Genomic DNA, 72,089 nt, shown 5'->3' with positions numbered 1-72,089 from the left:
AGTTCAGACCCTAGTCTGTACTGGCGTATCAGTCAATAAGTCTTGGGAAATGGGATGTTTGGCCATTTTAATAGCAAATATCTAACTGTACTATTTTGTCCTTTACATACTGATACTGGGGTCTTCTGCTTCCGGTTAGAATGTAGAAAATAGCAAGAAACCAACACTGTCTGATATATCTTTTCATCCAACCAATGTAAAACTTAGCCCTTATGCATTATAGGAATTAAATGTATGTTCATTCATGTATTAAAAAACAAAAGATTTTTAATCAATTTTTAAAATAGTTGAAGTAGGTTGGTAGATCATGTTTGAGAAGAGTTATCTTTTTGAACTTGTGACCTAACAACAGTTGTGAAAAGCTATCCAACTGGATAGAAAGTATAGTAAATGCTATGAACCTTGATTCCAAATCCATTTTTCCCAGGTTCAAATCTTGGCTCTGCCACTTATTGATCTCATGTGTAGTAGCTAATTCTTCTGTGTCTCAGATTCCTTAAGCGCACAATGGAGACAGTAATAGTACATGCCTTACAGGGTTGTTGTGAGAAAATATAGGTAAAACACTTAGAACAGTGCCTGTACATAATCATTGGTTTGTGCTAACTAGTATTATTAACCCAAATTAGTTATGGTTGACATTTTTGTATTTTATCTAAGGTTCGATGTTGTGATTTATCAAAGTTCTTTATTCCCTGTCATTTTGGGGATAAATGACCATATGTGATTTCTGAGGTTCTGATGTCTGATCCTTCTATCCATACTTCTCTTATTCAGTTTATATACTCACAAAGTGAGGATTCTGCTAGTAGCCTGTTTCAGACTTTTTTATATGGTAAGTGCTAATAAAATACATAAGACACTTTCCAAATAAAGAAATATATGTCTTCCAGTAAGTCAGTAGAGAATTGCATTTAAACGTGTATAACATCATTCATCTGAGTATCTTAAAATTGCCTTGTGGACAAGTATGATTCTATTTAAGAACCAGAGAAAATGAGATCTGAAATTACTTTTTCAAAAGGTCAAAAGACAGAAAGCTAGTAACAAAATTGAGGTTTCTGAATTCCTACCAGAGTAGCCTAATGACTAAGTCTACTTGAGTCTTCCCAAGTCATTCTAATGACCTCGATGGTGAACAGTTAATTTTCCACATGAGTGCATTAGACATAGGGCCACTTTACTCCATCACTCCCTCTGGCTCCTCACTGTCTTTCTCACACCAATTTCCAAAAAGCCTGTGCCTTTCTACGATGAGAAAGTTCCTTGTAAAGCTGAAATAAGCTGAACAACTTTTGCTACTGTAGAGTGGAATTGTCCAAGTTTTTGCACATGTCTGGCTAGTGAAACTAGTCAACAAATAGCTGCTGAACATTTATTATGTGCTGGTTGCTACGCCAGATCAAAAAAAGTACCAAAATGCAGGATAATATTTGCTTCATTAATCTGTTGCAGCAAACATCTCCAACAATAGACTTCTTTTGATATACAAGGAGTTAATAGCCTTGGAAAGTCTCCACTGATAGCTCATTATTGTTGATTTTTTATATTAGCCCACCAAATGTTGAACACAACGTTGGAATCAGCTGACTTGGCCCAATATGAAGAAACAGAGTTAATTACATACGCTCACCTCTCACTGCCCTAAGTTACCCTTCCTTCATACACACAAACATCCTCAAACCCTGTCTGTCTTCTCTGGTGGGCATCCATGATGGACTCCTCTTTCTTTGTACCTTCATCACAAACAAGGTACTGATATATCTTTTTTCACTTACCTTAGACTTTTCCACAACATTCTCTACACTCACTATGTCTTCATGTTCTATATCCCTTAGTCTCCTTATGAGACTTCAGCTCCCCTCTTTTCAAGCTAATATCAGTTTCACTTTTCTTGTCTCAAACTGGCTTCCGATCGAGTTTTTGTGTTTTGTACAGTATCTATAATTTTCTAATTTTGAGCAAAGGGAAATTGAAGTCTTCAAATGAAGAAACAGACGTGTGCCAGTTTGAGATTTCTAGAAATCCAGAGATTCCACAACAATATTTAAGGCTGGGCTTATGGGCCCCTAGATGACTTCTAAATGTATTAGACATGTGATGTAGGTTATGATCTCCCATGAAATTAGGTGCAAAAAAAATCACATATATGTGTGTATAGAAATATGTATAAATATACATATGTATAAGATATGTATCTCATGTGTATGACATTTTCAGGAAATATTTCATAGCTTCCCTCAGATTCTCAACAAAAACTAAGACTCAAAAAGTAGAATAAAAAATTTTAAAAATTATAATGTAAAGGAACAATAAATGTATATAGGAAGAGAAATTATCCCAATAAAGAGGTAAGACTTTCAAGAGTGCAAAGTATAGAATATTGATGACACAAACTCACAGGGCTGATCAGAGAGGTATTCATTAGAGGAGCTGGAAATATTTGCATAAGTGGAGAGGAGTGGAGAAGCATTCAAGGAAACTATTTCCTTTTATTTCCTCCCAAAAGCCCCAGTACATAGTTGTGTATCCCAGCTATAGGTCATTCTAATTCTTCTATGTGGGATGCCACCATAGCATGGATTGATGAGCAGTGTGTAGGTCCACACTCAGAATCTGAACCTGTGAACCCAGCGCTGTGGAAGCAGAGTGCGTGAATTTAACCACTCAGCCACAGGGCAGGCCCCAAGCAAACTATTTCTATTTCATCATGAGCATAGAGGAAAGTTTTGAAAAGGATGAGTTATAGTATTACAATGCTAATAACTGCCATCTTTATGATCACTGACTTCACAACCAGCCCTGTGCTCACTACAACATTATCAAAGAGGTACTAGAGTGAGCTTTATTATCCTGTTTTACATATAAGAAAACTGATGCTCAGTGAGGGTAAGTAACTTGGTATTGATCATGTAGCTAATAAGTGACTGAGTCAAGATGCAGGATTTAACCATTAAACTCTGACTAACCAGTGCTGGCTGGAGCAGATGGTTGATCCTGAGATGAAAATAGAAGTGAGATTCTCCAAGAAAAGGAATAAATTGGCACATGAATAAAATCCTACTAATCTCTCATTCAAATTTAGGTACAGTTTTCTACTGAGTCCACATTCTCAATAACTTCTTTGTCTGCTGCAACTACAAAAGCTCCTTTTACAACTGATTTCAAATGTGTAAAATTATCATTTCATAACCTATTTTAATCCTTTTTCCCTTCCAGATGACTAACAGGGTTCTTCATCAATGGAGATTCTTGCTACCTATTGTCTTCTTTAGAAATCAGTTGCTTTATAAGATTCTCTTTTTAAAATGTCAACGTTCTGATAAAAGATGAAAAGTACTGCAATTCATTTTGAGCAAGAGTAGATATTAAGGCCTTCAGTTTGTGATTATTACCTTGTCCTTACTAAATAATATAAAGTTCCTTTTTTTTCTCACATTTAATGTAATGAATTGGAGACAAGTTGCTGAGCTTTCAAAAAGAATCTCCCTAGAACACTGAGTGAGAAAGCAAATTGAATAAGTAAGCAATTACTAGGGATTATTCTTTCCTTTGGACTTTGATCAATGAGAATGGAATGTGCAGCTACCATAGATACAGTTGGAGTTGAAATGAGGAATTTGTACTGCCAGTGACTCTACAAAATGATTGCGTGTTGGGTGAACTGGAAGACAATCCAGCAGTCTTATAAAAAATTCTCTAAGAAATAAGCCAGACACATAATTGAATGCCTAATACAGAACACTTTTTCTTTGGTTAGGAAGATTGGCCCTGAACTAATATCTGTTGCCAATCTTCCTCTTTTTGCTTGAGAAAGACTGTCCCTGAACTAACATCTGTGTCAATCTTATTCTATGGTGCACGTGGGATGCCGCCACAGCATGGCTTGATGAGTGGCGCACAGGTCCTCGTCCGGGATCCGAACCTGCAAACCCCTGGCTGCTGAAGCAGAGAGCGCAAATTTAACCACTACACCAAGCGTCCAGGCCGCCGGAACACTTTTAAAAATGAATCTCTTCAGAATTTTGGTCCTACATTAATAATTCAGAATAGAAAATCATAATGTTCCAGCTCATTGTAAATGTCTTTCTTCCTTGTGATAAACAAACAGGTAAAAAATAACCTCAGGAATTTCACAGCAGAAGGTGACATGTTGTTATTTTGTGACAATTTACCTGGTATTAACCATGAAGGTTCTCCTGTAGAAAATCATCTTGGAGTTTTTCAAACCAGCCACTGGCTCACTGCACTGCAAATGTCAAGTCCCTTCTAGCTTTGGCTAAACTATGTGAACATTCTAGTTAACCACAATTAGTAGGTAATGATGAGATTTATATGCTTAAAGACTTTTGCTGTAAAATTTTACAGGGATTAAAAAAAAACATAGGTTACCTCTTGATTTGAATAGTTCATCCACATATACGGTCAATTTTACCTGATGCTTTTTAAGAATATTGAGTAATTGATGATGATGATGATGATGATGACGATGTAAACAAAAATATTTGTCGGTTCCCAAACTCAGGAGTTCCCCTGGTGAAATCTGAAGCTGGGCAAGGAGAGACCAAAGAAAGACATAGACCATTCCAGATTGGTAAGTGGCAAGTTTAATAAGCAAAGGAACTTATGGATGAGGATTGTCTTGGGTGCAAGACAAGTACATCTCTGCATCTGCTCGCTGGAATCCTAAAAGTTTTTATAGCGGCCTCAACTGGCTTCAGTCAAGAATACCATCCAGACGGTCTCAACAACACATTGCTCTCTCAAGGCTGCATCCTTGAAAACGGCTCCCACTGCGGGAACGGTGAGCAGAATGTACATTCCAAGGACAGAGGAGAGAGTGAGGAGCCTCAGATTGCCCCAGTCCAGTTCACAGGGCAACCAGCGGTCACAGCCTCTCAATGACCTCCTCCAACGTTCTACCCCTCGTGACCCCTCTTACAATCTTGTATACCCCCTTTTTCCACAATGTGCCCTGAGCAGTCAGCAAGGGGTTTCACCAGCTTGGAGGTAGCTTGTTTGATGGCTCTCTGACTGCATTGGAGGCAAACACCACAGCAACAGTATAGACATACGCAGGAGAAAACACAGGTCAAGATAAACATTTCCAAAATAAGTAACAATTTTCTCCACCAAGAGCCCCATGATCTGACCGCTGATTTATTGAGTCCCCCAGGCTGGCGGTCAGATCCTTCAGGGCATTTACTTGTGTCCTCACGTGGTTTAATAAAGATGACACATTAGCGGACTCATCAGGTGTGAACACACAACATTTTGTTTGGAAAATGGCATAGGTTTCTCCTTGCAAGCCAGTAATAATGTCGAAGGCCATCTGTTTTGGAAGATAGCATTTCTCACTGCTATCTCAGTGTTCAATAAAGGCAGGCTTTGTCAGCTGTCATTTAAGGCTTGCTGGGTGAATTTAGTAAGGACGTCTTTGTATACTATAATGCCCTCCAAGCCAACGGAGGGAACAAGGATGGCAGCCAAATGAGCGTACCAGTGGAAATTAGAATATGCCCATCTGGCTTCGAGGAGAGGGAGGTTGGCAGCTTTAGGAACTTGACCTGGTTGTGCATACCATACAATCTTGGTTAGGGGAGGCAGCACAATTAGGCATGAGGAGATGGACGGGGGGCAAAATTTGCCAGACCATGTCCCCCACTGTCTCCACTCTTTCAAAGGTGTGTGTTCCGTTCCAGGTATAGTGCCTTTCAACAGGTCTGGCTTGCAACAACACAAGGGGATCCCAGTGGAAACTGAGTAGTTCTCCCTCTCCCAGAGTTGCAAGGTCACTCACCCATCCTGGTAGAATGTCCCATTGCACATTCCATTAGATAACACCTTTCCCAAATATGAAGGGGCTTGGTGTTCTCAGCAGTGTAGCACATTGATCTACCGTGAGAGTCAGGGCAATGGCTGTCTCCCATGACTTCCATACTTTTACTGTGTTAGCAGGAGTCCCCAGTCTGGCATAAGGGGCAACAGGCCCTATCAGTTGATCATTCAAAGGTATTAAAACTTGGGATAATACTTTAGTCTACCTGGCCAAGGTGTTTTTTCCTGTTAGTAATTTACTCTGTTGTGTTAATATTTCATTTTTCCCTTCTACCAACCTTCCTGCTTGTGAGTTATAGGGGATATGGAACCTCTATTCAATGTCATGGTTTTTTTGCCCACTATTGCATTTCGTGATCTTTGAAATGTGACCCCGATCACTGTTTATTCAACGAGGATATCAGTACATGGTAGTCAGCTTCTTTAATCCCCTAGTGGTGGCAACCTGCTTTGTGCACCAACAGGGAAAATCTTGGGTTAAGCCAGATGCAGTATCCACACAAACCAGAGCATATTTAGAACCCTCCAACAGTAGTAATAAAAACATTTATGTAGTGTTTGTTATGTGTCTTAAGTTGTGGACTCAATACTCATAGTATATGTTTAATTACTGTGAAAGATATAGCTCTGAGAATTCGTAAGTTGTATAGCCACACATATATGCAGGTAACTTAGGTTTCTCTGATTGCCTTGTAGTTTCTGAGTTTTGTCCTGTACATACATAAGTCAGTAAATAGAATTTAGAAACTTGAATTCAGACCAGATAACTCATGCCTCAAATATGATTGTAAAATGTGAATGATAACATCAAGTTTGCATGCATTTCCTCAGAATGAAACATGAAAAAGTCTAAAGTTTATAACAACAACTTATGTGTCTTTGTCAGTGTGAAGTGACCATATATTTTTTCTATAAACTCTTTTTACATGATTGTATAGAAATGACAAGATATATTACATGATTTTCTTTAGCTACTAGTTTTAAAAAGTATTATTTTTAACTGAATTAAATAATCAGTTCTCATTGTGTTAGTATTCCATGGTACTCCACAAAACTTGAAACAATTACAGAAATATGTTTTAGCTATATTCTTTAATCAAAGAAATTGTGTCATATGCTTTGGATACTTAGCTTTCCATATTATAATGTAATGTGGAGATTTTTCCATGTTAGTACAAAAAAGACCTAGCTTCTAGGGTATTTTTTTACTGAGACATAATTGACTTTTTTTTTTTAAAGATTTTATTTTTTTCCTTTTTCTCCCTAAATCCCCCCAGTACATAGCTGTATATTCTTCATTGTGGATCCTTCTAGTTGTGGCATGTGGGATGCTGCCTCAGCGTGGTTTGATGAGCAGTGCCATGTCCGTGCCCAAGATTTGAACCAAGGAAACACTGGGCCGCCTGCAGTGGAGCGCGCGAAATTAACCACTAGGCCACGGGGCCAGCCCCTATATAATTGACTTTTAACATTATGTTAGTTTCAGGTGTACAACATAAGGATTCAATATTTTTTTAATTTGATTGCAAAATAATCACCACAATAAGTCTAGTTAACATTCATTATCACACTTAGTTTTAACTGTTGCATGGCAGTCCACAGCATAGATGTAACACAATTTATTTAACCACTTTTTTACTGATATTGTTACAACCAGTGCTGCAACAATACCTTTTGCCTTGTCTCTTTGTAATTTTGTAGCAGATATATGAGGAATGAAATAATGATTTCAATTTTTTACATAATTTTTAATTTAACTGCTACTGCCAAAAAATCCTGCATACAATCGTACTATTTTGAAATATCAAAAATAAAAATCTCCTGGGGCTGGCCCTGTAGCATAGAGGTTAAGTTCAGTACACTCTGTTATGGCAACCCAGCATTTAGGGGTTCGGATCCCGGGGAACAAACCCATACCACTTGTCAAGTCATACTGTGGAAATGACCCACATGCAAAATAGAGGAAGACTGGCAACTGATGTTAGCTCAGGACAAATCTTCCTCACAAAAAAAAAAACAAAAAGAAAAGAAGAGTAGGTCTCCTAATCTCGGAGTTTATCATCTTTTCTTATTTTACTGATCAGATAAGTGAAGCATATTATCTCATTATTATAATTTGTATTTTTATGATAATTGGTGTTTTAGAATTTTTTTCTTAAAATATTGTGACCATGATGTTTTGTGAATTCACTTTTCAAATTTTGTCCATTTTTTCCATTAGGTGTCTTTTTCTTATTCATTTATAAAAGTACTTTAAATAATTTAGAGATTAGTTCTTTGTCTTCATATATGTTGGTTATATTTTCTCCAAGTTTTATATTTGCATTTTCACAATCTACAGATTATTTTATCATATAGATATCTTAAAATTTGAAGTATTAAACACATTTTTTCTTATATTTTTATTTTGTGGAGACTTCCAGCTCCACAATCATATTAATTTCCCTTTTATGTATGATTTTCCATTTTTGTATACTTAGCTCCTTAATACATTGGAAATATATTTTGTCAAAATACAAGACACAGTTGTAACTGTTTCATTTGTACAATATTTTTCTATTGTTTCATTTTTTTCTCCAAATGCTTAGATATTCCTAAATATTTTATATTTAAGGCAAATTTGTCTAATGCTTATAAAAATCTGGTTGAGATTTTGATTGATGGTTTAAATCTAAGTGATAAATTTCAGGAGAATTTACATATTTTCAATATTGAGATATTGTCACCAAAAAAAAGGTATACTTTACTATTATTTACATTTTACATCTGTCAGTAAACTCTTATGTCTTTCTTTTTTTTTTTTTTTTTTTAAAGATTTTACTTTTTCCTTTTTCTCCCCAAAGCCCCCTGGCACATAGTTGTGTATTCTTCGTTGTGGGTTCCTCTAGTTGTGGCATGTGGGACGCTGCCTCAGCATGGTGCCATGTCCGCACCCAGGATTCGAACCGACGAAACACTGGGCCGCCTGCAGCGGAGCGCGCGAACTTAACCACTCGGCCACGGGGCCAGCCCCACTCTTATGTCTTTCTTTATATAGTTTTTGCATGTCTTAGATTTACCTCCCGGGTGTTTAAACTTGTTTTGTTATTATGAAATTTCATATTTTCTCCAATAACTAGTAATAGCTACTGTTTAAAAATCTGTTACTTTTGGGATATTCATCCTGCTGTTTTTTTTATTAGTTCTTGCTCAAACAGACTCTTGGTAAAATTCTTCTTTATTGGCCTGAAGTTCAATCCATGTGATTTCTTCTACCCTTTATTGGGCAAATACTGATATTGCAAATTTGCCTACCAAATATTGTCTTTAGGTAATTCACTCTAAGATCTTTGGGCATCTTTCTCAGTCAAATACCTATGACAGTCTTGCAATAAATGAATCTTGAAACAACTTTGTCAAAGTTATGAGAGAAGTCTCTTCCAAAAATCATTCTGTCTTGATGATTTAGGCTGCAAGAAAAGCAAGAGGCTTTCTTATTAACTTTGTCTTTAAAAAAAAGTGAGAAAAAGTAAAATAATATCATTACTATCAATTTATCTACATCAGGAGAGGTGACGAAAAGATGTAGAACCTTTGAGAGGCAGATATTCTATTGATGGCAAAACCTCCCTCTCATCCCATTCCTCTTAAGTAGTAGTGGTCAAATTATGGGGCCAGTCACCTGTTTTTATAAATAAAGCTTTACTGGAACACAGCCATCCCCATCATTTATCATCTCTGGTTGCTTTCATTCTATAATGGCAGCATTGAGCAATTGCAACAGAGACTTAGTGGCTTACAAAGATTAAAATGCTTACATTCTGGCCCTTTACAGAAAAAAAAAAAAATTATAGATCCTTGATCTAAAGATTCACAATCCAGATCTACTTAGATATTTGAAAAAAGAGAAAATGATCTCTACCTGCACAAACAGTGGGCTAAACACGTCTAAACAAAGGATTGAAAGCACTGGAGTAATAACATCTGAATATTGCATAAGTAGTTTGATGAAGAAAATAAGGTAGCAGTAGAAGAACGCTTTGTCTGGTCTCTAGCTTTCATGGCATCATCAAAATCTGCTGTGCCACAGGTGATTTTAGAACAACCCAAATATACAGGCCTTGCTAGAGGACACAGTCCTGATTATGACAATTACCTGATTCAGCTTTAATAGTTTGCGGATTTATCCACTTTAATGTTGTTGTCAGTATTGTTTTTTCCTAAGGAGGAAATCTTATTGCCTGAAATAAGAAGACATATGTCTTTTCAAATATTTATACATTATTGTTCATTCTCTTTCTGGCTTTCCTTCTTTCACTCTTTCTTTTTCTTTCTTTCTTTTTCTTTCTTTCTTTCTTTCTTTCTTTATCTTTCTTTCTTCCTTCCTTCCTTCCTTCCTTCCTTCCTTCTTTCTTTCTTTCCTTCTTTTTTCTTTCCTCTCTCCCTCCCTCTCTCCCTCCCTCCCTTGTTTCTTTCTTGTGCTTTTTTCTTACAGCATTGCTTGAGAAGTCTATTACCATATTAAAGAGTAACAAAGATAGAAATATATGTATTCTAGACAGACACTTTTTAAACTGTGAAATAGAATACCTTAGACATGTTTTAATAAAATCAAACTCTAAATAAAATGTTATCTTGAAGTTTTCAGTATATGGTCTCGTAGAATCAATACAAAACCAGTCCGAATTGGTATATCCCACATTTCTCTGTGTATTCACTTCCATGTTCATGATATTACCTTAACGGTTGAAGAGAATCTCAAGAATATACCACCCTGGAATAATGCCAGTTATTGTGAGGAAACTGTGTGTGTATACTCTGATTCATTCAAGCAATTTAAAGCTATGCATATTTAATCCACTTGGTAGTTAATCATATGAGATCTTACGATCTCTCTCCAGGTAATAGTTAATTATTTTTAATATGATAATGTCTGGTAAGATTATTTAATACTTTTTTAAACCCAGCATTGCAGATTTTATTCATCTGTTAATCAGGTTTCAATATAAGTCAATTCGCTGAGATACTCTGACTTGTTAGAAACTGTGAGACTAATGCATCTGTAGAAATAGCTCAAAAAACTGTTTGGGATATGTGATAATCTTCATGGTCCTCACATTCCAGGAGCTATAATATTTAATAGCTTACATAATCCAGTATCCACTTGAGAATCATAAAATTTGGTTTTTGTAACTTCAGTTTATATTATTTCATTAACAGTGGCCTGATATGTTCATAAGAAATTCATTTGCCAAAATGGAAATTTTGAATTAAATGAAATTATTAAAGACAAATGAATATTTAACACATAAACAGTTGGAAGAGCACCTTACTAATATATGTATATCTATTTCTTTATTGTCTTCCAGGAAACACACTTTCCTGAGTTATATGAATAGTTCACTTAATTTTTATACTTTTGATCAACTGAATTGTCTCAGGGAAAAAGCAAAATATTTTTGCAGTTGCTTCACTGTGCTCTTTATTAGAAAAAAGACCTGGGGCCACCTGGCTGGCGCAGCAGTTAAGTGCACACTGTCTGCTTCGGTGGCCCGGGGTTCGCCGGTTCGGATCCTGGGAGCGGACATGGTACCACTTGGCAAGCCATGCTGTGGTAGGCGTCCCACATATAAAGTGGAGGAAGATGGGCACAGATGTTAGCTCAGGGCCAGCATTCCTCAGCAAAAAGAGGAGGATTGGAGGTAGATGTTAGCTCAGGGCTAATCTCCTCAAAACAAACAAACACACACAAAATAAATAAAAAAATTGAAAAAGACCTGTTTATGCAACTTGAGCAAAACAACGATGTGGTCTGCCAGACACCATCCATCTACGCTTTCCCAAGGCTGCAAAGGCCTTATCACTTTGTTTGGGAGCTAACTGCATCTTCTTTGGGAATACTCTTAGGTCTCTTTCAGAATCTTCCATACAGGAAAGCTTAGCTTTTCCTTATGCTAATATTACTAGCCCCTCATAGCATGCATTCATTATATGTATATTCTTAATAACAAAATCTCTCTCCCATCAGAGGTGATAATGTAAACAGAAAGACGTTGCTTCTCACTAAACAAATTAGTATAAAATTCATAAAAGCAAGAAGAGGGTTTCCTGTTTAGTCGATCATTTACTGCAAAAAAAGATCTGATGCCACTAACCTGGTTTTATACTAAATATAGGCAATCAATGAACAATTTTAACTAATTTGGGGTTTTTTTTTGTATATCATACCTTAAAAGTTCATATTAATAAATAAAACATTCTGCTTTACCTGTCAATTATTATTGATACATGTGAATACAAATATTTACAAATGTGAACACATAAAATCAATATAAATCACAAATTATAACCTGTCTCAAAAAATCTGGAGAGAAATCCAGTATCATTTGTTGACAGCAAGATTTTTTTGTTTATTTTGTAAGACAAGATAAAAAGAGTATAAAGCACTTAATTGGAGAACATTTGAAAGCCTTTATTCAACACGACTTGCTAATCTGAAATTACTATTATCTTGGCTGAGATTCAGAAAGGAGAGTATTAGGGACGAATTTCTGCCATGTAAGTCAAAATATATGTCATGATAAGTCAGTTCAATTCTTCGAGGAAAGTATTAAAAGATTGATTAGGATTAGTTTCTGATGAGTTTAAAACAGTCTACGATAATGAATTTGAGATTTATCTTCTATGTAATAGGGGATATCTTGGGTACAGGGGTGCTATGATTGGACTAATATTTCTAAAAATAACTTCATTATGAGTGAAGATTGAAGTGCATAGGAGATAGAAAAGAAGCAAGAAAACAAATTAGGAGTCTATTCAATAGGTCATGTAATATTCCTGGATCAGATAGTGGCCCTGGCCATGAGAAGGATGTGATGAATTAGATCCCTCATTATTTCATTTTTTTAATTATTTTTAATTTTTTAATTGAGGTATAATTGACATAATGTGTTTGTTTCAGTTATACAACATAGTGATTCCATATTTGTATACATTGTGAAACGATCACCACAATAAATCTAGTTAACATTCATCTGGCTAACATTATTTCATTTTTGTAAATCCTTTCTTCATGGCTTCTCTGGAAATTTCTTTTGGGAAGAAAAGTAAATACTACCTTCCATGTTTTACAACATCACAGAAGTTGGTATGTTTCCATAGGATAGGCAATATAGTGTTCTTGTAACCTACATGCTTAATCTATTGCCTGACAAACTATTGGTGCTCAAAAAATATGATTTTTGAATGAATGAATGCATGACTGAATGAGAAAACATGAATTTGAGTTCGATTTCATGTGACTTTTGCCCATCCCTTAACTATGTACTCTGAATTTTTTATTTCTAATCTATAAAAGGAGAAAATAAAAATAATATTTATATCACAGCCATTTTATGGAACAAGTAAAATAATTTTCTAAATTTTGAAATAGTTTAAAATTTTTAATGTTATTCTTATTACTATAATATTTTGGTTGTAAGTAATGTTATGCTTGTAGGATTTTATTTTTAAAAAATTCGTTAGTTTGGTATATCTTCTGGGCCTTTTTTTCGTAGGTGCTATCATATTTGTTTATAGAACAAAATACTGTGCCAATGTCAGTGAGAAATGAACATTAAACTTCGGACGTTTCACAATGCAAAAGAATTGAATGTTCCCTTTTTATATACATTAAAAAATACTATATGAGTCTTTTGCCTAGTTTAGAACCTGTATGAATTTTAGCTTTCACATTTTAACCCTAGAAAGTAACTTGATGGGAAACTGGAAGTAATTAAGTGAACTTTTTTTAGTTCATTATCGTTTTATTACGGCTTTTCACAGACTCACCTAATCTGTTCATATCTCAGTTTTGTTAATTTTAAAAAGAAAAATAATTCTTGAATTAACTATGGCTTAACAAAAAAGAGGGGAATCTAACCATATGGATTTTAGAGTTTTTTGCAGATAGCAAAGTGTTATATAAGCAACAACAAAAATTTCACTACAAGGAGAACTGATGAAATCTGAATTAGTGTCTCAAAAAAACGCTCAACAGAATTAGTAAGAAACTCCATTAGAGTTTTTAAGACACCAACTAGCTCTTAAAAAACACATCATTTCTTAAGTGAAAAGTAATCAAAAACATTCTGGGTTCCTCTTGAAATTGAGGTGAGCTAGGAAATTTTTTTTTAACACAAGGGAAATATAAAAAGATTTAAGAAATTTGGGTCAAACTTAAATGTCTCCAAATCGTCTCCTATTTGTCAGGAACATAGAAGATGAAAATGTTCAGATTTTATTTAACTTAAAGTAAAAATAACAATGCTTTACCACTTGAATCTTCGCTATTTCACTCTCTATCATTTTAGGGAATAAGAGAATGTCAGAACTGGAAGGAGCATTAGGGTCATCTATTCCAGTGCTGCCTCCAGTGGCTTCACCCTCATTATTGTATTTCACTCACATGTTGGTTTATCTTCCTCTCTACTTCTTCACACAAATTATTTCAATTTAGAAAAACTCTGCTAGGTAGCTATTGTTTATATTGACCCAAATTTACTTTCTATAATTGTTTTACATCCTGGATTTAAATAAAGCAAGAACAGAAAAAGGCACAACTTCAGCTGCACAGCATAATGTTATATCTGTATCCTTATGTCGTATAGAGAAGGAACGTAACCACAAAGAAAAAATAAAAAATGAAGAATCTCAGAGGGGTAAACTCTCTCGGTGCCTTATAAGTCCAACTACAAGAAGTGGCTTTGTAATTTAAAAAAACGTGTCAACAAGGAGACAGACATTTAATACGATGCTGGTATATAGTCCAGATGAAGCCAAGTAGAAGGAAAGAACCTCTCCCAGTATGTGGCGTATCAATGGAGAATAAATAAATGAATACAGATGGAGACACAGCAATGTCTCCATGTCTAAATTTGTACTGCTTTGTCTCTACATCTTCAATCATTCCGATATTACAGCCATAGAAACCTCCGAAGAGAACACGCTGGCATTTGAAATGTTTTAAAAAATCTGCCCCTCTGGACTGAGACTCTCTGAGTACATTTCCCCATCTTTCTACCTCATGTTGCAAAGCAAATATTAACAAATAGTTTAGAATCTGGAAGCAAAGAGTTTCAGAGAGACACATGGGAAAGCGTGGTAATGGGCAATAGGTCACCAGGATCTGAACTCCAGGCCTCTAAAGAGAAAACGTTAAGTGCAAGTAGAGGCACCAGTTCTCTAGGGATTAGAGAACTTGGCGTGTTCCTGAGGCACCAGCGGAAAGGCAGGGAGCAAACATTACCTAGAAGCTGAGGTGGGAAAGGGGAGGTGAGCTGACAGGATAAGTCAAGGGAAAGTACTTAAGCAAGAGTTTCAAATGGAGACTAGCCTCAGCCTGATCCAATGGAGACTCAGGAGATGAAATTGCCCCAGAGAGTTGGTCAGACCTTGAGGCTAGGAGGCTGGCCTTTGCTACCCTGTGTCAAGCCATACCACCTTAGGGCTATCTGGAGCACACTGGGGGTTGGACTTACATCCCATCCAAAACAGAGGGCAGTTTTAGACAAAGTCAGAGGTATATTAGCTACAGGGAGAATGACATGGAGTCTCAAAGGGTTATACTAAAAGTGCTCAAATTCTTACAGCTGAAACTCAGGGTTGCTGTTTTGATCCTCAGTCCTGGTGAGGAGGGCCCATCAGAGGTGAACAGTGTTGTATATGTGTTCTTCAAGTATGCACAATTTTGAAGAGATGTGCAATACTGTGCGTAAAGCCACACTGAATCTGACAATTTTGGCAATCTCTTAACATATCATCCTATTTAATGAATATTTATATACTACTTTTTTTCTGGAAGTTTGTACCTTTTGATCATCTTCACCCATTTTGCCTACCACCCACCCCACCAACACTGCTTCATCCTTTTCAGAAGTGTTTCTTGCACATTACTTAGCATTCTGATAATTACATATCTATTGGAAATATGTCGCTTTGGTCCACTGATCTCTGAGATATGTCATATTGCCTGCTTTTTAATGCGCTTGACAGAATTTCAGGTTAATCTGGACCAAAATCTTTTCATGGAATCATGTGGTACCAATTACTTTAAATTTTAAATATAAAATCAAAAACATTAAAGCTGGAGGAAGCCTTGAAGAATACTTCATCAGAATTATAATTGATAGGAAGACAAATTAAACAGGTTTAAAAAATAAAAAGCATTCATTGGTCCAGAGGCAGAGTGAGTTTTACACATAGTTTTAAACAGAGGTCTAATGTATCAAAAGCATGAGTTTTCTGTAATTCTTTTGACCTTGCCCTCCTTTGTACACTGAGTTGCTTCTCAGGGTGCCTTCACTCTTGTTAACAAAAGTGCCTGAAGCAATTCCAAGCGCTATATGCATATACTACACTCTCCAACAGAGAATGTCTTTTTCCCTAAAATTTCAAGCAAAATTTTTAATATTAACTCTGATTGGTCTGACTTGGGTTTTATGCCCATACCTGTGGCCAGGAGAGATGTAATATACTGATTGACTTAGAAAGAATAATATGCCATGCCCCTTGAGCAGGTAGTGGGGCCAATTTCTTCAGAACTATGTGGATTGTCAAAGAGATGTCTGCAGTTATTGAGGACAGGAAAGGAATAGTGGATGCGAGGAGGCAAACACATATCTGCTAGAACTTTGTAGTACACACTTGTGTGTGGATCAGGATAGAGTCAAGGCAGAACTTAGACACTCAGTGGTAAAGAAAGACCCTCAGTCCAGTGCTCTTTTGATCATACCAGTTTCTTTATGATCACTTTAGTCAACTATTTCTTCTAAACATCTCTAATAAAATCACAGGTAATTTTCAATTAGATTTATAAAATGGTAGTAAGAAATTAATTGTTAGCTGTATGTTTAGTCATTTTCTTGTGTTAATCACGGCCCTGCATTAGAATCGTCTTCCGACAGAGTTTTACAGAAATGTAGACACCTGGGACTCATTGTCACAGAATCCAATTTAAGAGATTCAGGTTGGAGTATGAATGCTTATATTATGCAAAGTGCTCTATAAGTGATTGCAGAGGTCGGGGTAAAAACTTCTGCTATCTCTGTTGGAATATCATGAAAACCAAGCAGCTTCATAAAGAGATCAGGCTGATTTCTGAAAAATTCTGGACCAATTCCTCTGAGATGAGTATTGTATTCAGCAATTATGTATTCTTAACTTTTGATTCATCTCACAGAGAAGTCTCATAGGTCAGCTGTCATTGGACTTCTATAGGTAATGACAGCCAATTATTAGCTTTAGGGAAGACATTGTTAGCCACCAGTCAATTACCCACAAAGCTTCACTCTTCAGAATCAAGGTTAGAGAAAAATTATTTCTTCCTAATAATATTTCTCTTATATGTAATGTGGGAGAATAATCTTTAAGATTATAAATTTTATAAAGAATGATTTAAAAATGGAAATTTCTTTTTCCTTGAATGTTTTGAAGGCAGGACAGCTAGAAATACCATGAACAATAAAACATAACATCAAAGGCCTATTCTACAATGTATTGTTTAGTTTGGAAAAATAATTGGATTTTAAAACAAAGAATACTCTTTGAGTGAGATTGAAGGATACAATAAACTGTTCATTATTGGTTGTTTTTTTTGTTGTTGTTGTTAATGTTATGATAGATTACAACCTTATGAGATTTCAGTTGTACATTATTGTTAGTCATGTGGTGGGTACACCATTTCCCCCTTTGTGCCCTCCCCCCACCCCCCCTTTTCCCTGGTAACCACCGATCAGATCTCCTTGTCAATATATTAACTTCCACCTATGAGTGGAGTCATATAGAGTTCGTCTTTCTCTGACTGGCTTATTTCACTTAACATAATACCCTCAAGGTCCATCCACATTGCTGCGAATGGGCCAAATTTGTCTTTTTTATGGCTGAGTAGTATTCCATTGTGTATATATACCATATCTTCTTTATCCAATCATCAGTTTCTGGGCATGTAGCTTGGTTCCACGTCTTGGCTATTGTAAATAATGCTGCGATGAACATAGGGGTGCAAAGGACTCTTGGGATTTCTGATTTCAGGTTCTTAGGATAGATACCCAGTAATGGGATGGCTGGGTCATAGGGTATTTCTATTTTTAACTTTTTGAGAAATCTCCATACTGTTTTCCATAGTGGCTGTACCAGTTTGCATTGCCACCAACAGTGTATGAGGGTTGCTTTTTCTCCACAACCTCTCCAACATTTGTCGCTCTTGGTTTTGGATGTTTTGGCCAATCTAACGGGTGTAAGGTGATATCTTAGTGTAGTTTTGATTTGCATTTCCCTGATGATTAGCGATGATGAACATCTTTTCATGTGTCTATTGGCCATATTTATATCTTCTTTTGAGAAATGTCTGTTCATGTCCTCTGCCCATTTTTTGATTGGGTTGTTTGTTTTTCTGTTGTTAAGCCGTGTGAGTTCTTTGTATATTATGGAGATTAGCCCTTTGTCGGATAAGTGGCTTGTAAATATTTTTTCCCAATTAGTGAAGCTGTTCTTTTGTTTCAATCCTGTTTTCCCTTGCCTTAAAGAAGCTCTTTAGTCTGATGAAGTCCCATTTGTTTATTCTTTCTATTGTTTCCCTCAAGTGAGGAGTTATAGTGTCCGAAAAGATTCTTTTGAAACTGATGTCAAAGAGTGTACTGCCTATATTCTCTTCTAGAAGACTTATTGTTTCAGGCCTAATCTTTAGGTCTTTGATCCATTTTGAGTTTATTTTGGTGTGTGGTGAAAAAGAATGGTCAATTTTCAATCTTTTGCATGTGGCTGTCCAGGTTTTCCAGCACCATTTGTTGAAGAGACTTTCTTTTCTCCATTGTAGGCCCTCTGCTCCTTTGTCGAAATTTAGCTGTCCATAGATGTCTGGTTTTATCTCTGGGCTTTCAATTCTGTTTCATTGATCTGTGGACCTGTTTTTGTACCAGTACCATGCTGTTTTGATCACTGTAGCTTTGTAGTATGTTTTGAAATCGGGGAGTGTGATTCCGCCGGCTTTGTTTTTGCTCAGGATTGCTTTAGCAATTCGCGGTCTTTTGTTGCCCCATATGAATTTTAAGATTCTTTGTTCAATTTCTGTGAAGAATGTTCTTGGGATTCTGATTGGGATAGCATTGAATCTGTAGATTGCTTTAGGTAGTATGGACATTTTAACCATGTTTATTCTTCCAATCTATGTGCATGGAATGTCTTTCCATCTCTTTATGTCATCGTCAATTTCTTTCAAGAAAGTCTTGTAGTTTTCATTGTATAGATCCTTCACTTCCTTGGTTAAGTTTATCCCAAGGTATTTTATTCTTTTTGTTGTGATTGTGAATGGGATTGAGTTCTTGAGTTCTTTTTCTGTTAGTTCACTGTTAGTGTATAGAAATGCTACTGATTTGTGTATGTTGATTTTATACCCTGCTACTTTGCTGTAGTAGTTGATTATTTCTAATAGTTTTTCTATGGATTCTTTGGGGTTTTCTATATATAAGAGCACGTCGTCTGCAAACAGCGAGAATTTTACCTCTTCATTATCTATTTGGATTCCTTTTATTTCTTTTTCCTGCCGAATTGCTCTGGCCAACACCTCCAGTACTATGTTGAATAGGAGTGGTGAAAGTGGGCACACTTGTCTTGTTCCTGTCCTCAGAGGGATGGCTTTCAGTTTTTGTCCATTGAGTATGATGTTGGCTATGGGTCTGTCATATATGGCCTTTGTTATGTTGAGGTACTTTCCTTCTATACCCATTTTATTGAGGGTTTTTATCATAAATGGGTGTTGGATCTTGTCGAATGCTTTCTCTGCATCTAGTGAGATGATCATGTGGTTTTTGTTTTTCATTTTGTTGATGTAGTGTATCACGTTGATTGACTTGCGGATGTTGAACCATCCCTGTGTCCCTGGTATAAATCCCACTTGATCATGGTGTATAATCTTTTTGATGTATTGCTGTATTCAGTTTGCCAGAATTTTGTTCAGGATTTTTGCATCTATGTTCATCAGTGATATCGGCCTGTAGTTCTCCTTCTTTGTGTTGTCCTTGTCAGGTTTGGGGATCAGAGTGATGTTGGCTTCATAGAATGTGTTAGGGAGTACTCCATCTTCCTCAATTTTCTGGAATAGTTTGAGAAGAATAGGTATTAAGTCTTCTTTGAATGTTTGATAGAATTCTCCAGAGAAGCCATCTGGTCCTGGACTCTTATTTTTGGGGAGGTTTTTGATTACCGTTTCTATTTCCTTACTTGTGATTGGCCTATTCAGATTCTCCATTTCTTCCTGATTCAGTTTGGGGAGGTTGCAGGAGTCTAGGAAGTTGTCCGTTTCTTCCAGGTTGTTCAATTTGTTGGCATATAGTTTTTCATAGTATTCTCTTATGATCCCTTGTATTTCATTGGTATCTGTTGTGATTTCTCTTCTCTCATTCCTAATTTTATTTCTTTGAGATTTCTCTCTTCTTTTCTTGGTGAGTCTGGCTAAAGTTTTGTCGATTTTGTTAATTTTTTTGAAGAACCAACTCTTTGTTTCATTGATCCTTTCTACTGTCATTTTTGTTTCAATATCATTTATTTCTGCTCGTATTTTTATTATTTCCCTCCTTCTACTGACTCTGGGCTTTGTTTGTTCTTCTTTTTCTAGTTCTGTTAGGTGTTGTTTGAGGTTGCTTATGTGAACTTTTTCTTGTTTAGTGAGGTGAGCCTGTATTGCGATGAATTTCCCTCTTAGGACTGCTTTTGCTGCATCCCAAATGATTTGGTATGTCGTGTTCTCATTTTCATTTGTCTCCAGATAATAGTTGATTTCTTCTTTAATTTCTTCAATGATCCATTGTTTGTTCAGAAGCGTGTTGTTTAGTCTCCACATTTTTGCACCTTTCTCTGCTGTTTTCTTGTAGTTGATTTCTAGTTTCATAGCATTATTATCAGAAAAGATGCTTGATATTATTTCAACTCTCTTGTATTTATTGATGTTTGCTTTGTTTCCCAAAATATGGTCAATCCTTGAGAATGTTCCATGTGCACTTGAGAAGAATGTGTAACCTGCTGTTTTTGGATGAAGTGTTCTATATATATCTATTAAGTCCATCTGGTCTAGTTTTTCATTTAATTCTATTATTTCCTTGTTGATTTTCTGTCTGGATGTTCTGTCCATTGGTGTTAATGGTGTGTTGAGGTCCCCTACTATTTTTGTATTGTTGTTGATGTCTTCTTCTAGTTCTATTAAGAGTTGCTTTACAAATTTTGGTGCTCCTGTGTTGGGTGCGTATATATTTATAAGTGTTATGTCTTCTTGGTGGAGAGTCCCTTTTATTATTATATACTGTCCCTCTTTGTCTTTCTTTATCTGTTTTGCTTTGAAATCTACCTTGTCTGATATTAGTATAGCGACACTTGCTTTCTTTTGTTCATTATTAGCTTGGAGTATTGTTCTCCATCCCTTCACTCTGAGTCTGTGTTTGTCTTTGGGGCTGAGGTGTGTTTCCTGGAGGCAGCATATTGTTGGGTCTTGTTCTTTGATCCATCCTGCCACTCTGTGTCTTTTGATTGGGGAGTTCAATCCATTTACATTTAGAGTGATTATTGAGATGTGGGGGCCTACCACTACCATTTTGTGTCTTGTTTTCCGGTTTTCTTCAGTTTCCTTTGTTTCTCGTCCCATGGTTTAATCTGTTCTGATGAAGAGCTGCTACTCTCTGTTGTTGTCCTTCTACTTATCTCTTCTGCTCTTGGTTTTGTAGCCCCTTTCCTTTTTTTGATTTTTCAGGAATGAGGGTTTTCCTGAGGATTTCCTGAAGAGGAGGTTTTGTGGCAATGAACTCCCTTAATTTTTGTTTATCTGGGAAAGTTTTTATTTCTCCATCATATTTGAAGGATATTTTCGCTGGGTAGAGAATTCTCGGCTGTAGGTTTTTGTCCTTCAGATTTTTGAATATATCATTCCACTCTCTTCTAGCCTGTAAAGTTTCTGCTGAGAAATCTGCTGATAGCCTGATGGGGGTTCCTTTGTAGGTTAGTTTCTTTTGCCTGGCTGTCCTTAGTATTTTCTCCTTGTTGTTGACTTTTGCTAGCTTCACTACTATATGCCGTGGGGTTGGTCTTCTTGCATTGATAAAGTTTGGAGATCTATTGGCTTCTGTCACCTGAAGATCCATCTCTCTCACCAGATTTGGGAAGTTCTCAGCCATTATTTGTTTGAATAGGCTTTCTGCCCCTTTCTCCTTCTCTTCTCCCTCTGGTATACCTATAATCCTTACGTTGCATCTCCTAATTGTGTCTGATAATTCTCAGAGAGTTTCTTCATTTCTTTTTAGTCTTACTTCTCTCTCCTCCTCTGCCTGCAGCATTTCTATATTGCCATCTTCCAAATTGCTAATTCTTTACTCCATATTATCGGCTCTACTGTTCAGTGCATCTAGATTTTTCTTAATCTCCTCTATTGTGTTCTTCATTTCCAGTATTTCTGTTTGGTTCTTCTTTATCGTATCAAACTCTTTTGTGACATAGCTCCTGAACTCATTGAGTTGTCTATCTGAATTCTCTCTTAACTCATTGAGTATTTTAATGATGGCTGTTTTGAAGTCATCGTCATTTAGGTTATATATCTCATTTTCTTTGGGATTGTTTTCTGTGTGTTTGTTATTTTCCTTCTGTTCTGGAGATTTAATGTATTTTTTCATATTGCTTGATGTTGTTGATTTGTGCCTCCGCATAGAGATAGAGTTTAGTTGCTCCTTCCACTTGTTTCTGCTGGTGTGGTGGGGGAGCAGCTGTTTATACTGCACCAACCAGGAACCCTATCTGCAGTTGCTAACTGGGCCTGGGCCCCTCCTCATAGTCACAGTGGTCCTTTGGATTCCCTCTTCTGCCATGGGGGCCGTCATGGGGGGATTTCAGGCTGCTGGTGCCTACTGTTGCAGCCCACCTAGACGTGCTCCCTCCTTGGGGTCTGCAATGGTGTTATGGGCTTTTCCAGCAGCCAGGGGTAGGATCACTTATATTTGCCGCTCTGTCACTGTCGGCACCCACAAAATCTCACTTGTCCACTATGGGTCACAGCAGAGCTATTGGCATCTTCTACAGTCTGTGGTTAGCTCACCTAGCTATGCTACTTTTGTCCCGGGGACTTCCAGCCTTGTGGCTGCCGGATGGGTGCTCTCTACTAGTGCTGTGCAGAGGCTTTCGCTGAGGCTGCTGTGAGCCTGTAGGGTTTCCCCCTAGGCTACAGAGCTGGGTCACTGGAACTCCACCCAGCCCCAGTCCTGTTCCCCAGGAACTCGGGTAGCCCTTTGCCCTGTCTGGGGGATAGCCATCTCTGGCTATCCTGATTTCAGTGGTACGTGGTCAGCTGCTGCCCTGCCTGATATTCTCCTCTCTGGGACCCTCCCGGTGTTGTGGATGCTGGGTATGGCCCCTCCACTAATGGCAGACAGAGAGTTTTGTCTGCTGCCCGGGTGGAACTCTGGAGCTTCCCCTCTGGGCCGTGGAGCTGGCCTCTGGAGCTCCACCCAGCCCCAGTCCTCTCCAAGATCTCCAGCAATCCCTTGCCCCACAGGGGGGGCAACAGCAGCTGGGGGTTGCCGCGCCCTCTGGGATTCTCTCTGGGACTTTCCCAGAGTTGTGAATGCTGGGGATGGCCCCTCCGCTAATGGCAGGCAGAGAGTTTTGTCTGCTGCCCGGGCGGAACTCTGGAGCTTCCCCTCCGGGGCGTGGAGCCGGCCTCTGGAGCTTCACCCAGCCCCAGTCCTCTCCGAGATCTCCGGCAATCCCTTGCCCCACTGTGCAGGCAGTGGCAGCTGGGGGCCCGCCATACCCTCTGTGATTCTCTCTGGGACCCTCCGGGCTCCGTGGACACCAGGCGGGATCTCCTGGCCAATGGCAGGGCGAGACTCTCCCCGTGGGCTCAGGTGTGTAACTCTAGAGTTTCCCTCTGCATTTAGGAGTAATTGCAGGGGGTTTAGGTAGGGTTCTGGTCACCTGTTTCCACCATCGCTCCTCTGCTGTGTGCTCACTCCTGCCCTAGGTGTGTGTTGATCTTCTGGGGGCATCCGTTGGAAGAAAGCCGTTTGCAGGTACTAGGCTGTTCGGTTGGGGTCGGAGAGTTTTCATCTATCTCCACCTCCTCCCGGAGGGAAGTCCATCTGCCTTCCAATGTATAGTCGTGTGGGTCTCTCAGACGTCCTGAGATGCTATCTGGATATCCTTTGTTAAGCGATGAGTGTCCAAATAATTGTAGACTCGAAGGGGGAGAGACAAAGAGGACTACTCATGGTGCCATCTTGGATCCCCACAAAACCCATTATTGGTTGTTCTTTAAACAATTTCTCTACAATTAATCATGTTTTGCTTAAAATTAATATAGTAAAGCACATAGAATTTTGAGTGTTCATAAAGTATGAGCAAAACATTTCACGTCAAAGTGTATAGAAGTAAAGAAGGAGGAAAAATGTGAGTCTCTGAGCAGCACAGCCATCCACAAAGAGAAGAAGTAAACCAATTAACTTCTCTGATAAATTAAAAGATATACACAGCACAGATTCTTTCACTTAATTGATTAATTTTTTTGTTTTGTTTAGTAAACTACTATAGGTAAAGTTAAAAGAATTAAATCATCTGAAAAATGTTAAAATAAACCGAATAATTCATTAATAAATGTTACTTTCATGAGTGGAAAGAAAAAGTAATTTTTAAAAGATATTAATTAGAAAGTATTTCTTTTGAAACTTTTCTTAAGTATAAGCCTAAACTGGTGTCATGAGAGATTTAAAGAACTCACTTATATAGACACAATAACATTCTGCTTATTAGAAGTTCCATAGTAACCGTTAACAAATCTATTCATGAAAATGAAAATTCTCCCCAAATTTTGATGAATAAGTTGAATAATTAATGAAAAACGAATAAAGAGGAAGCAAGCTTCCTCTGCTTCATGTTTAGTATAATTAAACTATTTATAATAACTTTGAAAATCTGATAAATCATAATATTTTCTGGTATATTACAACTATCTTTAATCTTCCCAATATAGCCTATTTAATTTGTGTCTTTTATAAATAATAAATAGTGTGTTAAAGACTATAAGCATAGTCAATTAATCAAGTGACTTCAAGTTTTTTGCTTTTATACAGTTATTTATTCCATTAATACAGCCTTTACTAAAAATAACACTGAGGAAACTTTTACACACACAAATATACACACAGTTCAGAGAACATTCATTCCCCCAAAATGATAAGGTAAGCAGATAAATAGACAAACATAAATAATGATACAGAACAGACCATTTAGGAGCAGCCCTAGTACGTATAAAACCTTCATATGAATGAAGTGTAGAAATAAAATTCAGTGTCTAAGAGGTAGATTACTCAATATATTGAGTTGAGAGAACTGGATAGACATTTGATAATCAATTAAAGTCGTTTAATTAAGAATCACATTTCACGTCATGCATTTCACAGACCAAGTGAATGGGAAATTTGAAGATGGAAAGAGAAGGCTTATGTAGGCATTAATATGGAAATTTTTTTCTAAGCATTGGTAAAATAATAAAAGACAAAGAATAGATATGACTTCATAAAATTTTAACACTTGTGCACATAAAATATGCACTTTAAATGATAATAAAGGCAAAGAGCAAATTAGAAACAAACATTTGATCTAAATATAACTGTTAAAACCTTTAAGTACACATAAAAATTTATAAGAAAATCACCAAGCCTTCAACAGAAAAAAGATCAAAGTCACTAAAAACATGTTCTCAAAAAAAGATGCAGAATTGGTAACCTACTGCATAATGCGTTGTCATTAGTGATTATTTTGTCCTTGCTATCCATAAATCTACTCTCCATTTGCTAACTCTCTCTAAATAATCACACTCATATCTGTGTTTTCAATTACTACACAGATGGCCCCCATATTTGTATCTACAGCTGAGAATTTTTCTTTATGCTTCAAATGGTGCTGGATATAAACAGGCATACTTGAAAGTTGTTTCTCCCCCGAGTTTCTTAAAGGCAACTCACATTTAATACATCCAAATAAATTCTACGATGCTATCACTCACAAAACGTCTTCGCCTCCTGATCTCCATCCATCCCATGATAAAATCCAGAAAACAGTCATCCTTGATTCCACCCTTTCCCTCATCCTGAATGCCCAAGACGTCACCAACTCCCATCCAATGACCCTCCACGTACTACCATCTTTTATGTCAAATATCTTCTTATTTTGTTTCCATAAATCCACAAGGGCTTCCTTCTGCTCTGTTTTCCAAATTTAAGAAATAACAAAACTCTTTTTTAAGTCACATCAGATATTATCATTCTGTATTTAAGTCTCTTCAATGGCATCTATTTAGGTTCTAAGACACTGATGTAAATAGGGCCTAATTTTTTGTACTGACTTATCTATTTCTTCATCTTCAAATGCACCAAAATTGTCAAATCGCACTCTGCTTCAAGTGCACTGGTCTTGCTACCAAAGAACAATGCTTTCTCCTACCGCAGAGCCTTTTATACATTTTTCTTCCCAGAATACTTCTTTGCTCTTTTTTGTCTAGTAAGCCTTACTCCTCCTTTAGTTCGAAGTTTATTGAGCACGTCTTCATGACAGTTTTACAGGAGCCGCAGAGGAGGTTTGACTTCCCTGTCGTGATCTCTCCTATCATTTTGTACTCTCATTCATAGCACTGACCACAGTTGTCATTTTACACTTATTTGTGGGATCGTTTGATTCATTTCCCTCTTCTTCATTTTGTTGTAAATTTCAGAAACACAGAAACCCAACCATATTGTTACCCCAGTCCCTGGCCCCATAAGACATTAACCACAACCCTGCTCAGAACAACCCTGACACGGTCCCTTTAGCTTACAGGAAACCACAATGAATGGTAGGAGGAGAAGGCTGAGATGTGTAGTGGAAACCAGTTAAAACCAGTTGAAAGAAACATGGCAGTCTAACTTGACCTGACACAGATCCCGAAGCTCATTAATTGCTCATTGTAATACATTACCATGCTACATAACATATCCACTGGTGCCATGACAGTTTACAATTGCCATGACAATGGCAGGATATAACTAAATAAGGAAAGAAGAGAGGTGGTACCCTTTTCCCCAGAAAAGCCTGCACATTTCCCCAAATAACTGTGAATATTCCCTCCCTTCCTTACCTAGAACCCTTATAACAGCTGCCTAATCATCCCAGGAGCTGCAAAGTTGATTTGTGAACATAGTTCCACTTCTCCATTCTTTGGCCATTGAATAAAAGCTTGTGCTGTTGAACGCTCAACTTTGGTTACATTTCAAATCCATGACACCAAATAGAATAGAACGCTCCAAAGAAGGGACAGATTGTGGGTATGAGGCCCAACCATGGGCTCCTCCTCGGAATGTGGCTCAGACTCTCATCAGAGTGAGGTGAAATTGGGAACAATATCTGTGTACTGATTGTATCTCCAGTGTTGAACAGTCACTGGTAAAAGAAGATCAATAAACCTTTGATCTACAAGTAAATAAAATTTAATTTGTATATAAAATAGGATTACAAATAATAATTAAATTCCATTCGGTAAAAGAGCAATCAAATTATTAGCTTTAGATATTGCTGGTGGGAGTGAAACTTAGTACCACCTTTCTGGAAACCATACTGACTGAAACACAATGCTTAAAATTGTTCACAAGATTTATCTCAGTAATTTTATTTCACGTGTTGAAATCTCTAGAATAGAAAAAGACAGTGCACCTTCCTAATTAGTTGAAGGAAAAAAATGACAAAATACAAAGGAAATATTCAGAAATACTGGCAAAGTTGTGAATGCACATACGTACATATTCACACACAAACAATAAACATTTCAACATTATATATTATGATGAAAGTAATAGAAACATTTTAAAAGTTTTAAAAATATTTTAATGAGAAATTTAATAGATTGCATAAGATGATGAAGGATTTAAAATTTAGACATGGTAAAATTATACATATATATTTAGATTAGTAGGACTGAGACTAAAAGAAATTGTATTAAAATATGAATAGTAATATCTGCCTCTGAATTTTGATAATTATTTCTTCATTTTTATACTTTTTTGGATTTATTTTCCATGTATTTTTCGACAAACATGGCTTACTGCTATTTCTATAAACTATAACAATTATAACTAGCAAAACAATATGTAAAATATATACACAAAATTTATATATATATTTCAAATATCTATACATTTTAAATACTTATTTATATATATATATTTCAAATATCTATACATTTTAAATACTTATATATTTTTAAAACTTAAACAAGAATATATATATGTTTTAAAGAATCACCCAGATTTGCTATTTCACATTTCAGGCTAAAGAAACTGGTCTAATAAATCTGACAAGATTAATTCAACTGGCATAGGCTATTTTCTGTTTTCAGACTATAGTACTTTTCTCATTCTTTATGAATTCTTAAATTCAATAAGGAGCCTTCTACAGCTTTCCTAATGAATCTTTAGATTCATGCCAGCTATACATTCTGATTTATATACATTTAAATTACTTAAAATCAGTGAAGCAAACATAGCCATGATTGCTAAATGCCAAGTCGTAGAAATTCTGTATTACTCCCACTAACTCTTTTCATTCGATATCTTAAAAACAAATGCTGATAGAGTTGGGCAAAAAAAGAGTGTTCATATGCATAGAAGAATTAAGTTGTGGGAGAAGCTAGAGATAGTCTCTGTCTCATGAAGTCTCACACATTTGTGGCAATGTCTCCTCATTTCATATTTTTTAACTTACTTTTTCCAGTAAAAATTACACACATTAATTTTCTACTTAAGGGAATTTTCCCTAGCTGGACGCCTTTAAAATATGAGTTCTAGTTGTATCCTAAAAATAGCTTTTTTCACCAGGTTAAAAATTGAGGCTGGATAATTTAGTCAACACAATCATTATTATGGATATGTATAGATGCACATTTAATGAGATCCAAGAAGCATCTTAAGGACTTCAGACAATGTTCTTTATTTCTGATGGGCTAAGATAGAATCTATTCCAGGTAACAACATGTTCTTTCTCTGTGAACACTGGATTTTTTTTAGCAATCACAAGGAGACCATAGTACAAAATAAGATATAGGCTGTTCATCCTCAAGAGACAAATTACTTACTCTACTAATTTCTCAGCCCTCTACCAGCTGATATAAGTTCTAATCACAGGAGTGAAAAAAATCATGAGGTTCTGTGGTCTTTATGCCATGCATACTTGCTATTTTGTAATAGTTTTGTTAGAGAACATAGAAAGTTTACTGTTCAATGCCACAAATGAGAAGAAACAACAACAGCGAATATAATTGGGTGTTGGAAGCTGTCATTGTCAATAACATTAGACATACCGTAAAGGAGGAAAGTTACCTAAAGAGAGGAATGGTGTGACCCAGTTTTGTCCATGGAGATCAATTTTGGATTTTTTTTATCCTTTCAGAAAGAAAAGTTAAAAAGCATTGCAAGAAATAATGAAGACTATTTCACAAAAATGAAATGTTTAATTTATCAGGAAAATACCTCAAATCTAAATATATACATACCCAAGCATATAGCATCAAAGTATACAAGGCAAAAATGAACAGAACTACTAAGGGAAGGCAAATTAATATAGTGGGAGAATTTAAGAGTTAACAGTCTATTCCAGTTATTGAGGAAAACATAGAAAAAATTAAGCAAGGTCAAATAAAAGCTAAATATCCATTATTTAGCAAGTAAAAAGATGGAAATAATAAAAGATAGAGTGGAAATTAATAAAATACAAGATAAATATACAAAAGAGAAAATCAACAAGTTAAACATTAGCTTTTTGAAAAGATCAATAAAATTGATAAAACTCTGGCAAGACTAACGAGATACAGAGAAAGAGAGAAAGAGATCTTATTACTGATATCAGGAATAAATAAAGAACCTTAATTGCTTCACTTTAGGCCCAGGAGACAAGAAGAGAATAAGATACTGTGTGCAAACTTATTCCAACAAATGCACGTATGAAAAAAACCCAGCAACTTATGTACTCTTATGCTTACTACAGATATCAAATTAGTAATTATACATTTTAGCACAGTAAAAGCTCCATGGTCAGAGGTCTTCACCAGGGAAATCTACCAAGTATTTAAAGAAAACATAATTCAAATCTTAAATTCTTTCAGAGACTAGAATAAGAAAGCACCCTTTAACTTAATTTGTATGGCAATCATGACCTTGATACTAAACTGACACATAATGGACAAGTACAGATGAAGTAAATGAAGAAATAGTAGATAAAAAATCCTAAATGAAATATAAGCAAACACAAAACATCAATATATAAACAGGATTCAATGATGTTACCAAGATTTATCCTAAAAAAGGGCAATCAAGTAGCATCATATCACTAGACTAAAGAAGAAAATTACTTTATTATCTAAATAGACTTTAAGAGCATTTCTCAAAATTCTTACCACCATAGAATGGAACTTTCTTGGCTGGATAAAGAATATTTCACCAGAACAACAACAAAAAAAACAAAAAAAGAAAGACGAAAAATAGCAACAATCAAAAAAAAAACTATAGAAAACATCATACTGAAAGTGAAACACTGAAATCTTTCCACATGCAATCCAGGATAAGAAAAGATACTCAAAATTACCACCTTTATTCAATATTGGAAAAGTGCTGTAAAGCACTAAAATAAATTAAAAGTCTAAAGATTGGGAACACAGACAAAGTCTCTAAGTGTTCACATATGATAGGATTGTGTGTTTGTTTGGAAATTCAATAGAATCTACAGATTACATTTTAGAATTAATTCGAAAGTTCAGCAAGGTTTTGATTACAAGTGCAATATTCAGAAATGAACTACAAAATAAGGTATAATTTGCAATCGTATGAAAAATATCAAGTATCTAGAAATAAATTTAGCAAAAGAAGTACATAAGTTCAAAAAATAATACTGTAAAAATTTAATGAAGGGATTAAAGATGGTTCAAAGACATAGACATGATAAGGTTTGCACTGTGGAGCAATGAATAATCTACATTTTTTTCCAGTAATGATACAGAAACATTTATATACTCATACGAAAATTATAGTTCCTCTAATACATACTATGAAAAATTCATTGTAAATGAGAATGCCCAATAATAAAGATTTTAAAAGAAACCATAGGAGGCTATCTTTATAAACTTATAGAGGACTACTTGAAAAAGTATAATTTACTCATTCTGTTTATTATTATAAAAGTATCAGAAAAACTTATTAAACTATTGAAAATCATACACATTGACCCGAGATGATGGCCATGATATATTAAATAATAAAAGGAAGTAAAAGGTATAAAGTCATAGTAATCAACGTCATGTGGATTGCTCTAAGAGAGGTATATAGATTAATGGAACAGAATTAAAAGTCTGGAAATAAACTTCATATTTATGGTCAACTGATTTTTGAAAAAGGTAAAAAAATAATTCAATGGAGAAAGGATAGTCATCTCACCAAATGGTGCTGGGAAAATTACACATCTTCATTCAAATAAGTACATTTTTTTCAAAATAAATAAAAGAAAACTGACACCTGTGCCTAACACCATGTAGATAATTAACTAAAAATGGGTCAAAAACCTAAATGAAAGCACTGTATAAAAATATTCTGGACAAAAAACATAGGAAGAACTCTTCATAACCTTGGGTAGGTGAATAATTCTTAGCTATGATCCCAAAATAATAATCCACACAAGAAATAATTGATAAATTGGACTTTATCAAAATCAAAAAGTTTTGCATCTCAAAGAATACCATTATTAAAACGGAAATGCAAGTGACAGACTGGGAGAAAATATTTTCAAATTATATATTTGGTAAAGGAATTGTATCCAGGATATATAATAATTTTTACAGCTTGATAAATAAGAAGACAAAACAATGGATTTAAAGATGGGCAAAAAGTTGAATGAACATTTTGCCAAAGAAGACACACATGGGGCTGGCCCAGTGGTGCAGTGGTTAAGTGCGCATGTTCCACTTTGATGGCTGGGGGTTCTCCGGTTTGGATCCCGGGTGTGAACATGGCACCGCTTGGAAAGCCATGCTGAAGTAGGCGCCCCACATATAAAGTAGAGGAAGATGGGCAAGGATGGGCTCAGGGTCAGTCTTCCTCAGCAAAAAGAGGAGGATTGGCAGCAGTTTTTGCTCAGGGCTAATCTTCCTCAAGAAAAAAAAAAAAAAAAACAAGACACATAAATAGTTAATAAACACCTTAAAAGATACTCACCATCTTTAGTCGTTAAGGAAATGCAAATTAAAAGAGCAATGAACTAATACTGCTTACCCAATAGAATGACTATAATAAAATGTCGTCTTGTCAGATGATAAGTATTGGCAAAGAAGCAGAGAAACTGGAACCCTAATATAGTGCAGATAAGAAGGTAAAATGTAAAAAACACTTTAAAAAACAATTTAGCAGTTTTTTAAAAATCTATACATAAATTTGCCATGTGACTCAGCAATATTATTCCTAAGAATTTAACAAGAGAAAATACATATCTACACAAACACATCATAGGAATGCATATAGTAGCACTATTTATAATAACTGAAAAATGAAAATGATCCAAATATTTATAAACTAATGAATAGAAAAGTAATAGTATCCATACAATAAAATATGATTCAGCAACAGCTAGGAATGAACTCCTGATGCATGCTAAAACAGCTTTTTGATGTTTTTGTTTGTTTATTTTGATGAACCTCAAAAACAATATGCTAAATAAAGAAGTCAGACTCAGAAGACCACAGATTATACGATTTTATTTACACGAAATGTTCAGAAAAAGGCACATTTATAGAGACATAAAATGGATCTATGGTTACCTGTTGTGAAAATAGGAGCAGAGATTAACTGCAAAAGAGCATAAAGGAGATTTATGGGTTGATGAAAATGTCCAAAAACAGAATTGTGGTGATGGTTGCACAATTCTATTATTTACCAAAATAATGAAATTGTCCACTTACAGTGGATAATTTTATAACATGTGAATTATATCTCAATTAAGCTGTTAACAAAACAAAACAAAAGAAAAAAGGTGAAAAAAAAAGAAAAAAGGTGAAATACAATGTGTATATGATTACCCCATATTGATAGAAACAAAAAGTGAATACACGTGTGTGTACAAAGGTATGGACAAAATTCACATTGTAAGTGAGGTTAATTTGATGTAGGGTTAAAAAAAACAATTATTAATATTTTCTTGTTTGCCTATGTTGTTCAATATGTGTAAATGAGCATTGTTTTATATATTAAAAGATCCAGAAGGTTAAAATACTTAAGTAAATCTTTATAGGTCTAGATTGTATTAAAAGACTACATTATTAATTTTGTTCGCGTTGAATGATAAACTCTGATGCTTTCTCTGATATATATACATACATGTATCAGAATGGAACATATATATTCTATGCCAAACAAGTGAAAGAACAATAATTCCTGAAGCCCTTTTATTATTATTATTATTTTCTATTTATTTGTTTTATTTCCCTGAAGACTGTCTTCTGTCAATTTCCACTGGCCCTCTTTTACCACACCTTTTTATATACGTACATGTATAGTATCTGCACAAATTCTGTAATCACAGATAGAATTTCCAGTAGAATGCTTAAATATTGTTGCTGATTCTTAGATAATAATAGCATACATTTGTTCAATAAATTTTTATTGCAAACCTATTATCTTCAATCTCTATGCAATTCAATCCTCGAAAAGATTTTTTTTTTTTTTAAAAAAACACCTATAATGGTGGGGTTTTGTACAATGGTACAACTGTCAAAAATACATACTCCTGGGGCTGCCCTGTTCCTGAGTGGTTACAGTTCTGTGGGTTCTGCTTCTGTGGCTTGTGTTCATGGGTTCAGATGCTGGGTGCGGACCGCTCCACTCATCAGCCACGCTGTGGAGGCATCCCACAGTGCAGATGTTACTCATAGCACAGATGGCACAGATGTTAGCTCAAGGAGAATCTTCCTCAAGAAAAATAAAAGAAAGAGGAAGATGATTGGCAATGGATGTTAGGTGAGGGCCAATCAGCCTCACCAAAGTATTTATATATGCACACTCCTGATCTGTCTTTCCATGTGATTCTCATTACAGGAGCATTAACATGCAGGTTTTTAAGTTTGCTCAGTGGAGCAACCAAGGTGAACCATACACAGCTAGTTTACCAGAGAACACCAGGGAAATAGACAGCTAATAAGAGTGCTCCTAGAGTCAGACAGAACCTCAAAGACTTCCCTCAAAAACTGTCTCTGCAAAGGGCCTCAAATTTAATCAGATCAAATTGTGGAGCAATTTATAACCTACAGTATTGTCAAAAACCACTGTTCAGTATTCTCCTAGAAGATTTAGCCAGGGCAATTAGACAAGATAATTAATGAAACGACATCCAGATTTGAAATGAGAATGTAAAACTATCTCCATTTACAGATGACATCATCTTGTATACAGAAAATTTTGTTATGTGTGTATATATAGAATCTAAACATGTTTAGAAAATTCTTTCTCAGAATTGGAGAAAATATTTGCAAATCACATATCTGATAAGGGACTCATGTCGAGAATACACATAAAATATTCTTGAACACAATAAAAAATAAAAGGACCCATAAGCCTGTTTAACATAAGCAAAGGATTTGAAAAGATATTTCTCCAGAAAAGATAAACAAGTGGTCAATAAGTTCATGAAAAGATGCTTGACATCATTAATAATTAAGGAAGGCAAATCAAAACCACAATAAGATACCACTTCACATTTGCTAGGATGGCTAGACTCAAAAAGTCAGATTATGACAAGTGTTAGTGAAGATATGCAAAAATCTTCCTTGGCAGCTGGTGGGAATGTAAAATGATGCAGCTGCTTTGGAAAACAGGCTGGCAGTTCCCCCAAAGGTTAAATATCGAGTTATATGACCCAGCGACTCTACTCCTAAGTATATACCCAAGTGCATATTCAATGAAAACATGTCCATATAAAAACTAGTATGTGAATATTCATGAAAGCATTATTCACAATAGCCAAAAAGTAGAAACAACCCAAATGTTCATCAGCTTATAAACAGACAAAATAGGGTATATCCATAGGATGAAATACTATTGGCAATAAAAATGAGTGAAGTACTTAGTGACGAATGATACAACAGGAAGAATCTTGAAAGTAGTATGCTAAGTGAAAGAAGCCAGTTACAGAAGACCACACATTATGTGACTCCATTATATGAAATGTCCAGTACAGGCAAATCTATAGAGACAGAAAGTAGGTTAGAAGTTGCCTAGAACTTGGCGGTAGTCGTGGAGGTGGTGGGGGGGAGGGGACGAAGGGAAAAAGTATGTGACTGCTAATGGGTGCAGGATTTTTTTGAGAGATGATTAAATGTTCTAAAATTGATCGTGGTGATGCTTGCACAACTCAGTGAATGTAGTAAAAACCATTGAATTGTACGCTTTGTTTATTTATTTACTTTTAAAGATTGGAACCTGAGTTAACGTCTGTTGCCAATCTTCTTTTTTTTTCCTTGCTCTCCCCAAAGCCCCCCAGTATATAGCTGTATATTCTAGTTGTAGGTCCTTCTGGTTCTGCTATGTGGGACACTGCCTCAGCATGCTGATGAGCAGTGCTAGGTACACACCCAGGATCCGAACTGGTGAAACCCAGGGCTGCCCAAGCAGAGAGAGTGAACTTAACCACCGGGCCACAGAGCCAGCCCCTGAACTGTATACTTTAAATAGGTGAGCTGTATGGTTTGTGAATTATATCTCAATACAGCTATAGTTAAAATGTTTTATAGCATAAAACAGTTCTAAATGATATGAAATATGTGCACAGCTAACTTTGTTTTCCATCCTACATTTGTCCTTGGGAAATCCTATTTCTCTTATTTGAATCTCAAGTGAGAATTCCTTGTATTCAAAGTTTTCAATATTCCACTGTTGGGCTTGTCTCACCCTCATCTCCCGCTCCCTCATAGGCCCCTCCTGGAACATTAGGTTAACTCATGCAAGCGTAGGTAGACTGGGAGAGGCCATTCAGGGTCTGTACTTGGCATCTCTGCTTGTTGTGTGTTGTTGATACTCCCTTTTCTTCTTTTGATGCTCAACCCGCTTCCTTTGGCCCTATTGTATCAACGGACGTCACGGAGCCTCTGGTGCATGTGTCCCCGGACCTCTCCAGAAACAGCTCATTCAAAAATTAGGTGGCTTTTTCTCTATATGGTTCAATCTTTTCAGCTCCGAATAATAAGTACATCAGTCATAGCTATAGTTTGCTCTGTTTCAGTCCTGGTATCATTCTTCAAAACTTTGAGCGGGTAATACCATAATATTATCACTATCACGGCTGTTTATTAATCATCTGCAGTGTTCCATGCGTTTCCTAGGCTCTTGGCATTCCAAAATGAAAGAATTTTTCTCTTTTCACCCGTCTAAAGGGCAAAAAAGTTTGAAATCTTTGTGCTAAAGACATGCATAAGGTGATAATCGAGCTAGAGGAGGGATTGTTGAATTTAGCCTGAGAGAGGTGAAGGTTTTACCCAAAGAAGCTTCCAAGAAGAAACAATTGAGATAAGTCTTGGAAGAGTGAAGTGTCTTGAAACATAAATTGAGAGTCAATCTGAGTCCCACTTGCCCTCTTCCAGAAAATTGTACTCTTTGACTCTTAACTTTCTTCAGCACACTCTTCCTCATTCTGTGTTACCCTGCTTGAGGAATTAAGCTGCTGGTCTTTATCTTCTTTTGTGCAAAGTTTTTAATCTTCATGCACCTGCTCTCAGGATCCCCTGTGCTGGCTGCTGTATGATGAAAGGGTCTTCATTTATTAGTACCAACAGACTCAGGGCATGTCAGGCATTTAAGCTTGGTTCAGCCTAGGAAAACTTGGGTGACAAAATTGAGCATATATTAAGTTTGCATAATAAAGTTCTGTTTTTAAGCTGCCCATCTATTAGATATAAAATCAGTTTATACTGAATGAAATTTATATTAGTATATGTGGATGCCACATATAGCCTTTTTGTCCTCTGTGTTCAATAAAAAATGCAATATAGATGAATTTAGTAGAAGACACACCACTCTTAGAAGCAAACCCAGAACATAAATGGCTGAAGTGTTCTTCATTGAGCAAAATCATCTTTGAATAAATTATGAACACATCTCAGTGGCCACGTGTTAGCTGTGTGATTTTTGGGCATGTCATCTAATCTCTTTGAGCTAACATCCCTGATTTGTTAAAAGGTAATAGTGATACCTACTTCATCGGGTTTGTGTCAATCACATTTCAGTCAGGAAAGCATCTCACATATTATTAGTAGGAAGGGTGTAAATGCTTACACAATTCTTGGAAAGTCTGAGGAAATGAAGGTCAGGGAAGCCACCATCACCAATGTCAGTTACCGGCACAGAAATAGATGATTATGACGAGCTCAGCCCATGGCCAATTTCAGCATCTCTGGGAAAGCTTCTCCAGATGGTCTCAGCCTGCATCTGTGATGCCGGTTCTTCTCAAGAATCTCATCTGAAAGCTGCATTGAACCTCGCATCTTCCCAGGGGCAACTGTCTCTGGAGAATAATGATCTGTCTTTCCTGCTTTTTTTTTTTTTTTTTTTTTTTTTTTTTTTTTTTTTATTAATGTTATGATAGATTACAACCTTGTGAGATTTCAGTTGTACATTTTTGTTAGTCATGTTGTGGGTACACCACTTCCCCCTCCGTACCCTCCCCCCACCCCCCCTTTTCCCTGGTAACCACCAATCAGATCTCCTTCTCAATATACTAATTTCCACCTATGAGTGGAGTCATATAGAGTTCGTCTTTCTCTGACTGACTTATTTCGCTTAACATAATACCCTCGAGGTCCATCCACATTGTTGTGAATGGGCCAATTTCGTCTTTTTTTATGGCTGAGTAGTATTCCATTGTGTATATATACCACATCTTCTTTATCCAATCATTAGTTTCTGGGCATGTAGGCTGGTTCCACGTCTTGGCTATTGTAAATAATGCTGCAATGAACATAGGGGTGCAACGGACTCTTGAGATATCTGATATCAGGTTCTTAGGATAGATACCCAGTAATGGGATGGCTGGGTCATAGGGTATTTCTATTTTTAACTTTTTGAGAAATCTCCATACTGTTTTCCATAGTGGCTGTACCAGTTTGCATTCCCACCAACAGTGTATGAGGGTTCCTCTTTCTCCACAACCCCTCCAACATTTGTCGTTCTTGGTTATGGATGTTTTTGCCAATCTAACGGGGGTAAGGTGATATCTTAGTGTAGTTTTAATTTGCATTTCCCTGATGATTAGCGATGATGAACATCTTTTCATGTGTCTATTGGCCATATTCATATCTTCTTTTGAGAAATGTCTGTTCATGTCCTCTGCCCATTTTTTGATCGGGTTGTTTGTTTTTTTGTTGTTAAGCAGTGTGAGTTCTTTGTATATTATGGAGATTAACCCTTTGTCGGATAAGTGGCTTGTAAATATTTTTTCCCAATTAGTGAGCTGTTTTTTTGTTTCAATCCTGTTTTCCCTTGCCTTGAAGAAGCTCTTTAGTCTGATGAAGTCCCATTTGTTTATTCTTTCTATTGTTTCCCTCAACTGAGGAGTTACAGTGTCTGAAAAGATTCTTTTGAAACTGATGTCAAAGAGTGTACTGCCTATATTCTCTTCCAAAAGACTTATTGTCTCAGGCCTAATCTTTAGGTCTTTGATCCATTTTGAGTTTATTTTGGTGTGTGGAGAAAAAGAATGGTCAATTTTCAATCTTTTGCATGTGGCTGTCCAGTTTTCCCAGCACCATTTGTTGAAGAGACTTTCTTTTCTCCATTGTAGGCCCTCTGCTCCTTTGTCGAAGATTAGCTGTCCATAGATGTGTGGTTTTATCTCTGGGCTTTCAATTCTGTTCCATTGATCTGTGGACCTGTTTTTGTACCAGTACCATGCTGTTTTGATCACTGTAGCTTTGTAGTATGTTTTGAAATCGGGGATTGTGATTCCGCCGGCTTTGTTTTTCTTGCTCAGGATTGCTTTAGCAATTCGCGGTCTTTTGTTGCCCCATATGAATTTTAGGATTGTTTGTTCAATTTCTATGAAGAATGTTCTTGGGATTCTGATTGGGATAGCATTGAATCTGTATATTGCTTTAGGTAGTATGGACATTTTAACTATGTTTATTCTTCCGATCCATGTGCAAGGGATGTCTTTCCATCTCTTTATGTCATCGCCTATTTCTTTCAAGAGAGTCTTGTAGTTTTCATTGTATAGATCCTTCACTTCCTTGGTTAAGTTTATCCCAAGGTATTTTATTCTTTTCGTTGCTATTGTGAATGGGATAGAGTTCTTGAGTTCTTTTTCTGTTAGTTTATTGTTAGTGTATAGAAATGCTACTGATTTATGCACGTTAATTTTATACCCTGCTACTTTGCTGTAGTTGTTGATTATTTCTAATAGTTTTTCTGTGGATTCTTTGGGGTTTTCTATGTATAAGATCATGTCGTCTGCAAACAACGAGAGTTTTACTTCTTCGTTACCTATTTGGATTCCTTTTATTTCTTTTTCCTGCCGAATTGCTCTGGCCAGCACCTCCAGAACTATGTTGAATAGGAGTGGTGAAAGTGGGCACCCTTGTCTTGTTCCTGTCCTCAGAGGGATGGCTTTCAGCTTTTGTCCATTGAGTATGATGTTGGCTGTGGGTCTATCATATATGGCCTTTATTATGTTGAGGTACTTTCCTTCTATACCCATTTTACTGAGGGTTTTTATCATAAATGGGTGTTGGATCTTGTCGAATGCTTTCTCTGCATCTATTGAGATGATCATGTGGTTTTTGGTTTTCATTTTGTTAATGTAGTGTATCACGTTGATTGACTTGCGGATGTTGAACCATCCCTGTGTCCCTGGTATAAATCCCACTTGATCATGGTGTATAATCTTTTTGATGTATTGCTGTAATCGGTTTGCCAAAATTTTGTTGAGGATTTTTGCATCTATGTTCATCAGTGATATCGGCCTGTAGTTCTCCTTCTTTGTGTTGTCCTTGTCAGGTTTGGGGATCAGAGTGATGTTGGCTTCATAGAATGTGTTAGGGAGTTCTCCATCTTTCTCAATTTTCTGGAACAGTTTGAGGAGAATAGGTATTAAGTCTTCTTTGAATGTTTGGTAGAATTCTCCAGAGAAGCCGTCTGGTCCTGGACTCTTGTTTTTGGGGAGGTTTTTGATTACCGTTTCTATTTCCTTACTTGTGATTGGTCTATTCAGATTCTCCATCTCTTCCTGATTCAGTTTGGGGAGATTGTAGGAGTCTAGGAATTTGTCCATTTCTTCCAGGTTGTTCAATTTGTTGGCATATAGTTTTTCATAGTATTCTCTTATGATCTCTTGTATTTCATTGGTATCTGTTGTGATTTCTCCTCTGTCATTCCTGATTTTATTAATTTGCGATTTCTCTCTTCTTTTCTTGGTGAGTCTGGCTAGGGGTTTGTCAATTTTGTTAATTCTTTCGAAGAACCAACTCTTTGTTTCATTGATCCTTTCTATTGTCTTTTTTGTTTCAATATCGTTTATTTCTGCTCTTATTTTTATTATTTCCCTCCTTCTACTGACTCTGGGCCTTGTTTGTTCTTCTTTTTCTAGTTCTGTTAGGTGTCGTTTGAGGTTGCTTACGTGAGCTTTTTCTTGTTTAGTGAGGTGAGCCTGTATTGCGATGAATTTCCCTCTTAGGACTGCTTTTGCTGCATCCCAAATGATTTGGTATGTCGTGTTCTCATTTTCATTTGTCTCCAGATAATATTTGATTTCTTCTTTAATTTCTTCAATGATCCATTGTTTGTTGAGAAGCGTGTTGTTTAGTCTCCACATTTTTGCACCTTTCTCTGCTTTTTTCTTGTAGTTGATTTCTAGTTTAATAGCGTTATGATCAGAAAAGATGCTTGATATTATTTCAACTCTCTTGTATTTATTGATGTTTGCTTTGGTTCCCAAAATATGGTCAATCCTTGAGAATGTTCCATGTGCACTTGAGAAGAATGTGTAACCTGCTGTTTTTGGATGAAGTGTTCTATATATATCTATTAAGTCCATCTGGTCTAATTTTTCATTTAATTCTATTATTTCCTTGTTGATTTTCTGTCTGGATGTTCTGTCCATTGGTGTTAATGGTGTGTTGAGGTCCCCTACTATTATTGTATTGTTGTTGATGTCTTCTTTTAGATCTATTAAGAGTTGCTTTACAAATTTTGGTGCTCCTGTGTTGGGTGCGTATATATTTATAAGTGTTATGTCTTCTTGGTGGAGAGTCCCTTTTATCATTATATACTGTCCCTCTTTGTCTTTCTTTATCTGTTTTGCTTTGAAATCTACCTTGTCTGATATTAGTATAGCGACACCTGCTTTCTTTTGTTCATTATTAGCTTGGAGTATTGTTCTCCATCCCTTCACTCTGAGTCTGTGTTTGTCTTTGGGGCTGAGGTGGGTTTCCTGGAGGCAGCATATTGTTGGATCTTGTTCTTTGATCCATCCTGCCACTCTGTGTCTTTTGATTGGGGAGTTCAATCCGTTTACATTTAGAGTGATTATTGAGACGTGGTGGCCTACCACTACCATTTTGTGTCTTGTTTTCCGGTTTTCTTCAGTTTCCTTTGTTTCTCGTCCCATGGTTTAATCTGTTCTGATGTAGAGCTGCTACTCTCTGTTGTTGTCCTTCTACTTATCTCCTCTGCTCTTGGTTTTGTAGTCCCTTTCCTTTTTTGGATTTTTCAGGAATGAGGGTTTTCCTGAGGATTTCCTGAAGAGGAGGTTTTGTGGCAATGAACTCCCTTAATTTTTGTTTATCTGGGAAAGTTTTTATTTCTCCGTCGTATTTGAAGGATATTTTCGCTGGGTAGAGAATTCTCGGCTGTAGGTTTTTGTCCTTCAGATTTTTGAATATATCATTCCACTCTCTTCTAGCCTGTAAAGTTTCTGCTGAGAAATCTGCTGATAGCCTGATGGGGGTTCCTTTGTAGGTTAGTTTCTTTTGCCTGGCTGTCCTTAATATTTTCTCCTTGTCGTTGACTTTTGCTAGCTTCACTACTATATGGCGTGGAGTTGGTCTTCTTGCATTGATAAAGTTTGGAGATCTATTGGCTTCTGTCACCTGAAGATCCATCTCCCTCACCAGATTTGGGAAGTTCTCAGCCATTATTTCTTTGAATAGGTTTTCTGCCCCTTTCTCCTTCTCTTCTCCCTCTGGTATACCTATAATCCTTACGTTGCATCTCCTAATTGTGTCTGATAATTCTCGGAGAGTTTCTTCATTTCTTTTAAGTCTTGCTTCTCTCTCCTCCTCTGCCTGCAACAATTCTATATTGCCATCTTCCAAATTGCTAATTCTTTCCTCCATATTATCGGCCCTACTGTTCAGAGCATCTAGATTTTTCTTAATCTCCTCTATTGTGTTCTTCATTTCCAGTATTTCTGTTTGGTTCTTCTTTATCGTATCAAACTCTTTTGTGACATAGCTCCTGAACTCGTTGAGTTGTCGGTCAGAATTCTCTCTTAACTCAGTGAGTATTTTAATGATGGCTGTTTTGAAGTCATCATCATTTAGGTTATATATCTCATTTTCTTTGGGATTGTTTTCTGTGTATTTGTTACTTTCTTTCTGTTCTGGAGATTTGATGTATTTTTTCATATTGCTTGATGATGTTGATTTGTGCCTCCGCATGGAGATAGAGTTTAGTTGCTCCTTTCACTTGTTTCAGCTGCTGCGGTGGGGGGAGCAGCTGTTTATACTTCACCAACCAGGAACCCTGTCCGTAGTTGCTAACTGGGCCTGGGCCCCTCTTCGTAGCCACAGTGGCCCTTTGGATTCCCTCCTCTGCCGTGGGGGCCGTCACGGGGGGCTTCAGACTGCAGGTGCCTACTGTTGTTGCCCACCTAGATGCGCTCTCTCCTTGGGGTCTGCAACGGTGTTATGGGCTTTTCCAGCGGCCAGGGGTGGGATCACTTTTATTTGTCGCTCGGTTGCTGTCGGCACCCACCAAATCTCACTTGTCCTCTATGGGTCGCAGGAGAGCTATTGGCATCTTCTACAGTCTGTGGTTAGTACACCTAGCTATGCTGCTTTTGCCCTGAGGTCTTCCAGCCTTGTGGCTGGCGGCTGGGTGCCTTCTACTGGTGCTGTGCCGAGGCTATCCCTAAGGCTTCTGTGAGCCTGTAGGGTTTCCCCCTAGGCTACTAAGCTGGGTCTCTGGAACTCTCTCCAGCCCCAGTCCTCTCCGAGATCTCCGGCAATCCCTAGCCTCACCTGGTGGGCAACGGCAGCTGGGGGTCGCCCCGCCCTCTGGGCTTCTCTCCGGGCCTCTGCCGGGAGCTCTGAATGCTCAGCGTGGCCCCTCTGCTACCGGCAGACAGAGAGTTTTGTCTGCTGCCCAGGCGGAGCTCCGGCGCTTCTCCACCGGATCGCCGGACCCGCCTTTGAAAGTTCCCCCGCCCCGGTCCTCTCCGAGATCTCCGGCAATCCCTAGTCCCACGGGGCGGGCAACGGCAGCTGGGGGTCGCCCCGCCCTCTGGGCTTCTCTCCGGGCCTCTGCCGGGAGCTCTGAATGCTCAGCGTGGCCCCTCTGCTACCGGCAGACAGAGAGTTTTGTCTGCTGCCCGGGCGGAGCTCCGGCGCTTCTCCACCGGATCGCCGGACCCGCCTTTGAAAGTTCCCCCGCCCCGGTCCTCTCCGAGATCTCCGGCAATCCCTAGTCCCACGGGGCGGGCAACGGCAGCTGGGGGTCGCCCCGCCCTCTGGGCTTCTGTCCGGGCTTGTGCCGGGAGCCCTGAGTGCTCAGCGTGGCCCCTCTGCTACCGGCAGACAGGGAGTTTTGTCTGCTGCCTGGGGGAGCTCCGGCACTTCCCCTCCGGGTCGCCGATCCGGCCTTTGAAAATTCCCCCGCCCCGGTCCTCTCCGAGATCTCCGGCAATCCCTAGTCCCACGGGGCGGGCAACGGCAGCTGGGGGTCGCCCCGCCCTCTGGGCTTCTCTCCGGGCCTCTGCCGGGAGCTCTGAATGCTCAGCGTGGCCCCTCTGCTACCGGCAGACAGAGAGTTTTGTCTGCTGCCCGGGCGGAGCTCCGGCGCTTCTCCACCGGATCGCCGGACCCGCCTTTGAAAGTTCCCCCGCCCCGGTCCTCTCCGAGATCTCCGGCAATCCCTAGTCCCACGGGGCGGGCAACGGCAGCTGGGGGTCGCCTCGCCCTCTGGGCTTCTGTCCGGGCTTGTGCCGGGAGCCCTGAGTGCTCAGCGTGGCCCCTCTGCTACCGGCAGACAGAGAGTTTTGTCTGCTGCCTGGGGGAGCTCCGGCACTTCCCCTCCGGGTCGCCGATCCGGCCTTTGAAAATTCCCCCGCCCCGGTCCTCTCCGAGATCTCCGGCAATCCCTAGTCCCACGGGGCGGGCAACGGCAGCTGGGGGTCGCCCCGCCCTCTGGGCTTCTGTCCGGGCCTCTGCCGGGAGCTCTGAATGCTCAGCGTGGCCCCTCTGCTACCGGCAGACAGAGAGTTTTGTCTGCTGCCTGGCGGAGCTCTGGCGCTTCCCCACCGGGTCGCCGGACCCGCCTTTGAAAGATCCCCCGCCCCGGTCCTCTCCGAGATCTCCGGCAATCCCTAGTCCCACGGGGCGGGCAACGGCAGCTGGGAGACCTCCGTGCCCACCGTGTCTCTCTCTGGGACCCTCCGGGCGCCCCGAGCACCAGGCCGGGTCTCCCCGCCAATGGCGGGGAGAGACTCTCCCCGCGGGCTCAGGTGTGCAACTCCAAAGTTTCCCTCTGCGTTTAGGAGTAATTGCGGGGGGTTTAAGTAGGGTTCTGGTCACCTGTTTCCACCGTCGCTCCTCTGTTGTGTTCTCGCTCCTGCCCTAGATGTGTGTGGATCCTCTGGGGGCGTCCGTTGGAAGAAAGCCGCTTGCGGGTACTAGGCTGCCCGTCGGGGTCGGAGAGTTTTCACCTATTTCCACATCCTCCCGGAGCAAAGTCCGTCCACCTTCCGATGTATAGTCGCGTGGGTGTCTCAGACGTCCTGAGATGCTGTCTGGATATCCTTTGTCAAGCGATAAGTGTCCAAATAATTGTAGACTCGAAGGGCGAGAGACAAAGAGGACTACTCACGGCGCCATCTTGGAAGCCAGTCCTGTCTTTCCTGCTTTTTATGCGGCAGACAGGATTTCTCGTTTCAGGCTCTAGGTCAGAACCACAGGTGTAAGTGAATTCAGTGAAACTTAGTTCCTGATATTTCTTGAAGTTGAAGAGAATTTAGATGCAGGTGGTGCTGACATTATAGGGCAACTGATTATTGAGCTATTAGATAAGATTAAAATGTAACATGTTTTATAGTCTCACATACAATATATATTTAATAAGTGGTGGTTATTATTATGAGGTAAAGTTATAATGTTATTATATTCTCCCAAAGCAACCTAATATACGCTTATTAATTATATACTGGAAAGACTTCCAAAATCCACTTTAACATTTACTGAAACTTCTACACCAGTTCTGTATGCCAATTTTTTTGGGTCTTATATCAAATAGGTAATTTAGAGCTCCAGGAAAAATTGTCTCAGTTATGATTTGGGAGTACTTTCACATATTAAAAACCAAGGCTTATTCTTTCAACATATTGTATCTACCATTTCTAAATCATAAAAGGAAAAAAGAAGATCTTTCAAGTACGCTGAACTTTAGTAGGCAACTGCATATTAATGGTTACATTTATAATGTCTGAGGAAAGTTGAAGAGGGTGCTTTAAATCCACTGCTCCCTAATTCTTTCAATATTCTTAACAGCCCATTTATTCCTCTGTATCATGAGAATTCCATTAATACCAATACATTAAATTATTTCAGTAAAATGTTTAAAGCACTTTTAAAATAAAGGCTGACTTCAACTTTTTTAGAGGGATTGTAGCTGACATTGAAAAACCAGAATAGAACTGATAATTGAATACTTCACACAGCACAAATACCTTTAGTAACCCTCTATAATTAGCAATTTAATTGTAACCTGCACTTCAGAAGATATCCAAAACCCTATATTCAACTTACAAATAATAAATCGAGCTCAAATTCCATCCACAGTGAATTATTGAAACTTGCAGAAGAACAAGTTATGTTTTTGCTTAACTTTTGAATAAATTAATAGTGTTAGCTACAATTTATAAAATGATATGACAGGCAGGGTTTCCTATATGCTCACTAATTTATGTCCAGAGACCCTTACCTGTACTATTGTGATAATGTCCTTTATACTGATGAAGAAACTGAATCAAAAGGGGGTGGAAACAACTTGCCAAAGCGTAAAAAGCAATCAAGCACGGGAGCTACGGGCAGTCTGATTCTAGAACCAACCACTCTAAACAGTTTGCTTCCACTATAAAAGATATCAGAGCCCAAAATTCTCATTATTCATGTGAATATATCTAGGCTGTATTTCCAGTCTATGAGTCAATAATCTTGCTACGATTAGAGAGCTGTCAAAAGTGCTATATTTTCTAACTATCTTAGGAAAATCTTTAGTATCCTAAACATCTTTAGTATACTTAGGTTAAATTTCATATAACCTTACTTTACAATATGGCAATGAATAGAAAAATGGAGAAAAGATCAGGATGTGAAAATGAAATAGAGAAAATACTAAGAGAATACTACGGACTGTTATTTTACATACAGATACATATCCTTGTTTCCTGACAGTTTATTTACTAATATTATCAAAAGAAGAATCAAAGATGACTTAAAACTGTTGCTTTGAATAAGTGGTGACATTGGCCAGCTGATGGCCGGGGCACGATGAAATTTCTCAGGAGCTGGACCTCTGTGATCTTCAGAATTAGGAAGCTCCAAGGTATTTCGGTTTATCAGTTATCATTGGGAATACACTGGACATAATTTCTTAGAAAACCAGAGAAATTCTTTATAGAACATCTGAGAAAATTTTGAGGATTAAAATTTTTTTTATGGGAGCAAAACTCGTAGTTCTTTTTGGTGGTATTCAAATTTCTACAGCTAACAAACTTGCAATGATGAGCAGCTGATGTGTTAAGTCTGGTGAACTGACTCCACCATCTGATACTCGATTTCTCCATAGCACTATCATTACATGATAAAAAAATAACGTGGGTTAATTAGGATTATCAAGATCTTGCATAACTTTTGGAACACAAGGACTAAAACATTAAAGAGCTCGCTGTTAGGATGCCAATATACAAGACAAATTTAAGATGTACTTAAAGTGTGATTCAGTTTTAATTGTTTTAAAAGTTTACTAATGGAGTTGCAATGAAGCTTTACTTATAACTAGATGACTGATTCTGAGCAGAGAGAATTTTTTAGAGCAGTGAAATTATTCTCTAAAACGGTGGATACATGTAGTTATGCGTTTGTCAAAACCCCTAGAATGTACATTAACAAGAGTGAAGCCTAATGTAAACTATAGACTTTTCCGTGATAATGATGTGTCACTGTAGGTTCATCAATTGTAACCAACGTCCCACGGTGAGTTGGGATGTTGATAGTAGGGGAGATGGTGCCTGTGTAGGAAAAGGAAGTACATGGAATCTCTCTGTACTTTCTTCTCAATTTTGCTGTGAACCAAAATCACTCCTAAAAGATAAAGTTTATTAATTAAAAAGACTTTACTAATGAAATTGCAATGAGGCTTTAATTACATTTGGATTAGTGATTCTTTCTAATGCTTTTTTTCTGCGTGGATTTTAAATCATAGCATTTTAGAATTAGGAAAGACTTTCAGGGAACATCTAATTCAGTTCTTTTAACCGTTGCCTACAGACACTCAGATAATTTCACTTTAGGTGATTACTTAATTTGCAGATATCTAGGCTCCATCCAAATCCTACAGAATCAGAGTTTCTAAGAAAAAAAGGCCTCAGAATATGCATTTTAACAAGTTTCCCAGATTGATTCATATGCACAGCACACTTTGATAACCAGGGATGTGGCACAGCTTTTCATTTTAAATATAAATAAATTGAGATTCAGAAAATTTGAGAGACTTACCTATGTTCATAAAACTAATTAGAAGCAAAGGCATTACTCAATTCCCTAAACGTCCAGTTAGTTTTCTTTTCATACACCCCATATCCTTCTAGTAGCGTAGGAGAAACTGAACATTGACTCAACAAATATTTATTAAGTTTGGGCTGTAGGGAGAAGTGTTGTTCTAAGCAGTATGGGTATATCAAAAATTATAAAGAAACAATTTACTAAAATGTTTATGAATTAATTACAGCTATTCATACCAGATTGTTTTTAAGAGATATGTTATTTCTTTGTTATCATGGAATGAACCTTTAATAACTGAAGAGAGGACTACTTATTTAACAATGAGGGGAAGGGGATGGGAACGGTGGCAGACTGATTGCTTTAATTGCCCGAATTAATGGCCTCTCTGTATTCCCACCCTTTAGAAATGCCCTCCTGTGCTAATAGGAGGTTTGACAACACGAATCTAAAACAGAGTGAGAAAGAGATTACGAATTATAAGATCTAGGTTCTCATTCCAGCTCTGTTACTTACTACTGTCTAAAGGAGTTTTTATAGAAATCTCTTGGGGAAGAATGTAAAGCTTCCTGATGGCACCGACGTTTTTTCTACTGTAATCTTACCTCTTCCTAGAATAGTTTCTGCTTCAGGGTAGACATATCTCCAACAGTAATGTCATTGGGAATAGCAATTCAAAAGGCCATGGCTCTCAATGTTACTGAAATCTGTTAATATGTAATTAACCAAAGCATTGCCACCTTAGAAAATGACTCCTGTCCTTTCATTGTACTTGGATAGCAAAATAATTTTTAAAAAATATGGATGGAATTTTTATTCCATCTTTATGAGTTTAAGAATTTCAAAACTATCTCCTTCTTTTGTTTTCTGGAGAACTTGCTTTATTTTCTTGTTCTTTTCTTCTCAGAGAAAACATAAATGTGATTTTCCAAATACAGGCATATCTCGGAGATATTGCGGGTTAGGTTCCAAACTACTGCAACAAAGTGAATATTGCAATAAAGCAAATAACACGATTTTTTTGGTTTCCAAGTGCATATAAAAGTTGTGTTTAGACTACACTCTAGTCGATTAAGTGTGTCATGACATTCTATCTAAAGAAACAACATACATAGCTGAATTAAAAAGAAATGCTACCCATCATCCAAGCCTTCAGTGAGTTGTAATCCTTTTGCTGATAGGGGGTCTTGCCTCAATGTTGATGGCTGCTGACTGATCAGGGTGGTGATTGCTGAAGGTTGGGGTGGCTGTGGCAATTTCTTAAAGTAAGACAACAGTGAAGTTTGACGCATTGATTGACTCTTCCTTTCATGAATGTTTTCTCTACAGCATGTGATGCTGTTTGATCGCATTTTACCCACAATAGGACTTCTTTCAAAATTGGAGCTAATCCTCTCAAACCCTGCTTTAGCAACTAAGTTTATGTAATACTCTAAACTCTCTGTTGTTTTTCAACTATCTTCACAGCAGCTTCTCCAGGGGTAGACTCCATCTCAAGAAACCACTTTCTTTGCTCATCCATAAGAAGCAACTCCTCAACCACTAAAGTTTTATCATGAGATTGCAGCTATTCAGTCACATCTTCAGGATCCACTTCTTATTCTAGTTCTCTTGCCCGTTTCCACCACATCTGCAATTACTTCCTCTGCGGAAGTCTTGAATCCCTCAAAGTCATCCGTGAAGGTTGGAATCAACTTTTTCCAAATTCCCGTTAATGTTGTTTTTTTGACTTCTTCCCATGAATCATGAAGGTTCTTAATGCCATCTAGAATGGTAAATTCTTTCCAGAAGGTTTTCAATTTACTTTGCCAGCTCCATCAGAGGAATCACCATCTATGGCAAGTATAGCTTTGCAAAATGTATTTCTTAAATAATAAGCTTGAAAGTCAAAATTGCTCCTTAATCCATGGGCTGCAGAATGGATGTTGTGTTAGCAGGCATGAAAATGACGTTAATCTCATTGTACATCTCCATCAGAGCTCTTGGGTGACCAGGTACGTTGTCAATGAGCAGTAATATTTTGAAAGGAATCATTTTTTCTGAGCAGGAAGTCTCAACAGTGGACTTAAAATATTCAGTAAACCATGTTGTAAACGGATGTGCTGTCATCCAGGCTTTGTTGTTCCAATTATAGAGCATGGGTAGAGTAGATTTAGCATAAGTCTTAAGGGCCCCAGGATTTTCAGAATGGTAAATGAGCATTGGCTTCATTTTAAAGTCACCAGCTGTGTTAGCTCCTACCAAGGGAGTCAGGCTGTCTTTTGAAGTTTTGACACTAAGCAAGGACTTCTCCTCTCTAACTATGAAAGTTCTAGATGACATTTTCTCCCAATATAAGGCTGTTTCATCTGCATTGGAAATCTGTTGTTCACTGTACCCACCTTCATGAATTATCTTAGCTAGATCTTCTGGATAACTTGCTGCAGCTTCTACATCAGCACTTGCTGCTTTACTTTGTACCTTCATGTTATGGAGACAGCTTCTTTCCTTAAACCTCATGAACCAACCTCTGCCAGCTTCCAACTTTTCTTCTGAAGCTTCCCCACTTCTCTCAGCCTTCATAGAATTGATGAGAGTTAGGGCCTGGCTCTGAAATAGGCTTTGGCTTAAAGAAATGTTGTGGCTGGTTTGATCTTCCATCCAGACTACTAAAATTTTCTCCCTATCAGCAATAAGGCTGTTTCTCTTTCTCATCATTTGTGTGTTCACTGGAATAGGACTTTCAATTTCCTTCAAGAACTTTTCCTTTGCATTCACAACTTGGGTAACTGTTTGGTGCAAGAGGCCTAGCTTTCAGCTTATTTCAGCTTTTGACATGTCTTCCACACTAAGCTTAATCATTTCTAGCTTTTGATTTAAAGTGAGAGACATGAGACACTTCCTTTCACTTGAACACTTAGAGACCACAGTAGGGTTATTAATTGGCCTAATTTCAAAATTGCTGGGTCTCAAGGAATAGGGAGGCTGGGTGAGAGGGAGAGAGAGGAGGAAGAGCCAGTCGGTGGAGCAGTCAGAACACACACAATATTTAATGATTAACTCTTACATGGGTGCAGAGAGTGGCGCCCCAAAACAATTACAATAGAAACATCAATGATCACTGATCACAGGTCACCATAACAAATATAATAAGAATTAATAAGCTTGACATATTGTAAAAATTACCACATCATGACTGAGAGACATGAAGTGAGCAAATGCTGTTGGAAAAACAGTGCCAATGGACTTGTTTGACAGGACTGTCACAAACTTTCAATTTGTACAAACTGCATATCTCTGAAGCACAAGAAAGCGAAGAGCAATAAAAGTGAGCTATGCCTGTAATCAATAAATAATTAGACATGATTAATCACTAGAAACTCAAGGAAGCAATGAGTGATAATGGATGAGATCTCTGATACAAGTCAGTTTAGAGGTAACTCTTAATATTTCTCTGCGTCACATCCTGAATAACATGAATTTTTCTAGTGAAACAGACATCACCAGAATATAGCATAAAATACACTCAATTTTTTTTGAAAAATAAAACTTTATGTGTTTATATAGTGTCTGTAGAAATTACTTTTAGGAAAAATATATTAAGAATTTAAAGATTTACTTTAGAAATTTTAGAAAGAATTATTTTGCAAAAATTAAATTGTCTCACAATAATAGCTAGACTCTGAGGTAAATTTTTCCAGTATGTGGATGAGTCCAATGGGACATGTCATAACTGAAAATGTTATGGATGTACTCTTCTGGCAATATAATGTAAAGAGAAGAGTCAGTGTATGTTTTCCCTAAATCGCTTTCTCCACTATTATGCCTGCTAGTAGCAGAATATTCTCTGACACTCAGGTAACAGCTCAGACTTTTGGGGAATAGTTCCTGAGAAAAAGCCAAGAAGGAGACTGATTCTCCAAATAGATCATAGCAAAAAAATTGCAATAGATGCAAGTCAGAACTTCATATTGCGGTTGCTTGAGAGATGGCTACAGTGATTGCAATTGGAGAAGACCTATTTATGATTATTCAGCTGGTCTCAATAATTATTGACTGGTCAGATTGACGTCTGTACCCTATTTTGTAGAGCTGACATCCAATACTGGGCATTCAGAGTCTTCCAGAGCTGTGTTCCTCTGTTCCCTGAGAATGATATAAAAACACTAAAATTAAGGAGAAAGAAATAGAACATAGTTTAGATTTAGTATCATTGCAATCATAGAAAATAAAAGCATTAAAAATATCAAAGTAATATATACCAAATTCAAAATGGTTTGTTACTATGTGACTTTAATTTTATTCTTTATAATGTCCAAACTTTGTGCAATGTTACTTGTAAGTTGATATATACCTCCTTGTTAGTCAATAATGTCTGAATAATAACAACAGTTTTACCTTTCATTAGGAAGGCCAAGCAAATTGTAGTTGAGCTCCACGGGTTCCCCTTCCTCCTTCTGCTCATTTTTCTCTTCCTTCTTCTCTGTCTATTCAACTTTATCAAGATATAACCTACATAATAAGACACATTCATTTAAAGTATACAACTAAATGTGTTTTGAAAAATTTTGGCTGAATTGTAATCCATGTAACCATGAAAGGAACCAGCACCCAGTGAAGACAGAGAATATTACCATTATGTCAAAAAAGGTCTCCATTCCCAAAGGGAAAATGTGTCTGTGGAGATCTGCAAGCTACTGTGAGGACATGGCCTTTCCCTCTCTGATGCCATCCCTATCTCATGTGGCCATGGAAAGCCACAGCAAAGTCCTGAGCAGAGGAGCAACTTCTTTGAACTCAATTAAAGGTTAAGAAAATCAGCAGGTTCAATGAAATATCATGATGCTCCCTCCTCCAAGTTCATGAGAGTAAAACCTGCTTTGTGTTGGAAGGGAGAATTTGTTGGGAATGTATAAAGATAACAAACGCTGACAGTTCATGGAAATGTCAATTAAAGCTCTACCTAGAGCCTTTCTAAACAAAATGATTAAAGAAAATTCAAGAAAAGAACTGAAACGTTTTAGTGAGTTTTTCTTTCTATCACTCTTCTTGTTTTTTTTAAGTTTACCTCCGTGTAGACTGTATTTTTCCTTTCATTTTTGATATTGGCTAAGGTTATTTTTAGAATAAAATTTAGGTTTTGTTTTGGTTTGGTTGTTATTTTTTTTTTTTTAAGATTTTATTTTTCCTTTTTCTCCCCAAAGCCCCCTGGTACCTAGCTGTGCATTTTTAGTTATGGGTCCTCAACTTCAGATTTTTAACGTTTCTGTTTAAGCCTTTTATATAATCAAAGTGTCACATTTAAAGTACTCTCTCACTGTTTATGCGATAGTATCATTTGAATTGACTTCTTGATACCACTACTTTATGTTTGTCAAAATTGGCTGGGGCTAAGGTCTTAACATCCCTAGAAGATCCTTTGAAGATGACTTCAGCAGGATGAGATGTTGTGATTATGAATATACAAAGGAAAATGGAACTTTGCATAGGAAATTTTCTACATTTAGATTAGATAATTATTTCTTGTAAATATTCAAGGCAAAAATAATTCACCGGATGATTACAATACTCTATTTTGTTCATAAATGTGAACTGTTTAAGACATATCAAGAATTAACTTCTAGAGGCATTCAGCATAAGTAATATTAAGAATTTACCTTTTGAATTGCTTTTGATATATATATCTCATATGTATTCATTTATTCATTCTATAAACACGTGTTGAACAAATCTATTAAGTTTTCTCAAATGTATTATTTGGTTTAATCCTCACACTAAACATGAAAAAACACTAAAGAAACATTTTAAAATTTGCTTAAGGTCACAAAAAATTCATGTCACACAAAAATCAAGGAGCAACAAAGCTTGAAGTCTATTTCTCTAATTCTAATTTTGACATTTTTTTCCCTTATTCCAAGCCTCTTATTAAGTCTTATTATAAATGCATTTGAATCAGATAATGCAGTTAAAAATATAATCTTGGATGCATAGATCTTCTCAAGGTTCTTAATTCTTAAGTATTTTAAGAGCAATGATTTCTCTGTTAAACTTGACTACACAGCCAGTGTTGTTCTTGTGCAAATTGAATACCTATAAATTTTACAGAGTAATTCTGATATGTATATACAATTGCAATACCTCCATGCAGGTATTTCCAATTCCAGCCACATCTTTATTACCCTATGACCTTGAGCAAGTCATAGAAGTTTTAAGGAAGACAAAATCTACAATTAAACAAGACCAAGGATATTTAGAATTGGACTCTACATTTCCAGCCATGTGAGTGGATGCCATATGAGTAAAAAAATGCCATTAGAGTTATTAAAAATACCATATCAATAAGGAAATGTGATTTAAAGCCTCTGATTTTAAATTTTCAACAGCTTCCATGTCCCCCTAGCCTTCTTTACTAAATAATGCTTTACCATGGAAAAACTTCCTAATGTTGTTCTGACACTAAGCCACAATTGCTGCATTTCTCAGCCTACACTCTTAGTAGAAAATCCTAAAGTTCAGAAAAAGAAAAATATTATCTCCAAAGACTGGCTAAACAATTTATTATCTTAACATTTATTTTGCATGTAAAAATTTTGAGGAAAATTTACTTATACATTCAATTAATTATTTACCAAATATTACTGAGTGTCTAAAGTGCTGGGCTCTGTGCCAAGACCTGGATATTAAACAACGTATATATCCCAGCCCCTGTCCTTCAGGTTATTAAACACAGTATACTTACAAATGCTTTTAAACACATCCAAGTGACATTTGCATTTAGTGCAGTGATTTTAACAGAATAAAATGAAGAAAAGTTATAGAATTTTACCCATTTGGAACCCTTCATTCTTCCAATAATTTGGAGAGAAAGAATTTCAGTGAAATTATTTCTTACTTATAAGAGACTATATTTCCAGCCAAGAAAGACTGGTACTGGACTAACAAACAATTGTAAAATGGACAAAATCTCTGCAGTAACTGCTTTTAGGCATTGGGAAATTGGCCAACCTAGGCTTCAATTTGGGGTAAAAGGGAAACTTACAGGATGAGCACTATAATTGGTCAGGTTCTCTGCCTCGGGAATATTTCCTAACCAATGGCTGTGATCCTTCTGAGCTCAGGAAGCAAATATCAGCAGTCAGAATCATTGAAGGGGCTAGAATGGGAGGCCAAGTATGGAGGAGAGGACTGGGTAGAGATTGAGATCCAGAAGAATGTGTGGGGGCTCCCCTAAGAATCCTTTGCTGAAATTTGAGCTATGCATGCTCAAGGTGAGACCAAGAGAGAGGTAATCCAGAGCAGGTGCTGTGGGGTTAGAGCAAATTCCAGATATTTGAAGTTGAGCAATGCTTGGAGATATTAAATTTCCATCCCATTCTGAGTGGAGAGAACTCATTATACCCAGGATATTCAAGAGAGAGGAGTGAAAAAAGAGAGCCTTAAGAGTAAGGAACTTGAGATCTTGTCAAGAAGCTGACATAGGCAGACTCTGAACTTACCTCCCTCTACAAACACAACCAGGGTACAATTATTCTTGGAAAAATTACCCTGGAGATAAAACTGAAAACTGAATAAAAAGAACCCCCACAATAAGGGACAGTCCTGATAGAGGTGAAAGAGGCAGAAATTCCTTCCAGAGAGATAAAAGCCACCTTCACAAGCCATGGAGCTTCACAGTGAGCCATCCTAAGGTACACAGCCCTCCCTGGAGGAGTTGGGACCTGAATGGGGGCATGTTACCACTATGAGCATCCGTCAGACTCAGCACAACTGAGATGAGTGCCCTACTATTTGGCTTCACTGACTATTAACTGCAACAGGGAATACCCCCAGAAAAGCTATCAGATGAAAGCCAAAAATCCCAGGTCTTAAAGGGCCCATGCACAAATTCACCCATCTTACAGAACAACCTAAAATCACCAAAAAGAAAGCTGTTTGGTCCTTTGGTGAAAAGAGACTCACCTGGTAGGCTCTGAGTGCATCTCAGTGAGAGGTCAGACCTCTCCAGAGACTAAGATGTTTGTGGCAGCCATTGTTATGACATAGCACAGGCATGCTGGCAGACATCATTGAAATTCTTCCTCTGGTCTGATAGCCCAGGGATCTGTGACACTCACTAGAGCACAGATTTAATCCAGTTCAGCCAGGGCAGGCAGCCTGCCCTAGGGACCAGTCCCACCCAACAGCAAGCCCTCAGGCTACTTGTCAGCCTGCATAGACTGGGTGCCTTGATCTTCTACAGGCAGGTGACTGTGACCACTTCTGTGGGGCAGGGCCTGTGTGAGGACCAGGTGAACTGTGGGGAGTGGTGATGGAGAGGTGGGGGCCTCTGCAGTGGGGCAACTGGGTACCCTCCAGGGGGTTGGGAAGTGTGCAGGGACCAGGGCTGTGTTGGTGGTGTGTGTGGACCTGTGGGGGGTGGGGCTTATCAATGGCAGAAGATATGTGCTTCACAAACAGCCACAAAGAGGATCTGCCCCACCTTTCAAAGCTGGAAATGATTGGATGCTCCTGCGCATAGGGCCAGTCACACTTAGCTACAATTCTAAGAGAGCTGACAACAGCTTTTCAAGCCTGAGGCCTACAGCAGCTGTAGGTCCCTGAGCCTAGCAACCAGCTACACCAGGTATTTACTCAATTATCAGGAAAACTGCAACTATAGTGTGCTATTAGACCTTGTAGCCAATGGTGCTGGGGATTCCCAAAACCAATTTACAAACAGCTGGCCAAGGAGGGAAAGACTAGACTTCCCTGGGTACCTGCAGTTAAGAGCAACCCTACCACAACAGAAGGACACAAGTAGCCCACACAGGGGTCACTCCTGGATCATCTTGACTGGTGAGGAGAGGAAGCACACTGCTGGGCCTCAAAAGGCATCTTCTCCAAGATCAGGAGACATAGCTGACTCGTGTAATACATAGATAAAAGCAGAAAGAAAGAGGCATAATGAGGAGGCAAAGGAATACATTCAAAGCAAGGAAACATGACAAATTCCCAGAAAAAGAACTAAATGAAATAGAAATAAGCAATCTACCTGCCAAAGAGTTCAACCAAAAACTCATAAGGATGCTCACTGATATTTGGAGAAGACCAGATGAACACAGTGAGAATGTCAACAAAGAATTGGAAAATATAACAAAGAAACAATCAGAAATGAAGAATACAATACTGGAAATGAAAAATTCACTAGAGGGAGTCACTAAAAGAGTAGATGATACAGAAGAACAGATCAGGGAGCTGGAAGAAAGACTAGAGGAAATCACCCAAGCTGAACAGATAAAAGGAAAAAGAATTAGACAAAATAAGAAGAGTCTAAGGGAACTGTGGGACAATATCAAGCATGCTAACATTTATATTATAGGTGTTCAAGAAGGATAAGAGACAAAGGGACAGAGAATTTATTTGAAAAAATAATAGCTGAAAACTCTCCTAACCTAAGTAAGGAGACAGACGTCCAAGGACAGGAAGCACAGAGAGCACCAAACAAGATGAACACATACAAGCCCACACCAAGACAAATTATAATTAAAAGGTCCAAAATTAAAGATAAAGAGAGACTCCTAAAAGCAGCAAGAGAAAAGCAACAAATGACATACAAAGGAAAGTCCATAAGGCTATTGGTGGACTTTTCAGCTGAAATCCTACAGGGTAGAAGAGAGTGGCATGACATATTTAAAGTACTGAAAGGAAAAAACCTACAGCCAAGAATACTTTATTCAGTGAGGTTATCATTCAGAATGGAAGGAGAGATAAAGAGCTTCCTAGACAAGCAAAAATTAAAGAAGTTTATCATCAAGAAACCAGTTCTAAAAGAAATGTTGAAGGGACTTATTTAAGTGGGAAAGAGAAGACCACACATAGGGATAAGAAAATTACCAAAAAAGAAAAACAACAACAGCAACAACCAGGCAATAAAATCACTGGTAAAGGCAAAAATACAGTAAAGGTAGCAGATTAACCACCTATGAAGATAATATATAGGTTAAAGGACAAAAGTACTAAAATTACCTATTTCAATGATAAAAGGGTAATGGATAGACACACAAAAAACAAGAGATTAGATATAATTTAAAAACATAAAATGTAGGCGGAGGGATGTAGAAGAGTGGAGCTTTTAGAAAGACGTCAAGCTAAAGAGACTATCAACTCAATATAGATTGCTATATACGTAGAAAATTCTATGGGAACTTCATGGTAATCACAAATAAGAAACCTAAAATAAAAAAAAAATAAGTAAGAAGAACGAAATCAAACATATTACTAAAGAAAGCCGTCAAGCCACAAGGGAAGAAAGCAAGAGAAGAAGAAAGATACAGAGAAGAACTACTAAAACACTCAGAAAAAAAAGTTACAAAATGGCAATAGATACTTTTTTATCAATAGCTGCTTCAAATGTCAATGGACTAAGTGTTCCAGTCAAAAGACATAGGGTGGCTGATTGGATAAAAAAAAAAAAAAAAAGTTCATATATGTGCTGCATGCAAGACACATACTTCAGACCTAAAGACACTCACAAACTGAATGTGAAAGGATGGAAAAAAGATAATCCATGCAAATGGCAAATAAAAGAAAGTGGGGGTAGCAATACTTATATCAGACAAAATAGACTTTAAAACAAAAACTGTAACAAGAGACAAAGAAGGGCACTACATAATGATAAAGGGAACAATCCAACAAGAGACTATAACACTTGTACACATCTGTGCACTCAACATAGGAACATCTAAATATATAAAGCAATTATTAACAGCCTAAAAGGAAAAATATTATTAGGGGACTGTAGCATTCCACTTACACCAATGGATAGATCACCCAAACAGAAGATCAATCAGGAAACATTGGCCTTAAACAGCACACTAGACCAGATAGATTTAGTAGATATATATAGAACAATCCATCCAAAAACCACAGAATACACATTCTTTTCAAATGTACATGGAACATTCTCCAAGATTGATCACATATTAGGCCACAAAACCAGTCTCAATAAATTTAAGAAGGTTGAAATAATACCAAGTATCTTTTCCGACCACAAAGGTATGAACCTAGAAATCAACTACAGGAAGAAAATCAGAAAAGCCACAAAAATGTGGAGATTAAAGTAAATGCTAATGAACAACGATTTGGTCAATGAAGAAATCAAAGGCAGCACCAAAAATACCTGGAGACAAATGAAAATGAAAATACAACATGCCAAAATCTATGGGATACAGCAAAAGCAGTTCTAAGAGGGAAGTTTATAGCAATTCAGGCCTACCTCAACAAACAAGAAAAGCCCAAAATAAACCATAATGAAAACAAGGGCTGGTTCTTTGAAAAGATAAACAAAATTGACAAACCTCTAGCTAGACTCACCAAGAAAAAAACAGAGAACAATCAAATAAATAAAATAAGAAATGAAAGAGGAGAAATTACAACAGACATCTCACAAATACAAAAGATTATAAGAGAATACTATGAAAAGCTATACGCCAACAAATTGGATAATCTAGAAGAAATGGATAAATTCTTAGAAACATACAACCTTCCAAAACTGGACCAAGAAGATGTAGAATATTGGAATAGACTGATCACCAGTAAAGAGATTGAAACAGTAATCAAAAACCTCCCAAAACATAAAAGTCCAGAACCAGATGGCATCCCTGGTAAATTCTACCAAACATTCAAAAACCACTTAAAACCTATCCTTCTCAAACTCTTCCAAAAAATTGAAGAGGAGGGGAGGCTGCCTAACTCATTCTATGAAGCCAACATTATTCTGATACCAAAACCAGACAAAGACAACAGAAAAAAAAAGAAAATTACAGGCCAATATCACTGATGAACATCCATGCAAAAATCCTCAACACAATACTAGCAAATCAAATACAACAATACATTAAAAAGATCATATATCATGATCAAGTGGGTTTTATTTCAGGGATGCAGGGATGGTTCAACATCCACAAATCAATCAACGTGATACACTACATTAACAATATGAAGAATAAAAATCACATGATCATCTCAATAGATGCAGAGAAAGCATTTGACAAGATGCAGCATCCATTTAAGACAAAGACTCTAAATAAAATGGGTATAGAAGGAAAATGCCTCAACATAATAAAGGCCATATATGACAAACCCACACCTAATATCATTCTCAATGGAGAAAAACTGAAGGCTATGCCTCTAAGAACAGGAACCAGACAAGGATGCCACTTTCACCACTCTTATTTAACATAGTATTGGAAGTCCTAGCCAGAGCAATCAGGCAAGCAAAAGAAATAAAAGGGATACAAATTGTAAAAGAAGAAGTGAAACTGTCACTATTGGCAGATGACATGATTTTATATATAGAAAACCCTAAAGATTCCACTAAAAAACTTTTAGAAATAATACATGAATAGAGTCAAGCCACAGGATACAAAATCAACATACAAAAATCAGTTGTGTTTCTATACACTAACAACGAAGTAGTAGAAAGAGAAATTAAGAATATAATCCCATTTACAATTGCAATAAAAAGAATAAAATATCTAGGAATAAACTTAACTAAAGAGGTGAAAGATCTGTATACCCAAAACTATAAAATATTGTTGAAAGAAATGAAGAAGACACAAAGAAATGGAAAAATATTCTGTGCTCTTGGATTGGAAGAATTAACATTGTTAAAATGTCCATACTTCCTAAAACAATCTATAGATTCAATGCAATCCCAATCAAAGTTCCAACAACATTTTTCACAGAAATAGAACAAAGAATCCTAAAATTTATATGGAGCAACAAAAGACCCCAAATACCAAAAGGAATCCTGAGGAAAAAGAACAAAGCTGGAAGTATCACACTACCTGACTTCAAAATATACTATAAAGCCATAGTAAACAAGACAGCATGGTACTGGCACAAAAACAGACACACAGATCAATGGAACAGAATCAAGAGCCCAGAATTAAACCCACCCATTTATGGACACCTAATTTCTGACAAGGGAGCCAAGAGCGTACGATGGAGAAAGGAGAGTCTCTTGAATAAATGCTGTTGGGAATACTGGACAGCCAGGTGCAAAAGAATGAAAGTAGACAATTATCTTACACCATGAACAAAAATCAACTCAAAATGGATTAAAGACTTGAATGTAAGACCTGAAACCATGGAACTTCTAGAAGAAAGCATAGGCAGCATGCTCTTTCACATAGGTCTCAGCAGCATATTTTCAAGTTCCATGTCTGATCAGGCAAGGGAAACAAAAGAAGAAACAAACAAATGGAAGTACATCAAACTATAAAGCTTCTGCACAGCCAAGGAAACCATCAACCAAATGAAAAGGCAGCCTAACAATTGGGAGAATATATTGGCAAACCATATATCAGATAACGGGTTAGTATCCAAAATATACAAAGAACTCATACGTCTCAACAACAAAAACACCAACAACCCAATTAAAAAATGGGTGATCTGAACAGAGATTTCTCCAAAGAAGATATACAGATTGCCAACAGGCATATGAAAACATGTTCAAAATCATTAACTATGAGGGAAATGCAAGTCAAAACTACAATAAAATATCACCTCACTCCAGTCAGAATGGTTATAATTAACAAGAGAGGAAACAAGTGTTGAAGAGGGTGTGGAGAGAAGAGAACCCTCGTACAATGCTGGTGGGAGTGTAAACTGGTGCAGCCACTATGGGAAGCATTATGGAGTATCCTCAGAAAATTAAGAATCGTTCTGCCATATGATCCAACTATTCCACTTCTGGGTATTTATCCAAAGAACTTGAAAACACTAATGCATAAAGATACATGCACCCCTATGTTCTTTGCAGCATTATTCACAATAGCCAAGACTTGGAAGCAACCTAGGTCCCCATCAACCAATGAATGGATAAAGAAGATGTGGTATATATACACAATAGGATACTACTCAGCCATAAGAAATGATGAAATCTGGCCATTTGTGACAACATGGATGGTCCTTGAGGGAATTATGCTAAGTGAAATAAGTCAGAGGGAGAAAGTCAAATACCATGTGATCTCACTCATAAGTAGAAGATAAAAATAATGACAAACAAACACATAGCAACAGAGATTGGATTGGTGGTTACCAGAGGGGAAGGGAGGAGGGAGGAGGGCAAAAGGGATGATTCGGCTCCCATGCATGGTGATGGATTATAATTAGTCTTTGGGTGGTGAACATGATGTAATCTGCACAAAATTCAAAATATATTACGATGTACATCTGAAAGTTATGTAATATTATAATCCAATGTTACTGCAATAAAAAAATTAAAAAGAAAAGAAAAAAGAGGGGCCGGCTCTGTGGCCGAGTGGTTAAGTTCGCGCACTCTGCTGCGGTGGCCCAGGGTTTGGATCCTCGGCGGACATGGCACCTCTCGTCAGGCTACGTTGAGGTGGCGTCCCACATCCCACAACTAGAAGGACCTGCAACTAAGATATACAACTGTGTTCAGGGGAGGTTGGGGAGATAAAGCAGAAAAAAAGAAAAAGAAAAAGAAAAAAAGATTGTCATCAGTTGTTAGTCCAGGTGCCAATCCTTAAAAACAAACAAACAAAAAAGATTGGCAACAGTTGTTAGCCCAGGTGCCAATCTTTAAGGAAAAAAAAAGAAAAAAGAAAAAAATTTTAAAAACTATAAAAAAGTAATAATCATACCTACTTCATAATGTTATCTTGAGGATCACGTGAATCAATATGTGGACAGCCTTACATCAATGCCTGAAACGTAATAATATATAAATGTTTGCCAGTGTCGTTAACTATTGCAATACACATGTGGAGGGAAGAGAAAACAAGAGTAAGAGGGAGGTAAGATGGGAAGGAGGAAGAGAAGGAAAGAGAAAACAGCGTTCCTTTGGGTTGTGATCTTAGTCTAAGCTAAAGGAAGACTCACACATACTGGTGGGAGGATCAATATATTTTGCTGGAATTGGTCTCAATTTTCCATTTTTTTTCTTTTAAAGAATGTGTCCAGGCTTCTATAAGGTGTCTTAAACATCGAAGGATAACTAATTAAAAGAGTCTGTTAGATTCTCTTTTTAAGGAAGTGTGTTTATTACATCAGAGCAATGGTGGGTGATACATACTAACAGTGCTGTCATATATAAATGGATTATAACTCTGATCAACCCTCAGAAAATATATCTAATTTAGGTTGAGAACAAAAAAGAAAATAAAAGCGTAAGGAACTCATCCCTTACCTCTGAACCCATGGTCATGGTGCCTAAACTCTGCATACATGGCTATTGTGAGGATTAAATGAGGTTGTATCTGAGAGGATTCTGAAGAGTGATGGATAAATACCAAGTCAATGTAAGTGTTTCCCATCAATTTTATTACGTTTTTTGTCCCCCCTTCTGCATGGATCATAAAGAGGTTTTGCCACACCAGGTTCTCTTAGGCTTCTGAATTTTACTTTGGTTCTTTGGGCTCTGAAGGGCACTGGTGTCTGTGAGCAGAGGTCAAACCAGGTGCAAAGAACCTAGATTCTAGGTACCAAATATCAGCCAAAAGATGCCAACAGTAACTACTTGTCAGATCCATCTTAAAGGTAGGCCAGAGTAAGAGTGGGCTTCTGTGGGAGTCTACAGGCATTGTTTATTGTCACGTATAAGACATTGCTTGAGGCTAGAGATCTTATTATATGAGAAGTGGATGAAAACATTGGAAATATGGTTTTTAAATATTAGTGCGACTAGATTTTAGACCAATGCTGTGATATCCTAGGAAATCAGATTCTAAGACTTTTTTTCAAAATATACTTGAATTTTAAGAAAACCTCCCATTTCTTAAAGCACATAGATAAACTTCTGCTGCCTACAGTATATCTTGGCCTCGACTTTTAAACATAAACCTGATAAATGTGTCTGTTGACCTCCAAATTACTCAGGTACAGTAAAAGGCACATGAAAGACAAAACTGGACTCACGTGACTATAATCGTGGGCCCTCCAGGACCAGTTGAACTGACCCTGTCTTATCAACAGAGTAATTAATGGTGGTTTTTCAGGATCTGAGACCCCTTGGCCAGTTCAGGCTGGTTGAGACCACCAACTCATCAACTGGGTCTGTGCGAATGCTTGATAAGTGACCTTTTTGACATCCAGGAGCTAAAAATTCCACCCTCAGATCATGGTAACATTCATGGTTCATTTTGTGAACATGTGACCTTTGAAGAGGCATGAAGCTTGACTACACTTGCGCAGATCGTCAATTACCTCACTTCTCCTTCCCTCCAATCATTTATCTCCACACTTCAGACCGCCCTGCCCTTCATCCTATAAATTGTGCCCAAAGCCCTGGATTGGGGAGACAGATCTGAGGGCACAGGCCCCCTGTCTCCCTGCAGATCCGTATCACAGAATAAAGCTGATTTCTTTTTCCAAAAGTTGATGCCATAATTAACTGTTTTTTATGCACATTGGGCAAGAGAACCCCAATTTTGTGCGGTAATGTGACTATAAAGGAAAGTAAAGTGCTGTAATCTCATATACCTGTAATTTTCACAGCAAACCTAACTTCTTCCAAAGCCAATTCTGCCTTTATATGTAATCTTAGAGGTTTAGGGAGGAAAATCTCTTCTTTCAAGTCACTTTGGGAGCATTTATTCTACCACACAAAGGCATTAATACTTCCCCTCTTGACCTAAAAGAGTGAAAGCAGTTTGCAAAAGCAGCCAATTTACAGCCCCTCAGGCTCAGAGCAAATCTGACTTCTCTGCTAGTGCCCTGAAGCTCATTTTTAATTATGGGCCTTGAGAAAGTGTAACTGGCAAAGCTGAATTAGCAATCTCTTCCTTAGATTTGCTGTGTGGTGTAATTCCCAGTCGCTTCTTTATTGGCTCCACACACAATTGGAAATCGTGTGGAAATTTCTCCTCTTTGTTTAAGCAAAGGACAGCTAGCTTTCTTCCTCTGTCATGCATCACAACTTGTTTCCATAGCAGCCACTGTGGGGAATGAAAGGGGCTTACATGATACTCCTGTAGGTGAAATCTGAAGAATAAAGCATTAATGTTCATATGCACAAGAACAAGAATTGCTTGGATACATTTTCTGTAAAGATAGGGCCTATGTTCTCTTTATATAACAAGGTGTTAAGCCGTTTAACAAAGGCTTTTACTAAAGCTGTGCTCTGACTCGACTTTATTTTCCTGCCAACACTATGATCCTAGGAGGGTAGCAATTATTCTACAAAGGTGCAGAGAATCCTAACCAAGATCATGCATTTGTACTTACCTTTTATACTAGAGTCCTTCATATCCTCCAAAACTAGTTCTGCCCAAAAGTACACATCAGAGTTCAAAAGAAAAACCTATCACATTTGTGCTAATTAGGCTACGAAGGTACCCCTTTTGTAGCCTGAAATCAAGGATGTGAGTACGGACGCAGACTGCGGTCCACTCGCCAGCTGTGTTACTCAGCTGTAGGGAATTTGGGTTGTTCCTTAAACTCCATAATTTTGAGGCCTCAGATTTGGAGCCACTAGTACATTGATGCTGAAATACAGCTCAGTAAGAAGCAAGTGCAACAAGCTTATGGCAAAACAAGCAAAAACCAAGCCTAAATAATAGTTTTTACAACTCTCCCATAATTTACTTTTAATTCATAGAACTCTTGCTTTCTACCAAATTGCTAACTGAAAGCTGAATATTTTCACCTGTTTCTATACCTACAGCCATGATCTCTAGCCTCTCAGATAGGAATCTCAAAAATTAAATTCTCTGCAGAGCTCTATACCTGTAAGTTCTAAATGACCACGAGTTATCATAGGCCTATCAACATCATCATGGCCATTTTTGTGCACAGTATTTTTGTCCTGTACTCTCTATCAAAACAATGACTTCATCCTAGAGGTTCCCAAACTAGAAACATGTAAACTTTGTTAGCCCTTGCCCAACACATCTAATGGTCACTATATTGCATGGATCTCACCTTATCTTAGTGACAACTCTTAAATTTTTGTCTCGACTTCTGCCACCTCATTCATTTAAATTCATATTACCAAAAAGAAAACCAAAAAAACCACAAACCCTCACTCAACTGCTTTCCCTGACTCTAACAGTATTTTGCCTTTAAATTTATTCTCCACTCTATTTAAATGACCTGTATAAAAAGCAAATCTGCTAATGCCTCTTCCTCACTTTAGATAGCTTAGTAGTTCCATTTAAAAAAAATCAGAGGGGCTGGCCTGGTTGCATAGTGGTTAAGTTGGCATGCTCTGCTTCAACCGCCCAGGGTTTGCAGGTCCAGATCCCGGGTGCTGACCTACACACAGCTCATCAAGCCATGCTGTAGGGGTGTCTCACACACAAAATAGAGGAAGACAGGCATAGAAGTTAGCTCAGGGACAATCTTCCTCAAGCAAAAAGAGGAAGATTGGCAACAGATGTTATCTCAAGGCCAATCTTCCTCACACACACACGAAAGTCAGAGTGTAGGGAGGAAGTGTCAATTCAAATCATCAGAATATACAATTCCAGCACCAAAACACCAATAACAACAGTACTAGAAAAGAAAATAAGCCCATATTATACAGAAACATTGATGCCAAAAAATTTCAGAAAATTGTTACGTAACAAATGAGATTTATCTAAAGAAAACAAATAGGATTCAGTATAGGTAAACATTAGCATAATTCATTACACTAAAAACTGAAGAAAAACTGATTATCATCTCAATAGATGCAAAAAAATGTTCCTTAATGTTTGATAAATATTTATATTAAATATATTAAAAACTAAAGGAATAAAAATGAAATTCCACAACATAATGCAGACTTTTTGGTTTTATTTTTTACCAATGTCTGTAATGAAGATTATAGTTAATGCTAAAACTTGAGAGACATTCCTTTAAATTTAAGAATAAAGTAAAGATATCTCTAATGAAAGTTATTCTCTTGTATCACACTGTATTGGAATCCTTTTCACCAATAAGATGATAGCATGGAAAGAGAGTTATAGTTTGAGTTTGGAAGGGAAAAGACATAATTTGTCTTGTCAAAGTCATTTGTAGCTGATATATATTTGTAGCTGAAAATACAGGAAAACAAACATAGTATTTGTACTAACAAAAGAGTTAGCAAGATTGCAGAATACATAATTGATATACCAAATCAATAAAATCCATCTGTTCCAGAAATAACAAACTTGCAAAGAAACGATTTTATAGTTTTAAGTTTCATTTTTAGTTCTAGTTCAAGTTTTGAATTCTAATCCAGCTAAAGCTATTTTTATATATATAGTGTGAGTATGTTGTGAAGTTAGAGTAAATACTCAATTATTTCCATAAGTATATGTAGTTAACCCAGTACTATTTGTTAAGAGACATTCTTTTCCCATTGAATTGTCTTGGCACCTATTTGTGGATTCTCTGTTCTGTTACATTGATCTATTTATCTGCGCTTTCCCCAATATCAAAGTGTTTTAATTCCTCTACCTTAATAGTATGTCTTGCAATCAGCTAGGTTAAGTCCTTCTTTTTCTTTTTTTTAATTTTAAAAACTGCTTTGGTTCGTTTCATTTTTACATGCATTTTAGAAAAAGCTTGAAAATTTCTACCAAAAACCCTGCTGTAATTTTGATTGATGTTTGAAACTATAGATCAGTTAGGAGACAATTGTCATTTTAAGGAACATTGAGTCTTCCAATCCGTGAGCATGGTATATCTCTCCACTTATTTAGGTCTTTAAAAAGAATTCTCCAACAACATTTGTGTAGAGATCATTGACGCTTTTTCTTAGGTTTATTTCTAAGCATTTTACGTTTCTAGGTATTACTGTAAATTGAGTTGTTTTCTTCATTTCCAATGTTTTTGCTGCTATTGTAAAAGAATACAGCTGGGTTTTATATAGTAATCATGTACCCTCTGATCTTGCTAAATTCACTTATCAGTGTTCATAGTTTTTCATAGATTTCCTAGGATTTTCTAGGTAAACAATTATATCATTTGCAAATAAAGACATTTTATTCTCCTTTATGCTCTTGATGTTTTCATTTCTCTTTGTGCCCAATTGCAAATAACTATTAACTCTAGGACTATGTGAACGGAAGTGGTGAAAATGGGTATTCTTGCCTTATTCTAGATAGCGGGAGGAAATAATTCAGACTTTCCCTATAAGAATGACATTGACTAAAGGTTTTTTGGCATGTATCTTCTTTATCAATTTGAGAAGTTTCCCTACTATTCCTAGTTGATCAGAGTTTTTTGTTTGCTTGCTTTTTAGTGGATAGGTGCTGAATTTATCAAATGCTTTTTTCTGAATCTGTGGCATTGATTGTATAGTATTTCCCCTTTATTTTGTTAATATGAATTTCTTTATTTGATTTTCAAATGTTAAATAAACCTTACAATCTTTGAGTAAACCCTGATGGGTTATGATATTCTTTTTATATATGTTGAAATTAGATTTGTTAGTATTTTGTTAAGAATGTTTCTATTTATGTTCGTGAGTGCTATTAGTCTGTGCTTTTCATTTTTGCAATATGTTTGTGAGGTTTTCATATTAGGATTATGTTGCCCTCCAAAAACCTTATGTCAAAAACTTGGACAGTTTAAATGAAATGTTCTGTGAATTTTCTTTTACAATTTTCCGAAATAGTTTGTGTAAGATTGATATTATTTTTTTCTTCAATATTTGATTGAATTTATTAGTAGATCTATCTGGGCCAGAAAAGCTTTCCCATTTTTAAAGCTTTTTGTTATACATTCAATTTATTTTATAGATATTATACTTTTCAGACTCTGTTTCTTCTTATGTAAATTTTGGTGAGTTGCATTTTTCAGGAAATGTATACATTTCACTGAAGTTATCAAATTTGTTGACATAATAGTGTTTATAGTATTTTTCTGCTATCATTTTAATGTTTGTCAATCTGTAGTGATAATCTCTTGTTTTATTCCTGATATTGGATTATTTGTGTCACTTTCCTATTTTTCTTCATTGATCTAGCTAAGGGTTTGGTAATTTGGTTGATCTTTTCAAAGAACCAGTTGTGGCTTTGCTAATTTTCTCTATTATATGCTGTTGTCTATTTCACTGATTACTAGTCTTCATTTTTTATCTTTTACTCACTTGTACTTTGTTTTACTATTTTTTCCCTTATATCTTGAGACTCTATTATTGGGATGAATATATTTATAATTGTTATATCTTCTTGATGAATTATCTGTTTTTATTATAAAATATCTTTATTAATCTTTCTAATAATCTTGGTCTTGGGGTTTATTTGACCATAGTTAAATAACTACGCTGGTCTTCTCCTGTCTATGGTTTGCATGGTTTATCATTTTCAATCCATCACATTCAACCTATTTTTGCCTTTATATTTAAAATTTTTCTCTTATAGGGAGCATATAGTAAGATCCTGTTGTTGTTTTTAATCCAATCTGCTAATCTCTTTCCTTTAATTGGAGTGTTTAGATCATTAACATCTCATGTGGTTTGATCTGTGTATATCATGTTATCCCTTTATGTTCCATTTGTCCCATTTGTTTTGTTATTGTTGTCATTGTTTTCCCACTGTTTTACTTTTCCTGCCTCCTTTCAGCTTATTTAAATTTTTCTAATTATCCCTTTCTAATTTACCTATTTTTCTTTACTGTTTTTTTAGTGGTAGCTCTAGATGTTGAAACATTCATACCTAACCTTTCACAAACTATTTAGAGTTAATACTATATAACTTCACATAAAATGTAGAAATATTTGGGGCCAGACCCAAGTGTGGTGGTTAAGTTGGGCATGATCTGCTCTGGCAAACTCGGTTCGTAGGTTTGGATCCCACGTGTGGACCTAGCACTACTTGTTGGCAACGTTTTGGTGGTGACTCACATGTAAAGTGGAGGAGGATTGGCACAGATCTTAGCTCAGGGTTAATCTTTCTCAAGTGAAAAAAAGAAAAAGAAGATTAGTAACAGATATTAGCTCAGGGCTAATCTTCGTCAGCAAAAAAAAAAAAAAAAGAAGAAAGAAAGAATAAATGTAGGAAGCTTGGAGACAAATAGGTTCTTTTCTCCCACAATCATTATGTTATAGTTATCATATATATTCAGCATACACATATTTTAAAACTTACTAGTCTGTATTATATATTTTTAAAGATATATACTAATTTTAAGAACTTAAAAGGAAAAATCAGTAGTCTATTTATCCAACAACTTACCATTACTGTTGGCCTTCCCTCATTCTTGAAGATCCAGATTACCCATTATCATTGTTTATTTTCAGCTTAAAGAATCTCTTTAGCATATTTGTATACAACCAGCCTGCTTGCAATTGATTTTTAGTTTGCTTTCATGGGAAAATGTCATTATTTCGCATTTGTATATGAAGAGTATTTTCATTAGATATAGAATTCTGTTTTCATTTTTTTCTTTTAAAATATTATTTCAAAGTTTTTTGTCATTCTTTGTTTCTGATGAGAAACCCACAGTCATTTGAATCACTGTTCCCATGCCCCATGCATTCTGTCATTTTTCTCTAGCTGATTTGAAAATTTTTTCTTTATTTTATGTTTATGTCATTTTATTATAATACATTTAGGATTGATTTTCTTCGAATTTATTCTGTTTTTTCACTGATATTTATAGAACACACCACCACAACAAGCCAATACTCATTCTTCTCAAGTGCACATTTGATATTAAATCCTATTCTGGAACACAGACTTTACGAAATTTAAAAGAATAAAAATCATACAGTGTATATTCTTGTAGTACTAAGAGATTTAAGTTAAAAATAAATAGCAGAATGATAACTGGAAAATTCCTAATTATTTCGAATTTAAACAAAAGATTTTTAAATAACTTATGGGTCAAAGGGGAATTCTCAAAATAAATTTTAAAATATTTTGAAGTGAAAGAAAATGAAAACGTGACATATCAAAATGTGCAGAATTTAGCTAAAGCCATGCTTAGAGGGATTGTTTTTAGCTTCTAATGCATATATTAGAAAAGAAGAAATATCTAAAGTGAATAATCTAAGCTTTCACTTAAAGAAATTAGAGAAGGAATAGAAGGTTAAATCCAAAACAATCAGAAGGAATAAATTAAAAAGTTGAGATGCTATCAGTTAAACTAAAACAGAAATAATGGAGAAAATTAGCAAAACTTAAAGATGGTTCTCTGAAAAAAAATCTGTATAACTGAAGAAACTCTAGTCAAACCAAGAAGCAAAAAAAAAAAAAAAAAAAAAAAAGAGAGAGAGAGAGAGAAGACACAGTTACCAATCTGAGAAATAAAAGAGGGGACATCGGTGGACCACACAGATATTAAGAGTATAACAAAGTGTGCTAGTTTCCTATTGCAATAAATTACCACAAACTTACTGGATTAAAATGATAGAAATTGATTTTCTTTCAGTTCTAGAGGTCAGAAGCCCTAAAATCAAAGCATCAGCCAGGTTACATTCCTTCTGGAGCCTCTAAGGGAGAATCAATTTCCTTGCCTTTTCCAGCTTCTAGCAACTGCTGCATTCCTTTGGCATCTGCTTCCATTTTCGTATTGCCTTCCCTCCTTCTGCTTCTATCATACCACCTTTTCTAATTCTGACTCTCTTCCATTCCTTTCTCTCATGGGGGCCCTGATGATTACATTGGCCCCACCTTGATAATCCAGGATAATGTCCCCGTCTCAAGATCCTTTATTTAATCGCATCGGTAAAGTCAATTTTGCCATGTAAGGTAGCATGTTCACAGAATCTGGAAATTAGGATGTGGACCTTTGGGGGGGCGGAGTTATTTTGTCTATTACATAAGAGTATCCACAAACAACTCTAGGCCCATAAGTTCAACAAATGGTTGAAATAGACTAATTCTGCAAAAGATGCAAATTATGAAAGCTCACTCAGAAGATATTGTTACCAAACCAGGTTTGTTTTTGCCTGTTGCCCAGAAAGCCAAACACTGAGATGATGAGATTGCAGCAGAGAGAGGGTGTTTGTTCACAAGGCAGCCATGTGAGGAAGCGAGAGCATGAGCTCCCCAAAAATAGGGACTCAGGGATATTTATGGGATAGGGGGCAAGGTGGTCTGAAATGTGGAGAGAGGCGATTGAAGGTGAGGAGAGGTGAGGTAATTGATGATCTGTGCAAGAGTTGTCAGACTTCATGCCTCTTCATAGGACCCATGTTCACAAAATGGCAGCATCAGCATGATCTGAGGGTGGAGTTTTTAGCCTCTTGACATCAAAACGTCACCTATTG

At 37.1% G+C, this 72,089-nt stretch overlaps 1 pseudogene; it reads right to left on the bottom strand.

The window, feature by feature from the left end:
* Positions 1 to 49,050: 49,050 nt before the first annotated feature.
* LOC138918193 (tigger transposable element-derived protein 1-like) lies at positions 49,051 to 63,110 on the bottom strand (annotated as a pseudogene).
* Between the last annotated feature and the right edge of the window lie 8,979 nt (positions 63,111 to 72,089).

Source organism: Equus caballus, chromosome 1 (genome assembly GCF_041296265.1).
Source record: "Equus caballus isolate H_3958 breed thoroughbred chromosome 1, TB-T2T, whole genome shotgun sequence".
Taxonomy (NCBI): domain Eukaryota; kingdom Metazoa; phylum Chordata; class Mammalia; order Perissodactyla; family Equidae; genus Equus; species Equus caballus.
The sequence above is the reverse complement of the archived record's forward strand: the minus strand, read 5'-3'. Positions and strand labels throughout refer to the sequence as shown.